The sequence below is a fragment of the Mustelus asterias genome, chromosome 10 (genome assembly GCF_964213995.1).
Source record: "Mustelus asterias chromosome 10, sMusAst1.hap1.1, whole genome shotgun sequence".
Taxonomy (NCBI): domain Eukaryota; kingdom Metazoa; phylum Chordata; class Chondrichthyes; order Carcharhiniformes; family Triakidae; genus Mustelus; species Mustelus asterias.
Window position 1 is genome coordinate 91,861,282 of NC_135810.1, and position 72,089 is coordinate 91,933,370.

General features: G+C 43.2%; 2 protein-coding genes across 7 annotated transcripts in view; one reads left to right on the plus strand and one right to left on the minus strand.

The window, feature by feature from the left end:
* Positions 1 to 5,845: 5,845 nt before the first annotated feature.
* LOC144499766 (lysosomal proton-coupled steroid conjugate and bile acid symporter SLC46A3) lies at positions 5,846 to 40,562 on the minus strand. Of its 3 annotated transcripts, none has more exons than XM_078222198.1 (6): positions 40,341 to 40,562; positions 32,932 to 33,147; positions 22,178 to 23,045; positions 17,315 to 17,398; positions 10,801 to 10,957; positions 5,846 to 9,263 (listed from the first exon to the last, which is right to left on the minus strand). In XM_078222198.1, exons 2-6 carry the CDS (start codon positions 33,121 to 33,123, stop codon positions 9,194 to 9,196), a joined length of 1,371 nt encoding a protein of 456 aa, XP_078078324.1. In that variant the 5' UTR covers positions 33,124 to 33,147; positions 40,341 to 40,562; the 3' UTR covers positions 5,846 to 9,193. The 3 variants fall into 3 exon arrangements, with proteins under 3 accessions (XP_078078324.1, XP_078078327.1, XP_078078325.1); XM_078222201.1 differs by having other exon boundaries at positions 22,886 to 23,045; positions 40,341 to 40,553; XM_078222199.1 differs by having other exon boundaries at positions 40,468 to 40,549.
* Positions 40,563 to 58,648: 18,086 nt separating this feature from the next.
* LOC144499767 (microtubule-associated tumor suppressor candidate 2-like) overlaps positions 58,649 to 72,089 on the plus strand; it is a 489,039-nt gene continuing 475,598 nt past the window's right edge. For 3 of the 4 annotated variants that reach the window (XM_078222202.1, XM_078222205.1, XM_078222206.1), the window contains exons 1-2: positions 58,649 to 58,821; positions 59,391 to 59,460. The gene's annotated coding sequence lies outside the window, so the exon portion shown is untranslated. Of the gene's footprint in view, positions 59,230 to 59,390; positions 59,461 to 72,089 lie in introns of all 4 variants that reach the window. The other variant, XM_078222203.1, reaches the window with a different exon arrangement.

Consider the following 72,089-nt stretch of genomic DNA (forward strand, 5'->3'; position numbering starts at 1 on the left):
TCTAGATCAAGCCTCTATAGAGTCAACAGTTAATCAATAAACCTGCGTTGTTGTTTTCACCCAATCCCACGTGCTATCACTTTACATTCTTTTATCCAACAAGTGCAGTATGTAACAAAGGGTCAGGATTGCTGAATGTATACCCACCACCCTTTACACAGTGCGTTCAAAATCCTAACCATTCATCGCAAAAAGCTTTTCCTCATGTTGCCTCTGGGTCTTTTGCCAATCACCTTATATTTGTGCCCTCTGGTGGTTGATATAGAACAAGTCATGTCAAAGTTGTCTTGGAAAAAAAAAGTAAGAAAACAACACCAGGTTAAAGTCCAACAGGTTTATTTGGTAGCAAAAGCCACACAAGCTTTCGGAGCCTTAAGCCCCTTCTTCAGGTGAGTGGGAATTCTGTTCACAAACAGGGCATATAAAGACACAGACTCAATTTACAGAATAGTGATTGGAATGCGAATACTTACAGCTTTCCAACCATTATTCTGTAAATTGAGTTTGTGTCTTTATATGCCCTGTTTGTGAACAGAATTCCAACCACTATTCTGTAAATTGAGTTTGTGTTTTTATATGCCCTGTTTGTGAACAGAATTCCCACTCACCTGAGGAAGGGGCTTAAGGCTCCGAAAGCTTGTGGCTTTTGCTACCAAATCAACCTGTTGGACTTTAACCTGGTGTTGTTAAACTTCTTACTGTGTTTAACCCAGTCTAACGCCGGCATCTCCACATCTTGGAAAAAAGAAGCCAAGGTATGCTGTTAATTGATATTTAATTGAATTTGTAGCAGCAATGATTGCCTCAAAATGGGAATCTTTCTCCCTTGAACTATTCTTTGTGCCCTGGCCAAAGGTTTGAACAGCCAGGCTTTTCCTAAGCATTTACCAATACAGTCGTCACTGTAGGGCATATACAGACCCAAACTCAATTTACAAGATAATGGTTGGAATGCGAGTCCTTACAGGTAATCAAGTCTTCAAGACTTGGACAATAAAGATCGACTTTACTCAACTGCACTCAATTAGAAAATTAAAGAATAACTAAACTGGAGGCATTTTCATAGGATTGACCTCAGTGAGTTTATTTGATAAGTAGACTTGCCATATACACCAGGAAGATCCCATATTTGATCCCTATTCTGGACTGAGTTAGCTCATCTTAGTTGGGCAACAGGAGAAGCACCTCGATATTTTTGAATTAGTAATTAAAATTGGGGCACGGTTCATATTTTTAATCACTTTTGATCCAGAAACTGCTGGAAGCCTGCATGTTGTTAAAATAGATTTTAAAAAGGGACCAGGTTTGACAGTGGTGAATTTAAAATTGAGCAGGTTGCTAACAGAGTGGAGGCTCGTATTTGCTGAACATGAGGGCAGAATCTGAGATAAGATCCATAAACCATTTGTAGTCCCAAAATTTACTCACCTGCGGCAGATCAATTCCACAGCTCACAGTATACCCAAAGTATGCTTGAACTGCAGTCATTATTACATGAAATCGCATAGGGGAATTTTAACCCGAAAAAAAGAGAGGGGATTTGGGTTGGATGGGAATTGTTAAAAATCTGAACCCAACGAGGGCAGCACAATGGTGCGGTGGCGCAGTGGTTAGCACTGCTGCCTCACAGCGCCAGGGACCCAGGTTCAATTCCAGCCTTGGGTCACTGTACACTGTACAGTGTTTGCACTTTCTCCCCGTGTCTGCATGGGTTTCCTCCGGGTGCACCCAGAGGAAACCCACGCAGACGTGGGGGGAATGTGCAAACTCCACATAGATAGTGACCCGAGGCAGGAATTGAACCCGGGTCCCTGGCGTGAGGCAGCAGTGCTAACCGCTGTGCCACCATGCCACCCATGTTGTTGTGTATTGCTCCTCTTGCTCAGTAATCACATAGTGAGACTGTTCATAGCTGAGTCATCCTCAACGAGGATGTCATTTTTCAGTTTTCAGGTAATTCAACAAATCAATCCTGGAGTCACAGGTCTTTGGGCAGGGAGGACATGTGTTGCCCTGAGGAAGAGAAGCTCTTAAGAGGCAGGGTTCTGTTCTCTCTCTCTCCACTTTTGCCTTTTCTCTACAACAGCATTTACACAGTTTCCAATTGTATTGCATGGGGCATCACCACGTGGCATCCATAGAATTCCTAGTGTTCTGGCCCATTTGGCCCATCGAGTCTGCACCAATTCTCCCCACCCCCGTGCTCTATCCCCATAATCCTGCACATTTACCATGGCTAATTCATATAACCAACTCATCTTTGGACACTAAGGGGCAATTTAACATAGCCAATTCACCGACCCTTTATGGTCAATTTCTTCCAAGCAATGATGTTCTTTTGTGCCTTATCCAATGAGATTTTCGGTTTTCGTACATTTTCCCTGTCCTTCTCGAGATTGAAAGCCACTCTTTAAATTCTAAAAAGAGAATCTATTTCAGAAGCTGATTATTTGACATGTGGATTCATGTCCAGAGCAGTGGAGCTTATGTTGCATGATCATGGTTGCAGTGAGAATTGGCTTTGGTGAAGATGCTGGAGTTTGTTCACCTGTTTTCCCCCTTGACCTTAAGTATCCTGTGGCGACGCTGCTGCTAGAATTTCCCCAACATCTGGAGGTGCCCCTGGTAGGTGGCCTATTTCTCACTGTCATACAGAAGGGTGGTGACAGCAGCATTATACATTAAAGCCTTTGCTATCTTATGGAGATCTCTGCTGTCAAAGACCCTGTTGTACATTTTTTGGAAGGCTGCACTGGCACTGCAGATATAGTTCCAAAGAGTTGATGTGATTTTTGGCCAGAGGAAGCCAGACATGATCTTTGTCGCTCGACAACTCAAAGAGCTCTATGTGGCCATTATTGATCTGTCAAAGACTTTTGATTCCAACAATGAAGTCCTTTTGGAAAGTCTTGCAGACACTTGGGTGTCCAGCAAGATTTGTTACTATCCAGTGACTCTAGCATGACAGTAATGCAGCAATCATTCTTTACAATGGATTGGAGACTGAACTCCTTTGTATCTGGATGGACATCAAGCAAGGCTATGAAATTGTGCTAACTCTTTGCACTATTTACTTTAGCACAGTCACAGCCATTCGTGACCAAGGGTTCATAATTGGGTTTTGACTCAACAGGAAGCTTTACAAGCGCAAAAATCTGAGAGTTGAGACTAAGGTGACCGTCTAGCGTATCCACGATTTACAGTATGCCTCCAATTGCGCAGTTACAGCAAGTGACATTCAGATCTCCTTCAACCTCTTCAGCTACGCTTACAAAAGGATTACTCACTTACTTAACATATCAGTAAGATCAATATCCTCCAGGAACCCTCCCCTGAACAAGCACCTACACCTCCAGCTAATGGGGAGACCTCAGATGTCATTGAGAACTTCCCACACCGTAACAGCTTCCATTCAACAGGTCACAATAGAGCAGGAGATCCAACACAGTCTCCTGCTGGAAACTGATGTACAACTGCACATCAATGAGAAGAAGACCAGGCCAGTTGAATAATTTGCTTACTCTCTGGCCAGGGACAAGAAAAATATTCACCTCGGGGGAGATGTGTAGCCTGGATCCAGAGAGTAGTATCTCAGCATGTACCAAATGTTTGAGGAAAGAAAGACGTGAAATATTGGAATTATAAAGGATTGATGATCCATTCGACAGTGACTGCTGCTTTGTTTCAAGAGATGCTTCAGAGTGACAAGACCAAAACATGTCCATCTCAAGTATAAAAATACTTGAAGTATATATCCCTACTGGAATGCCACCTGTGACAGTATCCATTCTGCACAGTTACAACCACTGGCAACAGAATTGGTGAAGGCAGAAGAATGTCACATCAGTTGACTGCAACAAACCCAGAAACAATCATACTCACAATCTTTTTACCGAGTGTCCAGTGGGTGGCGCTATAAGCCAATCAATCCCACATCAAGCAGAATTACATCTCAGAATTGCAGGGGATAAAACAGAGCCAATATCTCAGATCACAACCATCCACCAGAACCAGCAGCACCCAGATTCAAAAAAAAAGTTTATTTATTAGTCACGAGTAAGGCTTGCATTAACGCTGCAATGAAGTTACTGTGAAATTCCCCTCGTCGCCACACTCCGGCGCCTGTTCGGGTCAATGCACCTAACCAGCACGTCTTTCAGAATGTGGGAGGAAACCGGAGCACCCGGAGGAAACCCACACAGACATGGGGAGAACATGCAAACTCCACACACACAGTGACCCAAGCCGGGGATCAAATCCAGATCCCTGGCGCTGTGAGGCAGCAGTGCTAACCACTGTGCCACCCCTCAAATCCCGCAGGAAACATGGGAAGGGGAGGAAGGACCAAGCAAGAAGGCCTATGATAGGGTGGAAGGCACTGTAGGGATATCATAGAATCCCTGTATATGCCCTGTTTGTGAACACAACTCCTCACTCGCCTGAAGAAGGAACCTGAGACTCCGAAAGCCCGTGCTGCCAAATAAACCTGTTGGACTTTAACCTGGTGTTGTGAGACTTCTTACTGTGCTTACCCCAGTCCAACACTGGTATCTCCACATTCTGCATGACCACAAGGGTCTTGACAACTATTACTGGACTCAGTACTCAACATGCAGTTGATAAGGAGAACACAGTGGTTGAATCATGATTTATTCTTCATCATATTATAAACACTAGCCAGAAATCCCTGGAGACTGGCAACATTGTAATGATGTAAAAGTCCCAGGAAATCATTGCTTATTCCACACCGTAATGGAATGCTACTTCCCATGAATCCCTTCACCAAAACATTTTGAATAGTTGGTTATCATAGCTTTGACCCCACTAATATTAATGACAATCAAAGCTCTACCCTCCTTCCGTGTGTCCTACTCCTGCCTCTTCGACAAGCTGCTCTCCAGCCCACTTCTGAAGTCCTTGTTGCTACAACTAATCCTCCAAACCCAAAGGCAGACCCTACTGGACCATGCATGACTGCAAACAGTTTTGACAAACACCAGTGCAGCAGCAGCAAGTTCTTTACTTTCTCAATAGTCCGAATTAAGTTTATCCAGTTAGAAAATAGTTCAGAAAGGACTCAGAGATTAACCAGCAGGATGTGTAGTGGATAAACCTTCTTAAAAGCCACTGCTGAAAGGTCCTTCCTGCCCATTTGCATGAGTGGCTGTGCAAAGTTTAATAAATGGCAAGTCCAATTTTGGTGCACCCCAATATTAGAAATTGATCCCGCAACAAATCATAGAATCCCTACAGTGCAGAAGGAGGCCATTCGGCCCATCGAGTCTGCACCGACTACAATCCCACCCATGCCCTATTCCCATGCGTTTACCCTAGCTAATCCCCCTGATGCTAAGGGGCAATTTAGGATGGCCAATCCACCTGAACCACACATCTTTGGACTGTGGGAGGAAACCGGAGCACCCGGAGGAAACCCACGCAGACAGAAAGAGAACGTGGAAACTCCGCACAGACAGTGACCCAAGCCTGGAATCGAACCTGGGTCCCTGGAGCTGTGAGGCAGCAGTGCTAACCATAAGCTGCAAATGTGGGAACCTAATTCAAATACTTTGTTCACTGTTTTAAATAAAGCTGGTGTATGTTCTACAGACTTGCAGCTTAATACGAGCACACTGTCTGCCCTTGGGATGTTTAGGCTCCTAATAAAAGTTTGAATTTGTTCATTTCCAATTGCCGTCATCCGCAAGACATGTAAATTTTACATGAGCATTGTTTAAAAATACTACAATCTCGCAATATTTTTGCTTTCAGGAGAAAGAGATGGGAATAAAAGATTTCCCCTCCACACCCCATACCCTGAATTCATTGTTACAACTATAAAAAAGATGCAAAATGTTATTTTATTGTAATTTGTAAGTGGCTCATTCGAGATTTTATTAATATATAAGCAATTAAAACAGCATTTGCTGCCCCAATCTGATACAAAGTTAAATATTTAAAGAGTTCAGTACAGAACTAACACACATATCTATCATATTCTCAAGAAGCACTGATTAATATAACACTTGTGTTATCTTTATTTTTGTAGTTTATATTAATTGGAAATACATCAATAATCATACAGTTGGCTTCGAAAATTGAATCATTTACATCTTTCCTGATTATGAAACAAACATTTGTGAAGTCCCCATTAGTTACTTGCTGAGGTACAAAGCTTACAAATAAACACTTTACATTATAAGTCTGCTTATCCTTGTACATGTCTAAAATTATTCATAATGTGTTCCCATATTAATGAATAGGGAGTAGTGTGAAAACAAAACATTTTTTAGACTTTCCTAATAAGGCATTGGACTTACTGTACATTGTAAATATTGTTCTATTTTGTAAACCTAAAAATGGGGAAAACACAATTTAACACGAGTTGGTCAGTTTAAGTGGAAAGGGCGAGTTCAGCAAGTTTTATGGAACTAACAAGAGATCAATTTTATTACTTCAGAACTCTCTTTCAATCCGTACATTAGGTCGGCACACTGATAAAGGTTCTTACATCTCAAAAAAATATTCTCAGATTTCATATTTTATACCTTCTCAAGGGTAATTAGAAATGAACAACAAATGCTGACCTTGCCAGTGACACTCACATCCCATGAAAGAATATGTTAAAAATGGTGGGACAGCACACATGGGTTCGTCCTGAGCATGTCCATCCACAAGATCAAACATGTCAACTTAACATTTATAAACAATAATTCAAGCTTAGCTGCAAGTGTATCTAATTCTGCGCCCCATGCCCAGGAAGGTGATGGGTTTGCAGAGGGTGCAGAATTGATTTATTAGAATAGAAGTTAGTATAGAAGCTGGTATAGAAGCCCTACAGTGCAGGAGGAGGCCATTCGGCTCATTGAGCTTGCACCGACAACAATCCCACCTGGGCCCTATCCCCTAACTCCATGTATTTACCCTGCTAATCTCCCTGACACTAAGGGACAATTTAGCATGGCCAGTCACTCCAAACCCTCGCATTTTTGGACTGTGGGAGGAAACCGGAGCACCTAGGGGAAACCCACACAGACACAGGGAAAACGTGCAAACTCCACGCAGACAGTCACCTGAGGCTGGAATTGAACCCAGGTCCCTGGCGCTGTGAGGCAGCAGTGCTAACCACTGCGCCACCCAATGGTTCCAGGGATGAAAGATTAGAGGTGCTTGGATAGATGGGAAAAGATGGAGCTGTACCTCTTAGAACAGAAGAGTCCAAGAGAAGATTTGATGGAGTTGGCGGGCTGAATGGTCTCCATTTGTGCTGTACTATTCTGTGATTCTCAGGTGTCAATGGTGCTGCACTGGGAACTGAAAACCATTACAGTTTCTTACAAAAATGAGTTCTAAAAAGTGTTGCACCATCCAAGTCAATGAAACTTGCACATCCAGATGAGTGGCAAAACTTCTGGCCAATGTTCCCTGCAAAATTTTGCTGTGCGCAGCCAGTTTTTGTCCAATGTGCAGTAACTCCCAATTTGTTTGTAGTTTTTCATGGATGACAAAGTGCTCAGTGTACCTTCCAGGCTGTGGTGCATGTCAACAACTTACACCTATGAAAGCAATTAATTGCAACTACCTTCTTATCTAGAAATGCAGAACCAAACTGCAAATTCATAACAAAATGACTGTGGTTATTGACATACATTAAAAAACAAAGACGCGTTAAGCATTTTAAGGTTGGAAATATCTTTCTATAGGTAGAAGTTATTGCCTATACGTAACATCTTATTATATCTCTCAGAAACATTTCAAATAATGATCAATGAATCTATTTTTGTTGGATTGGTCGAGGACAGAATGTTTTCCAGAATACCAAGAACTCAATGGTTGTCTTATAATACTGATGGATCTATAAACGTCCATCTAATTAGGCAGACAGTAGGCTGGATCTTAACCTGGAGGTGCACCCTGAGCTAGGGGATAATGCTTTGAATTTAGGAAAACCAGCAGTACAGATTTCCATATGCCCCGCAATTCAGCAGGATGACTTTGAATTCTTTTTCATCGGTTGCATTTTCTGGTTCCTTTGGCAGAACAAACAACGCTCTCTCGTGTTAAGATTTAAATGATATGTGGGAATAGAGTAGGTGCTTTGCATTTATATGTTAAAGACACCCAGAGAGTGGGTTCATGTTGACACTGGATGACTGAAGTGGGAATGTCTTACTTTACTGATATGATGGGTAAGAAAATATATTTGTATACTTCAATTTTCAGATTCTGTTTTCTCAACCGTGCACATTGGTGATTAATGGCTTAGTTAAAGAATAACATAACAGGCTGTATGGTGTGGCATTGAATAAAAATTGTAATAAATGGGAACTTTTGATCTTGAAATAAGTTACAAGTGGGGTTGATATTGGGACGATTGCTATTTTTAAATATTTATGAATAACTTGACAAGGGTATATACGCAAAAAATAGTAGTCTAGAAGTATTATCAAATAGGAGACAGAAGAAATTATGAAGAATATTGCAACCAAATTAGGACAGATACCTATTTTAGGTTATGAGCCCAACTGATAGTAGATCCAATTCATGGTTAACCAATTCAAACTTGTAAAGATTTGTGAAATTTTGTTAACAGTTTTTTTCCCTCTTAAAGTCCCATCCAATCTCAAAAAATGGAACATTTCAGCTCCTTTAGTTTCAATTATGCAGAGGTGGGTAGTTTCTCATTAAGACACTGAGTTGAAACTGTGAAAATTAATTTCACTTACAACCCATCACAGCAAGATGAATTTTCATCCCATCAGTCAAGACAGTGACAGAAGAAGTGTTCCAAGATTCCTCCTGACAACTAATGGAAAAACATTTCACAACAAGAATATAATGTAAAAACATCCTTCACATCTACGTGGAAAAACATGAAAATGGGCAGAATAGTTTTGGTTTCAGATTTCCAACATTTTGCTGTTTGGTCACACTTGTATTCGCAGTGTCTCTCGAAGTTCATATATTCTGTGAAAGGGTTGATTACTTTAAATGAATCAACTTGAATTGCAATGAATACCTACTGGATACTTTCTGATATTGACAACATTGTTCCAAACATCAGTTTTTAACTGCATATCAAACTATACAAACATCCTATTGTTGTATAACATGAACAAGCAGACAGATTGGCACACAACAAGGCTTTGAAAGTGGTCAAACAAGATAATCTTACTGCAATCTAACTGTGCAAGAACTAACTGTCATTTTCATTGGTAATCAGTCCAGCGTAATCTCCCTCTTGAGGTCGCCAGCAGAATAAGAAACTGAAGGAACGTGTAACATAGGAATGTACAGTTAGTAAAGCAATTTTGAAATATCACACAAACTCAAAAATGAGCAATAATGGGGTAGAGTTCTGCTTTGGGCACAATCTGTGATTCCAGTGCATGTGCAAACATTTTGGAAAGTATTTTTTTTCATTCAAGCTAATTTGGATATCACCAAATGCAAAACCTGCCATGAACATTAATCGTACAATGTTTTAAAATGTAAATTTGAAAAATAAAATCGCTTTCAAAAAAATCCGTGGTTTTTCAAGGATGGGGATTTGGTAAAGTTTAATTCATACAGTTGAAAATGGGTTTAATCACATAAAATAAGCATTTTAAAATCACACTGTCAGTCTGCCATCTGTGAAACCAGATTTTAAATTGCTGAAAATCACTTTTAAAAATGGTTGCCTCCGTTTTGACGTACCAAAGGTTTCCTGCCTGCCTCTGCTGCAGAGGGTTCTGAGTTGCTGCTCCATGATGGGGTTGTCACCATTCTTCATTGGACAACTGGCCTGGAGGCAGCCAAATAGGATCCCGCCTGGGGTAAAATTGCCAAGGTGGGCCGGCTGTCGGCTAGTACGGATTTGGGAGCTACAGTTCACGATGATGTCACGGCCGTGAAGCTCATGGAAAAATTCAGCCCATAAATTTCCTGCTTCAATTATGCTCATTTCTACCAAGCAATCAATATTCTATCAGTCTCTCAGTCCCACAATGAGGCTACTCTGCAAAGCATACATTCTGTAGTCAACACAGATAAAATTGTACAGAAAGGCAGCTTATACAAAACAGATCCTCTTACTTGTTTACAAGCATCTTTCCAATCTCAGTAATTGCTTAACACCTCAAATAACAAGGGCAGCAGATGCATGAGTACACCATCTCCTGCAAGATCCCCCCCCTAGCCACACAACATCCTAACTTTGTACTATATCACTACTCCTTCACTGACAATGTGGCCAAAAATCCTGGCACTCCCTCACTAATTTCACTGTGGGGTTATCTACACCATGTGAACTCCAGCTCACCATCACCTTCTCAAGGCAATTAGGGATGGGTAATAAATGCTGGCCTAGCCAACAATGCTAGAATCCCATGAAACAAATTTAAACAAGGGCAATTTCCATTATAAATGCTGACAGAGGAATTTATATTGGAATAAGTTGGCAGGAAGGTAGATGCCATTTCTACTTGGGTCGTTACTATTGACAAATAGGAAGGTGGCCGCAAGATAACTGGTAAAAAGAACAAGAAGGAAAATGAGAGGAATTGTGGAGGGCGGGGAAAGAGAGGGACAAGTTGTTATGATTGGGAATGCACAGCCTGAAAGCATGGTGCAAATAGATACGATTGTAACTTCCAGAGGGGAATGGGTTAAATACTTAAAGGGGAATCATTTGCAGATTTATGAGATAAGGTGAGGTTAATTGGATGACTCTTCTAAAGGGTCTGCAAAGGCTGACTGGCCAAATGGCTACCTCCTGTGTTTCAAGATTATTTGGTCGCGATGGTTCATACTGCAACTTACCACAAAATACAAACTGGAATGATGGTTAAACATGCGGCAAGCAAAAAGCTGAAGCCTGGAAACTCATCAACGGTGGCAGCGTATACACTACTGAAAAGTGTAGAGGAAATGGTACCAGCTACATTTTCAAGACAAGCAACAAAGGCAAAGAGAACACCTGCAAATCGACAAAGGAAAATCAAACAGTTTTAATTATGCACAGAGCAACAATCCTGTAGATCACACTCTAAAACAGGTTTACCTTTTCGACAAAAAAAACTTATTTCAATGTACGATGGGAAGAGGGAGGAGGTATTTGTGGAGTATAAAACTGGCAGAACCCAGTTCAGGCCAAATGGTTTGTTTCTGTACAGTGGATTCTATGTTTAAAAAGATCTAGAAGTTTCTACACTGGATCATTGAGTAGATGGGATGATAGGAGGCTCATCATGAATCGAAAAGTACCATAATTTACCATTATGGTACCGCTGCCCTTTTCCTCCAAAAGTGGTGGTAGGTTTATAGAATTGTGCTCCTCGCAGGGAGTTTCATTGACTGAGATGGCACATCAAGAACTCCTGTTATTTCCTAATAATTATTGAATGAAAAATCATCGGCTGGATGTATGCAAACCTCTAATATGTAGTCCCAACACAGTTTCTGGGTCGATTTGATATGACAGCACCTAACCATAGCTCAAAAAGGTAGAACTTGTTTTGTTAGCTGCTGAACCATGAAGACAGTCTCATTTTGAAGAAACAGATCCAACCTGGCGATGTCTGCCAAGGCCGGGCTCAGAAATCCACTTGTGACAACTAAAATTAGGAGTCTTTTGCTGTGCCAGATTGGGAAAGGAGCTAACAGAGAGGAGGCTACATTCCAGCAAGAAATTTTAATCACAGACAGACCCACTTACAAAACAGCCAATAACAGTGAGCAATTCATTCAGATACACTGGGAGAATTCTGCTGCTCTTCTTCAAAACAGGTCATGGAATCTTTAATATAAGTGTGTGAGTTAACATCTCCTCTGAAAGAAAGCACCTCCAACAGTGCAGCACTTCCTCAATGATGTATTGAAGTTTCAGCCTTGAATTTGTGCTCTTGTCACAAAAGTGGGGCTTGAACCAATCACCTTCTTCCTTCAGAGCCAAGAGTCACAACTATGATGATACTGTGCCTTTAAGAAAGGTATTTGGGTCATGCTTCTTGTGCAGGATCTGTTTTAGCAGTTTGTTTTATTATCGGTGCCATAGTCTGCATCTGGTAGCTTCTATTGTTACTGCAGCAGTATAATTGCTCCTAATTGCGAGAATGTTTGGTTTAATCTGGGCTGATGCTGTTTTGTTATGTTAGCATTTTCCCCTGGGGTTTTGCAGAGTAGGGCTTGATCAGGTTGATTGACAGAAAAATCATGTGACTGAGTGTAGTTAGGCTTACACAGAGAAATCAAACTCAGATGCTGCTTGGAATTGTTAAACAGCAGTGCCTCTCTTTTTCTCTCTGGGTTTGGAGACTGGAATCTGCCGGAAAATAAACATTTTTCTCTGAGATTCTGCTGTTTGAAGGTAGATCTGTTTCTGAAAACTGCTGTATGGGAGTGAGAAGACAGGTGTATGCCTGGATCTCTGTCCAGAGGTGTTAAAAGGCTGGGAATCTAGCATCCATGTGAGCAAATCTGTTTTTGGTGCCAATTGGTTCTTAGAGAGATTTATGTCCATGAGGATACTGCTTACATTGGAACTATAGAGATAGCTAGTTGTTAAGAATTTGTCATGTTTAAGTATTTCCAATTGGTAAGAGCTATGTTAATTCATTTTGTTATATTTGAACTATGTTGTTAAAAATAAAGTTTGTTTTAATGAAAGCTTCCTAGTGGGTCAATTGAATCATTCCTGGAGCAAAATACTTTATGCTCACACTAATGCCAAAATCAGAAAAAGTTTGGGTCTAGGTTAACTCCATAACATACCTTGGAATTTCTGATCTGGCCTCTAACACAGTTGACGTAGCAAACACAATGAAGACAAACCCAGAAGTTGCATTCAAAGTCACAAGAAAATGAACATTTGTTAAGAAGAAAAATACAACTGAAAGGGAGTTTCATCATTTGCTTAAAGTCCAGTGGCCACATATAGTTTTGAAATCGATAGATAAGACCTCAAGTTTTATCATTTAGATCCAGGTTCCAACTTTTTCTCATCAAAGCATGTTACTTAGAACATAGAACATAGAATGTAATGTAAGCTAAATGTAAGTTACCAATGTAAGCTACCAACTTCATTGGCATTTGCTCCAGAAAAATACTTTGCTCCTAATTGTTTTAATTTTAACTGTCTGCCAGCAGCCCATGCTGAGAAAGCTGCCAGGCTGGGTGCTTGGTGTGGGCCTCTCCTGCTGCCAAGTTAAATCCTGGTGGCAACAGGATAAGACCCTTATGGGGCATTAATTGTTCCCTTAAGAGCCTCAATGGTAAAACTGTGACAGAGGCAGGGGGTACAGTGCCGCTGGGTTTAATGTGCCCCGCCTTCAAATTCACCAGCAGGGAGGCATTAAATCTAACCCCAAGTTCTTTGATGCAATGTAATTTTCTGGCACTGCAGAATTGGATAAGGAGTTAGTCTTCAGCAAGTGGTTGTCCCAGTTACTTAATGGACCAGAGCCAGCAATGATGTTTCTTTCACTCTTTGGCTATTGATTAAATGAGCTACTTTATAATCATCGTGGTTTGTGCTGACCTGTATGTGGCTGCACGCATAACAGAATGGAGGCTTACACTGCCTCAGTATCATAATAGAATCGCAACAAAGACTTTTGTGCTCAGCCTCAGGAATGGGACTTGAACCCAGTGTCTTCTGCCTTGGAGGCATGAGTGCTATCAACCAGTTTGTCATGGTTTTATCAGAGTTTTGTTAATCTTCTGTTGGACAGCAGGCAGATCGGTGTTGCTATCTTCTTGTGGTACCAGGTGGCTTTTGTCTTTGGGGGACTCCACACTTATTTCCTTCTTGCAATGTGAATTTGGAGAGTATACAATACCAATTCCTAATGGTGAGAGACTTAGAGCTATGGTGATTCAAGGGGATTTGGGTTTCCATGTACACAGGTATGGATAGTAATCAAAAATGCTAATCAATGCCCCTTTCTATTCAAGTGGTGTGGAATACAAAAATGAGGAAATGATCACAAACAAGTATGCATGCTCGAAGCCGATTAAAGCCACAATCACAAGCTTGGAAAGGATGCAAAACATGAGGCGATAGCCCTGGATTTTGCAGTCAGCAGAGAAATAATGGCACATTGCAGACCTTGAAGAAAGCTGCCCAAAGACACAGTGATCTCTGCAATTCTGCTTTCCCAATGGCTGCCAGCATCTAGCACCATCAAGGAAATTCTTAAGCATTCAGCAACAGTGATGTCATCAGTCAGGGTAAGCAGCCAATCACATTGAATTAGTCACACAAATAGCAAACTAGAAGCCCTATCCCTTCACTTTTAATTTTGAAATGTTACAGAAAGTGAAATAAATGGCTGGGTCGCACACATGGCATTAAGTAGAATCCAAAATATCATAAATAAGCTTTAAGAAATATGAATGTAGAACATATTGCAGAGTTTGACATTCAATTAATGTATGATTGTTCTTCTGGGGTCAGTGAAGCTGTTTCGTAGAAATTATGAGCTTAGTAAACAACATTAAGAACCCCAATTACACCTTAATCAAGAGATTTATTTTTTCTTGTTTTTTTATAGCAGATTGAGAGCGTTAGGAGTGGGAATTTCCTCAGTTCAATGATTTGCAGTTTGGGGTTGGCTCAATAGCTAGTGTTGTGTGATACTGTCACTATGCTGAATGGGACAGACTTCGAACAGATCTAGCAACTCAAGACTGGGCATCCTTGAGGTGCTGTGGGCCATCAACAGCAGCGGAACTGTACTCCAGCACAATCTGCAACCTCATGGCCTGGCATATCTCCCACTCAATCATTACCATCAAGCCAGGGGATCAACCCTGGTTCAATGAAGAGTGCAGGAGCGCATGCCAGGAGCAGTACCAGGCATACCTAAAAATGAGGTGTCAACCTGGTGGAGCTACCAGAAAGGACTACTTGCATGCCAAATGGCAAAAGCAGCAAGTGATAGACAAAGTTAAGCAATCCCACAACCAACGCATCAGATCTAATCTCTGCAGTCCTGCCACATCCAGTCGTGAATGGTGGTGGACAATTAAACAATTCACTGGAGGAGGAGGCTCTACAAATATCCCCATTCTCAATGATGGAGGAGCCCAGCACATCAGTGCAAAAGATAAGTCTGAAGCAATCGCAGCAATCTTCAGCCAGAAGTGCTGAGTGGATGATCTATCTCGGCCTCCTCCAGTGGTCCCAGCATCTCAGATGCCAGCCTTCAGCCAATTCAATTCATTCCACATGATATCAAGAAACGGTTTGAGGCACTAGATACTGCAAAGGCAATGGGCCCTGATAACATTCCGGCAATAGTACTGAAGACTTGTGCTCAAAAACCTGCCGCTCCCCTAGCCAAGCTCTTCCAGTACAGTTACAACACTGGCATCTACCTGACAATGTGGAAAATTGCCCAGGTATGTCCTGTACACAAAAAGCAGGACAAATCCAACCCAGCCAATTACTGCCCAATCAGTCTACTCTTGATCATCAGTAAAGTGATAGAAGGGGGTCATCGACAGTGCTATCAAGCAGCACCCGCTCAGCAATAACATGCTCAGTGACGCCCAGTTTGGGTTTCACCAGGATCACTCAGCTCCTGATCTCATTACAGCCTTGGTTCAAACATTAATGAAAGAGCTGAATTCCAGAGGTGAGGTGAGAGTGAGGTGAGACCGAGTGTGGCATCAAGGAGTCCTAGCAATACTGGAATCAATGGGTATCAGCGGGCAAACTCTCCTCTGGTTGGAGTCACACCTGGTACATAGAAAGATTGTTGTGGTTGTGGAGGGGCAGCCAGCTCCAGGACATCTCTGCAGGAATCCCTTAGGGTAGAGGCACACCCATCGTCAGCTGCTTCATCAATGATCTTCCCTCCATCATAAGGTCAGAAGTGGGGATGTTCGCCAATGATTGCACAATGTTCAGCACCATTCACAACTCCTCAGATACTGAAGCAGTCCATGTTCGAATGCAACAAGATCTGGATAATTTCCAGATTTGGACTGACAAGTGGCAAGTAACATTTGTGCCACACAAATGCCAGGCAATGAACATCATCGATAGGAGACACGCTAACCATCATTCGACATTCAATGGTGTTACCATCACTGAATCCCCCACTGTCAACATACTTGGGGTTACCATTGACCAAAAACTCAACTGGACTCGCCACATAAACACAGTGGCTACAAGAGCAGGTCAGAGGCTAGGAATACTGTGGCGAGTAACTCACCTCCTGACTCCCCAAAGCCTATCCACCACCTACAAGGTACAAGTCAGGAGTATGATGGAATACTTGCCTGGATGAGTGCAGCTCCAATGACACTCAAGAAGCTCAACACCATTCAGGATAGCTAACCCTTTCACAAACATTTAATCTTTCCACCAACGACGAACAGTGGCAGATGTGCACTATCTACAAGATGCACTGAAGGAACTCACCAAGGTTCTTTAGGCAGCCAAACCCACAATCACTTGCCTGGATGGGTGCAGCTCCAACAACACTGAAGAAGCTTGACACCATCTAGGACAAAGCAGGCCACTTGATTGGCACCACATCTATAAACAACCACTCCCTCTACCACCGAAGCTCAGTAGCAGAGCGTGTGCGATCTACAAAATGCACTGCAGTAATTCAATAAAGATCCTTAGACAGCACCTTGCAAACCCACAATCACTTCCATCTAGAAGGACAAGGGCAGCAGATACATGGGAACACCACCACCTGCAGGTTCTCCTCCAAGCCACTCATTGTCCTGACTTGGAAATATATCGCCATTCCTTCAGTCGCTAGTTCAAAATCCTGGAATTCCCTCCCTAACGGTATTGTGGGCCAACCCACAGCCCACTGACTGCAGCGTTTCAAAAAGGCGGCTCACCATCACCTTCTCAAGGGCAACTAGGGATGGGTAATAAATGCTAGTCAGCCGGGTGGGTGTGCTTTTTAAAAATTGTGGGACAATGAATTTTTAAAAAGCACACCCACCGGACAAGTGTAAAATCACTGACAGCAGCTTCTAGATTTCCAAGTTTAACTGCACATGTGCAGATGCCACAAGTTGCTGTCAGTTTTAGAGAAATGATATGTGAACATTGACAATTTTGATGTCATTACTACCACAACATTTGGAGCCAAAGGGTCTTTTTAAAATTTATTCAGGGAAATCACTGTCTAGGCCAGCTGGATCCTGGAGTTCCAGGATTTTGACCCAGCAACAGTGGAGAAGCGGTGACATAGTTCCAAATATGGACTATAGTTCCATACAGTCTCCATCCACTTGTTATTTGAATCTGGAGATAAAAAGCATATTCAAACACATGATGCAAAATTTTTTTAAAATAATTGACCTTGATCTTTAGGCAGGACTAACTTCGACATCATTGATCGTAGGACAGGAAATGGCATTGTAGCAAAGACAGAAACCACTCTCACTGTAAAAAAGAAGAGCAAGACCGATCAGTCATAAGATTACATAGAACAAAATACAGATTACATTCATTGTGGGGTTTCAAACACTACAATCTTACTTATCTTCAACTGTACACATCTGTTTAGATATCATTAAAATAGCTTACACAGTTTATTACATGAAAATTTTAGATTTTATTTAGCTATGCTGGGCTTGACTATTTCAATGAACTTCTGGCCAGCCTCCCATATTCTACCCTCTATAAACTTACGGTCATTAAAACTCTGATGCTTAACTTGAAACCAAGTCTCACTCACGCATCATTGTGGTGCTTGCTGACCTGCATTTCGAATCATGGAATCCCTACAGCACAGAAGAGGCTACTCGGCTCATTGAGTCTGCACCAACTCTTCGAAAGAGCTCCCATCCAGGCCTTTCCCTTCTCCCTATCCCCACGCATTTACTATGGCTAATCCACTTACCCTACACATCTTTGGACACTAAGGGCCCTATTTTACCATTGCCTTGTGCCCATTTTCGGGAGCAGAAACGTGGTAAAGTCGGGTGTGAGGCCATTAACGCGATCCGCACCCGCGTCCGCGCAGATTGCCACTTTACCAAAACCTGGGAATGGCGGCGATCCACTTCGCGCCCAAAACAGGCGCAACGGCAATTTAAATGTATTTGCATGCATTTAAATTGAATTAATGAACTGCCCGCCCAACTTTATCACCATTTCCCCCTTTACCACCGTGTTTGCCAATCTGGAACCGCGCCGTAATGGACCTGCTAAATAAAAGTCTGAAACGGACGCTCCAGCTTCTGAAGAGTGCGTTCAGTGTTTCCAATGGCTCCCTGACTCAGATCAGTAGTGTGGGGGGAGGAGGGAAATGGGTCAGATCATTCTCTGGTTGGGGGGGGGGGGGGGGAGGAGGGGAGTGAGGCCAGATCGTTGTCCGGGGGGAGGAGGAGGCAGGTCAGATGTATCTCTGGGGGGGGGGGGGGGGGGGGCGAGAGGGCTGGTCGTTGTCTAGTGGGGAGGGAGGAGGAGGCGGGTCAGATGTTCCTCTGGAGAGGAGGGGGAATGAGGCCAGACCATTCTCTTGGGGGGGGCAGTGAAGCCAGTTTGTTGTCAGGGGGGGGCGGGGGGAGTGAGGCCAGATCATTGTATGTGGGGGGGGGGGGGAATGAGTCAGATCGTTGTATGGTTGGGGGGGGGTGGAGTGAGGCCAGATCGTTGTCTGCGGCGGGGGGGGGGGGGGGGGGGAGAGGAGGGAAGCGAGTACGGTGTATCTCGGGGGGGTGGGGAGGCCCGATCGCTCACTGGTGAGGAGGCAGATGGATCTCTGGTGGGGGGGGGGGGGACAGATGGATCTCTGGTGGTGGGGGGGAGGGGGGGCAGATGGATCTCTGGTGGGGGGCAGGGGGGTCCACTGCCACTCTGCGGGTGATTGGTGGAGAGGGGAAGGGGGCAGGGGCGGCGATCGGTCTGGGTAGCAGGAGGGGTGGATAAGGGGGACAGTGATGTGTGTGGGTAGCGGGGGGGGGTAGCGGGCGGGTTGATAAGGGGGAAAGTGATGTCTATGGGGGGGGCCATCGCTCCCGCTTTTTGCTCCCGGGCCGCTTTCTCCGCTTTCTGTGGCCCGGGAGCGATCTGACACGGGCGCGCTTTTTCAAATTTTTTTCTAACTGTGCATGCGCAGTTCAGAACTCCGATCGTTCCGGCCGCGCTAAGCCCCGCCCACAGCGCGAATGGGACTGGAGATGGCGGAGAGCATATGGGGGCACCTGAAAGCAGATCTCCAAGTCGGATCTGCATTACGTCCAGATTCAGCACTTAGAATGAAAATGGTAAAATTCAGACCCTAAGAGGCAATTTAGCATGACCACTCCACCTAACCTAATCTGCATATCTTTGGACTGTGGGAGGAAACCAGAGCACCCAGACGAAATCCACGCAGACACGGGGAGAATATGCAAACTCCACACAGTCACCCAAGGTCGGAATTGAACCCTGGTCCCTGGCACTCTGAGGCAGCAGAGCTAACCACTGTGCTGCCCTGATTTGCCCCTGGTTAAGCAATGCCTTGGCCGGAATCTTCTGGCTGTTCACGCTGGTGGGATTTTTCAGTCCTGCCAACGGTGCATTCCTGCCACGTGTTTCCCAGCGGCAAGAGGTACATTCAACAGGAAACCCGGTGACAATGGTGGAACCAGAAGATCCTGGCACCGGCCAATGGTGGACCGCCTCCGTAAAACACATGGTGAGTGGTGCAGAAAATCCCGCCCCTTGTTTTTAAAAATACTCATCCTTATTTTCAAAGCACTCTGTGGCCTCACCATCCCTATCTCTATGATCTGTTCCAGGCCTACAACCCTCTGTGATATCTACACTTCTCCAATTCTGGCCTCTTGAGCATCCAAGATTTTAATCATCCCACCCTTAGCAGCCACACCTTCAATTGCCAAGGCTCTGAGCTTCCCTGCCTTTCTTCCTGTCTTTTCTCTTTTCAGATGCCCATTAAAACTTGCCTTTTCAAACAAAGCTTTGGTGTTCTGCCTTAATATCTCTTTATATGGCTCACCCCTCTATTAGGGGCACGTGGTACAAACTTTCATGCATCTTTGCACTTTTCACATGCTCAGGTTTCCCAACAAAGTGGGACCTGCCAATTTGGTTTCATAACACACCTATGAAGCATCCTGTGATGTTTTATGATGTTTAAGATGCTATTTAATTGCAAGCTATTGTTGCAGTAGTGCTTAATATTGTGTTAGTTGGGACATGCTGACTAAACTCAACTGATCTCACTGAAACTACTTATTGGTTGATATCAAAATTCTTCACTCTGGTCACAATACTTGTAACAATCAGTACTTTTAAATTAAATTTGTTTTCTGCTTTTCATTTCTAATTTCCTTCCTGCATCCAGTGGCACACTAAGGCAGACTTTCATCTATTTTCATAGCTAATAATTCCCTGAACAGGTTGCTAGTCTGTCACCAGGGACTTATAGCTTGAGAGGCGCCACTCACCATCAAAGCATGGCTGACCAGGAGTCTCTCCCGCTCTTACCGCCAACCATTCGTGTGTTTGCAAAGATTTGCAGGTTGACACACAAAATCTGTTTGACCACGTGATGAACGCACCTTCCTTGGCCATCAAATCCCGGGTGGGACTCAAGCCTGGAGCTTCTAGCTGAGAGGTAGGGACTCTACCACTGCACTATAAGACCTTGTCTATATGCTGTACATGTGTTAAACTATAAATTTAACATTTTTGTATTTCTTAGCTCTCATGGTCTGTCTTCCATCCTGCGTAGTGTATTCCACTCTTTCCAGCCTCTACACTTCTCACATACTGGGGGCGATTCTCCCCAAAAAATTCTAAGTGTTGAATTCGCAGGAAAACTGGAGTAATTCACTCTGTTTTTTTCAATGGAAGTTCGCACTAGAATCTCCCACAACACCAGCGTGAGTACTGTTAGATTTCAGGGGGCAGGGCCTATTCCCACTGGAGAGGCTGAAACCAACGGGCCTCTGCGCATGTGCAGTGGCCCCGAACAGTCAGCCTCCCAATTGCCGGCCAGCTCAATCGCTGGCCAGCCTGGGATTCCCACAGTGCTGCCCTCCCAACCCACCCCCCATCCCAATGGCCTGATCAGTCCCCCCCAACCATTCCCAGACCCAGCCCCGAACCCCCATCCCAGCCCACCCTTTCCTCCACCACAGGAACGCATGCACAAATCCCGTCCATGCCCCCACCTGCCGCTGTCAATAGGATTTCTCATTGAGGCCATTCCACAGCGCCAGAAAATCTATGGGCGGGGGTGTGCTGCCAGCAGGATCAGAGATTCCCACCGCCAGCAAACGGCCAGAGAATCCCACCCTATATCTCATCTTTCAATTAGACCAATGAAGCTCAGTGCTGCATTGAGTGAGTTGGATTCAATTTCAATCAACAATAAATTTTTCTTGATTTTGCATATGATGTGCCAAATGATGTGCATCTTTGCTGATGATTGAGCTAAAGCTATTTGCTCTATTGAATTGCGGAGCAGACTTCATGGGGCAAATGGCCTAATTTTGCTCTTCTATTTTATGGTCTTTGTTCTCTGGAATTTATTGCAATCCCTGCTCTCTGCACCATTGAACACATTTTCAAGTTGAAATGTATAGCATTTGCAAAACTATTTGTTTTGAATGATATGGATACCATGATGCTAAAATATTTACATATTTAACAAACAATTTACAATGAATAACACTCTAGAGGGTTGCAAATAACATTCATAACATCGCAGGTTTACTTAAAATCCAGACATACTTTATTAACAAGCTGTTAAATAATAATGGGAGATATGATAGAGTGGGACCATTTTAATGAAGTTCAAAACTTCGCCCCTATATAAATGTTTATTTATTAGTCACAAGTAAGACTTACATTAACACTGCAATGAACTTACTGTGAAAATCCTCCAGTCGCCACACTCTGGCGCCTGTTCGGGTACACTGAGGGAGAATTTAACATGGCCAATGCACCTAACCAGCACGTCTTTGGACTGTTGGGGGGGGGGGGGGGGGGGGAACCGGAGCACCCGGGGGAAACCCACGCAGACACAGGGAGAATGTGCAAACTCCACACAGACAGTGACCCAAATCAGGAATCGAACCCGGATCCCTGGCGCTGTGAGGCAGCAGTGCTAACCACTGTGCCACCCCATACCCCCAAGTTAATTTAACTATGTAAATTCTTAATTGCAGTCAGATTTCATTTTATGAATATTAAAATTCAACATACCCAAAAACATTAGCAGAGTAGTAGTGGCAAAGATAGTCATGATCATTCCTCCAGCAAAGGACAAGATCCCAATAAGAACTATAAGAGAGTCTTGAAAGTAGCGGGAAAATAGAATCACTCCCAGAAAACTTGTCAGAAACGTAGTTAACCCAGCTGCAGAGCCATAGCCAATGAGAATTTCATTCCAACAAAGAGGCGTATTTAATTCATAAAGAGTAATAATTCCTGAAGTACCAATTTCAGCAAGTACAACGATCGAAAAAGCAAACAACAACATACCGATCAGGACACGTTTTCTAAAACTAGAACTAGTATAAAGGATTAAAATTCCAGAGAGTATTTCTCTGAATTTGTCACAGCCTGATACTTGGCCGTGTTCATCCCTTGACACCTGGATACTTTCTTCAAGGAAAAAGATGACATATATAATATTGACAAAATTAATCAATGAGATGATCAAAAACAGCCAATTAAAGCCAACTGCTCTTAACAAGTATCCAGATGATAGCACCCCTATGCCACCAACTATGCCAAAAACCGTGTCCAGCAATGCCATGCGCACATTTTTCTGCTTGCTCGAGCTTACGTCTGCTACATATGCAAAAGCACCCCCAAATAAAGTTGCCAAGCCACCAAAACATGCACTAAGTGTCGAAGGTATAAAAATAACATAAATGGGCCAAGAAAAATAGGTCACTGCTAAAGTACCCAGGCTATTAAGCAGAGCCCCTACAGAAGGAAGGAGGAGAGATAGTTTGCGTCCATAGTGATCGCTATATGTGCCCAGTATGAAGGTAACTATTAGACCAGGAATGGACTGAATCAAAGTCAAGTACATAAAAAAGTGAGATGATATTTCCTGGACCACCTAAAAAAAAAAGCAAACAAAGAGTCAAAGAAAATCACAACTCTAACTTTCTTTAAAACAATATTTCAGATATTTCACAATTTATGGCACTCATTTCTGAGCTAAATATAAATATAAAACGTACCTTTCATAATTGGCACATAACTTCAGTAATTGTGAAAATAATTCAAATAAACTTAATGATATTGGGGGGAAATATCACTCCACCAAATTAAACATAATGCAGAGATCAGTCTCATTGGAGCCCCATCAACTTATAATTACATAACGTATCTAAAGCAGGAAGATTTTTGTTTAGTCTTTCACGGTATGTGGGTGTCCCTGGATAGCCAGCACACGAATGCAGTTTCTTTCCTTATATGATAAACTGATAAAACCCATGTGTTTGTTTTAGCTTCAGTTCAATTTTACTTCTTCAGAAGCTTATATATACTTATAACCTGAAATGTATAGTTTGTCAGTGTTATTGTTAATCAGTCAGGATAATCAGGACATCCTAGTGGCAATCTATTTTATTTCTAGTGAGAATATCATCAACAAAAGGATGTATTATTCACACTGGGGCTTTCTAAAGTAAATATAACTTTGTGTATCAGGTCATGTTTTGGGTTAATAGACTGGATCTCAGAGACGTGGGCTGATAAGTGACAAGTAATTTTCACTCCAAGTTGTGCCAGCAATGATCAGCTCCAACAAGCAATATGGAACTTCTCCTCTTGACATTCTATACCAGGACTGTCATTAATTGTTTCACCGCCAACATCCATTGGGATAATAATCCTCGTTCTGTCAATGTAATGCCATAGAGACATTGACCTGGATTCTCACGGCCTGCTGCGCTGCTCAGTGGGGGGTCATTTACTGTGACCGGTGTCCGGCCGATCGCGAGTCTCCCAGGCCCATTTTTCAGACATAATCATCCCCATGCCAGAAGTTGGCATGGGGCTGATTACCATATGCAAATCTCAATTTCTATATGATTAGCGGGCCTGGGACAGTAGTTTCCGAGCCCGCTAGTGTCTCTCCCTGCGCCGGGAGAGGTCCCTACCAGTGGAGTTTACAACTGTTCCCCACCAAAGAGGAACAGGTTTGCTCACTCCACTGGTGGGTCAGAGGCCATTGAGGCCCCCCTGGGAGATCGGGGGCAGAGGGGTTCTCCTTGAGCGATGCCAGCCTGCCAGTGCCAGCCTGGCACCCTGACACTGCCCAAGGGCAACCTGGTGTTGAGACTTCTTACTGTGTTCACCAGAGTCCAACGCCGGCATCTCCACATCATGACTGCCCAAGGGACACCAGGGCACTGTCTACCGGCCATCCTCAAGGGCGCATGGCCTAGTGGAGGTGAGGCCTACTGGGGTGGAGCCTATTGGGGTCCGATCGGTGGTGGGGAAGGACTGTTGTGTACTCTGCAATGGGATCGGTGGGGGCGGGAGGGAGTAGGACGATCAGGGCTGGTCATGTGGGGGAGGGAGATGGGGCTGGCCTTTGGGGGGAGGGTGGTGCAGAGAGATGGGGCTGGCCATGAGGGTGCGGGTCGGAGCAGACTATTGGGGAGGGGGAGATCAGGGCTGGCCATGGGAGGGCTGGACAGCAATCAGAGAGGGGGGCGTCGAGGATAACATCGAGATGCCAGCGATGGGGCAGCCAGCGCACATGTGCCAATCTCCCCACTGACAGATCGGCGCATGTGCAGTGGCCCGCTGAGCACTATGCTGCTGACCTCTCCAACGGGATGAGGTACCCCCCCCCCCCCCCTCACCCCACCCCACCCCACCCCCTCCCCCCCACTTTACTGCCTTACTGGCATGAATCTCCTGAGGCACTTTGTAATACACAGGGTGCCGGAGATTCATTCAGGTAAGTACGCCCAAAAAACTCTCCCGTTTTCCTGCCAACTGGGCACTTAATTTTTTTTTGGAGAATCCCGGTCATACAATGCTGTATCAAGAATAGTTATCCAACATTAAAAACCGATGAATCATTCATATTTTATTGTTGCTGAAAAGAGAGATATGTTTCAAAGTTTTTTTGTCTTTGTAGTAGTTTTGATTCCACCACATTGCTGAGTCTGGAATTATATCTAGGCTAAACCGACTGAGGATGGCAGATCACCTTCCCTAAAACAACACCTTGATTTTAAAATTCTTACTCTTGTCTGCAAATTCCTCCATGGCCTCAACCCATCCTACCTCTGCAATCACCCCCAGTACTGTAACCCTCCAATCCAACCCATCCTACCTCTGTAATCTCCTCCAGTACTGTAACCTTCCAATTCAATCCATCCTACCTCTGTAATCTTCTCCAGTACTGTAACCCTCCAATCCAATCCATCCTATCTCTGTAATCTCCTCCAGTACTGTAACCTTCCAATTCAATCCATCCTACCTCTGTAATCTCCTCCAGTATTGTAACCCTCCAAATCAAAATACAAATCTTGAGTTGTCAGGGCAAGTTGATCAGGTAGATAAAGGAAGGAGAACTGTTATTTTGCTTTCATAAATCGAGGAATAAAATATAAAAGCAAAGAGTTTGTGCTAGAACTATATAAATTACTGGCTATGCATCAGCAGGGATGTTGTGGGCAATTCTGGGCACCATACTTCAGCAAAGATGTAAAATGTGGTTAACGAGCACGTTACTTGGGATACGATGATAAGAAAAAAGAGCAGGAGAAGACCACAAAGCCTCTTGAGCCTGTTCCGCTATTCAACATAATCACGGCTGATCTTATGCCTGAACTCCACTTTCCTGTATGCTCTCCAGCATCCATATAATAGAACAAAAAATCTGTCTGTCTCAGCCTTAAATATACACATATGGACATACAAAATAGAGGTGAATCAGAGGATTTACTTATGAGAAGAGGTTGGCAAAGTTAGGAATGTTCAGAAAAGGTTAAAAGGAGGCCCAATATAGATTTACAAGATGAAAGGTTTTATAGAGTAAATAGGGAACTTCTGGTGAGTGGATCAATAACCAAAGGTCATTGATTCAAAATCACTGGAAGCTCCTGAAGTAAAATTAGGATTTTTTTCCCTCTGCGACATTCTACTGGAAAACATTGTGGAAATTAATTTCATAAAGAATTTATAGGGAGTTGGATAGGCGCTTAATGGTGAGAAACATGCAGGATTACGGACAAAAGTCACTTGGGAGGCTAAGTAACACTGCTTCTTAAAAGGCCGAGCACTATTACAATGGACCAAATGGTTCTATGATCACTATGTTCTGCCTGTTTTGGCCTCTCAAACATCACCGGCTTTCTTTGCTCTGCCACTGACAACCACATGTCAGGTGCCTATGCCCCAAGCTCTGGATTTTCCTCCCTAAACCTTTCAGTCTTCTTCTTTAAAGCCTAACTCTGACCAAGATTTTGGTTACCTGCACTAATAGTTTCCTGGTAAAACAGCAATTCACTTGTAGTTCTTTCTTAATTTAGTATATTGTAGTTGTTGCAGTTCAATCCACAAGTGTGACGTGGAGCTTCCAGTTGCTTGCCATTTTAATTCTCTGCCCCTCTCCCACCCTGACCTCCCAACCCATGGCTTCCTACACTGTTCCAATGAAGCTCAATGGAAGTTTGAGATACAGCATCTCATCTTTGGGATTAGGCACATTACAGCCTGCCGGATCAAAATTTCAGCACAACAATTTCGGATCATAATCATTGCCAATGTTTCCTTTAAAGTTTTGTTTTTATGCACAGCCAGTTTTTTTTTAATGCATGGTGCCTTTAAATTTTCCTGTGCAGATGTACAGATGCAGTATTAAAACAGATAAAAGTTAAAAGTTTATTTATTAGTCACAAGTAAGGCTTACATTAACACTGCAATGATGTTACCATGAAATTCCCCTAGTCGCCACAGTCCTACGCCTGTTCGGGTCAATGGACCTAACCAGCTCGTCTTTCAGAATGTGGGAGATACTTTCCACAGTGCCACTTAGTTGTATACACATGCAGTTTAGCAGAAACATTTGGGAAGAAAGTCCTGGTAATGATTTGTGTGATAACAACCCCCCCCCCCCCCCCCAATGCTCTGCATGGGGAATCACTAATTGACCTCCCAGTTGGGCTCGTTGAATACGAGCTCCATGGGGACCGGTAATTAGCCAACCAGGCAGAGTTTGTATACCGAGCCATATATAAAGCAAGACCCCGAGAGGGTCCATTAAAATTTTAGTCCCGGTTAGGGCCTGTTGTGTTCACCACAGGCTTATGGTTATTGTTTATTTTCATTTAGTGCAATGAAAGCACAATTCCTTCACAGCCTTCTCCTGGAGTTGTTATATTGGCAACAAGGTAAACGGAATGTTTGGGCAACCCTGCTCACCAAATCCTGGTAAGCCTCTATCATTCAGTTTTGCAATGCCATTTTTTGGGAAATTGGAGCCATATGACACGGGTATTGAGGACTGGCCACAATAAGCTGAGAGAATGAGGTACTTCATTCAGGCAAATGAAATAGAAGGAGATACTCAGTAAATGTCATTTTGTTGACTGCGCGTGGGGCTGCAACATTCAGTATTATAAAAAGTCTGATGTATCCGGAAACACCAGAGTCTAAGAGCTTTGATGAGTTAGTAGAAATAGTGGCAAATCATTACGATCCTAAACCTTCTGTGATCTTGCAACCATACAGGTTCAATAAAACTATTAGATCTGCAGGGGAACCAGTGATGGAATTCCTGACACAACTAAGAAAACTGGCAGAGCATTGCAAATATGACACAGCATTACCAGAAATGCTGAAAAACCATTTAGTGTGCGGCATAAATGATCTAGCAATGCAAAGAAGGCTTTTGATAGAGCCAAACCTAGATTTTGAAAAACTATAGAGCTGGCCTTAGCTCGGGGAATGCAGAGAACAGGGCCCAAGAGCTGCAAGGATCAAAGTTGGTAATGTCCACAGGCTCGGGCGAGTCCCCAACTGCAGACCAAGGTCCCCAGTTGAACATAGTCATGAAACCTGGCCTCAGGTGAGGAAAAATAAGCAAGCAAAGAAACCAGGAAATTCCAACACTGGCAAAGAGAGTTCCACAGTTTAGGGAACGACCAGCACTGTACATGCAGCCAGGGAGCCCACCCCAAGCAAGGTTACCAAAGCGAACAGAGCATGCAATGCCCATATCGAAGAACAAAGCCCACCTCAAAACAGAACGTACCAGATAAGTTAGGCAGAAGAGGAGGAACTAACATTACTAATTGCGCCACCACACCAAAGATGGCCCCAACGCAGATACAGCTCCAAGTGAATGGATACCCATTGGATATGGAGGTGGACACGGGGGCAGCCGTATCTACTGTAGGGAAGTGTGAATCTAAAAGGTTATGATTGGGTGTCTTTCCACTCAAGTTGAAGGACACCAAGGCAAGATTGGCAACTTATACAGGAGAGCCACTACAAGTAGAAGGGACCACACAACTCCAGTCACATATGGGCAACAAACAGTTCGACTCCCGTTGATAGTGGTACAGGCCAGGCCCCAGGTAGTCCCAATGTTAAAGCCGGACAACACAATTCGCCTTTGTGGTGATTATAAGATGACAGTGAATAAAGCATCTCATTTAGACAAATATCCAATGCCACGAATAGATGACCTCTATGCAAAGCTATCCAGAGGCCAGATTTTCTCAAAGCTGGATACGAGTCATGCATACCTCCAGTTAGAACTAGAAGAGTCATCAAGAAAGTACATTGCTGTAAACACATATAAGGGTTTCTAGGAATACACTCACCTACCATTCAGGGTATCATTGGCCATATGTGCCATCTTCCAAAGAGTAATGGAAGGCATATTGCAGGGAATACCCAGAGTGGCAGTTTGAGTGGCAGTGACACCTAGACGATGTTCTAATCATAGGAGCCATTGTCAAGGAACACCATGAAAATTTAGCAGAAGTCTTACGGCGGTTTTCGGTAGCCAGGGTCACACTAAAAAGAGAAAAATGCTTTTTCCAAGCAGGGAAGGTAATATATCTCAGATACAGGGTCAACAAAGACAGTCTACATCCAGATGAAGGTAAGAGCCATGAAAGAGGCTCCAACACCAAGGAACACGACGGAATTAAAATCGTTCCTTAGCCTGATAGATTATTATGAAAGTTCATCAGACCTTACCGGCACCCCAAAATACGTTGTTGAAAAAGCATCAGAAGTGGACATGGAAAGAACCACAGGAGGATGCTTTTGAGAGGGTAAAACACCAACTGCAGTCGGACAATGTGTTGACCCATTTCAACCCGGAAAGGCCGTTGGCCATAACATGCGATGCCTCTCCTTACAGAATAGGTGCAGTACTATTGCACCGATGGAACAACAGGATGGAGCACCTGATTGCATATGCCTCAAGGACATTAGCCAATGCGGAAAGAGGGTACGCACAAATAGAAAAAGAGTGGCAATGGTCTTCGCGGTGAAGAAATTCCATCAATATGTGGGGAGTCAACACTTTACAATTGTAACAGACCACAAACCTCTGTTGGGCCTTCCCCCCCCCCCCCCCGAGCACAAAACGATCCCTCCTATAGTGTCAGCCTGAATACAGCAATGGCCACTATTACTAGACATTTATAAATATACCCTGGAACATAGTCCAGGGACATAAGTCGCCACGCAGATGCTCTGAGTCATCTACATTTGGCCACAAGCTTTCCGTCACCACCAAAAATGGACAAAGTAGCAATGACATTAAATTTTATGGACACTGCCAATTTTGGAAAATCAAATAAAGACTTGGACTCGAAACGACCATACATTGGCAAAACTAAGCCACATGATATTAAATGGAGGAATGCAAGAATGTCCGGCACAAGATTTGAAGCCGTATGCGACAAAATACCCGGAACTAAGCATAGAAGATGGCATTATCCTGTGGGGAGCCTGGGTAGTTATCCCATGTCCTGTCCAAAGGCCCATCCTTCAAGAATGTCATAATGGCCATCCAGGTGTATCAAAAATGAAGATGTTAGTGAGAAGCTATGTCTGGTGACCTGGAATTGATGTGACATAGAGAACATGGTAAAAACATGTAGAATGTGCCAGGAAAACCAGAAGGCACCACCAGTAGCCTCTTTACATCCCTGGGAATGCCAGGAAAGCCATGGATTTGGATACATCCAGATTTTGCAGGATAATTTATGGGCTCCATGTTTTTATTGTTAATCGATGCCCATTCTAAGTGGACGGGGGTGCACAGGATGATTTCCACCACATCGCAAAACAAAATAGTGAAACTGCGACAATCTTTTAGTATCCATGGAATCCCCAGACACTTTAGTGATGGAAAACCCATTTACCAGTAGGGAATTTAAGACATTTATGGAAACAAATGGAATACGACATGTCAGCACAGCCTCTTACCACCCATCACTGAATGGACTAACGGAACGAGCTATCCATATTTTTAAGGGGAATGAAAAACAGACCAGGGGATCTTTAGACACCATAGAGTCATAGAGGTTTACAGCATTTGGCCCAACTTGTCCATGCCATCCTTTTTTTACCACTAAGCTAGTCCCAATTGCCTGCGTTTGGCCCATATCCTTCTATACCCATCTTACCCATGTAACTAAAAATGCTTTTTAAAAGACAAAATTGTATCCGCCTCCACTACTACCTCTGGCAGCTTGCTCACCACCCTGTGTGTGAAAAAATTGCCTCTCTGGACCCTACTGTATCTCTCCCCTCTCACCTTAAATCTATGCCCTCTGGTTTTAGACTCCCCTATCTTTGGGAAAAGATATTGACTATCTACCTTATCTATGCCCCTCATTATTTTATAGATACCTATCAGATCACCCCTAAGTCTCCTATGCTCCAGGGCAAAAAGTCCCGGTCTATCCAACCTCTTCTTATAACTCAAACCAACAAGTTTCGGTAGCACCCTAGTAAATCTTTTCTGCACTCTTTCTAGTTTAATAATATCATTTCTATAATAGGGTGACCAGAAATGGCACATTTTCTCTTCAGTTATAGAACGATGCCACATGTAATGATAAGTGTAGCCCCGGCCGAGTTACTGATGGGCAGGTGCCTATGGACTAGCCTAAGCCTTACATTCTCGAACCTAAATAGAAGAGTGGAAGAGAAGCAAGAAGCCCAAAAAAGGGGCCATGATAAAATAAAAGCAGATAGAGTATTTTCGGAGGGAGACATGGTCTTAGTGCGAAAGTTTGGAGGCAGCACTCAATGGACACCAGGAACAATTCTCTTTGAAACAGGGCCAGTGTCCTACATGATAAAAGTTGGAGACACAGTACAAAGACTCTATCTGCTTTTATTTTATCATGGCTCCTTTTTTGGGCTTCTTGCTTCTCTTCCACTCTTCTATTTAGGTTCGAGAATGTAAGGCTTAGGCTAGTCCATAGGCACCTGCCCATCAGTAACTCGGCCGGGGCTACACTTATCATTACATGTGGCATCATTCTATAACTGAAGAGAAAATGTGGACCACCTAAAACGTCGGGAACTGTCAATAGAAGCAGCCAGAGGACCCAAGTACACGGAGGGAGGACAAAACACCTCTACCAACGGGAGGCCCCAAAACGCCATATAAGAGCTCCGACTCTGAAATGGAGACTGAAACAGCAGAAGTTCAACTGGAAGCCATTGGTGAGGAAGAACCACCTCAAATAATACTTCATCGGTCGTCGAGAAAGAGGCACTCACCCAATACATTATACCCCGCCTGACCAGGTGGAGCATGAAATAAGAAAAAGCCTCCAGGCCAAAGAGCGAAGGGAGCACTGGTGCCCAAGGAGTGAGGGAGAGCCCTCGGACTCGGAGGGGTAGGGGTATGATAGCCCCCATAATCTGCATGGGGAATCATTAATTGACCTTGCTGAATACGAGCTCCTTGGGGACTGGTCATTATCCAACCAGATGGAGCTTGTATACCGAGTCCTGTATAAAGCAAGACTCTGAGAAGGTCTATTAACCTTTTAGTCCTGGTTGGGACATGTTGGGTGGGATTTTGCAGCCTCGCTCGAGCCAAAACCGGAAAATCCCATCCGAGGTCAACAGACATTTCCATTGTCTGTCTCTTGCCCGCTCCGATTCCGTGGCGGGCGGGGCGGTAGAATTCCGGCAGTTGTGTTCACCACAGGCTTGTGCTCAATGTTTATTTTCATTTAGTGCAATAAAAGCACAGTTCCTTCACAGCTGTCTTCTGGAGTTATCATAATATGGTTGACGGTAAGTCACTCCTGCCTATTCCACCTTTACAGACTGTTGGTTCCTTCCTCCCCTCCTGCCCCTGCCTTTCCCTGCACGTATACTTGCTCAAAACCTGTGATATCTGTAGCATTTTCTAATTCTGATGAAAAGATCACAGACCTGTAATGTTAACTCAGTTCCTCTCTCCTCACCTATGTTGGCCTGTTGAGTACTTCCAGTTCCTTCTGCTTATATATCAGATTTCCAACATTTGTATTATGTTCCCTTTTCTATTAGCTCCTCATGTGACTTGAAGTCAACTTTTGTTTGATATCACTCCTGTGAAGTGCCTTGTGGCGTTCTGCTACATTAAAAGTGCTGAAAAATGCACATTGCTATCACAGGTTAGGAAGTGTGGCGACTGGGGGATTTTCACAGTAACTTCATTGCGCTGTTAATGTAAGCCTACTTGTGACACTAATAAATAAACTTTAAAAAATACCTGTGCATTGTAAGAGTTAAATTGTTTTTTGTTTTACAAATTCCACATTTTCTAATCAAATATGAATTGATTTATCCAAACTACAGTAAATGGTTTCAAAAAGTTATAATTATAAAGACAAGGTACCACTTATTGCAATGACAATGTTAACAACTTCTATGACCCAGAAAATGATTTACAATTGCACTTTAAAAATTAACTTAATGGGAGATCATTTACCGATACTGACCTGTTGTTTTATGTACACAGGGTCACTGTGGTTCTGGTGGCAGGAGGAATTACTTTCATTCTCAACGAAGCTGCTGTTTGTTTCCCTCTCCCATATCCTGCGATAAATATACTGCTGAATTAAGAGAAAATTTACCAAACCAGACAAGGCGTAAAGTGCAATAACAGGTTCAACAAGAAACAGCCTTTTCATTGTTCGTGGAAGACGCGCAGGCCCCTGTGTGTAAAACAGTAATCAAAGAAAACCATTGTTATCAAAATAGCGTGGACTTAAGAAGAAAACTAAACCTAAATTAGAACTAATCAAGTGGAACACAAAAAAAATCAGTATGTCTAGCTCCAGTTTTGTTTATTGTTATTGTTTATTGTCATGTTCAGCTAAATAATTACTGCTGACAAAAGACAATGTGCAAATAACTACATTTTTAACCACTGGGATAATCATCCTTGTTCTGTCTAGATAATGCCATACAGACATTCATTGCTGCACTGAGAACTGTTATCCAACATTGAAATAACCATATTGATCATGTTTAATTATTGCTGAAAACAGAGACCTGTTGGTTGAAAATTTTCAGCCACCCCACCCCACCCCCCTCCCCACCCTCCCGCCATGAGTTCCCAAGTGGCAGAGGGTATGATCAATAGGAAAACCCATTGACAGCGGTAGGACTGAATAATCCAATGGTGGACCATGTCTGCTGCCACAAAACACTCTGCGGGGGGGGGGGAACAAACACAAGAATACCAAATTTCAAACAATCACAATTTATACAGCAGGCGAAAGAGGCTGCTGATTGGTTGGCAAGTTGACTCTGACTGGCTAAGGCATTAACATGAGAAAGTAACAGCTCCCCAAGCTCCTGGATAAATCAAAGAAAGGCTCAAGGCTTGAACATATTCTTTTTGTTTTCAGAAAACAGCTCCCATGTTCAAGGGAGAAAATGTTCAAACAAAATGAATAAAGCCTGCTTAGACAGATTTTTGATCAATAAGGGAGTCAAGGGTTATTGGGACAGGCAGGAAAGTGGAGTTAAGGTTGCAGTCAGGTTAGCCACGATCTTATTGAATGGTGTTGCAAGTTTGGTGATGGGTTGAATGGCTGACTCATGTTCCTATAATTTTTATCTTATTCCAGGTTTTAAACTGGAATGTTGACCCAGTCCAGTCTATTTTTTACAGCTGGCAAAGGAACCTCACGAGAGTCATGCGCCAACTAAACATGTGTTCCACCCTTCCAAAGGAATCTCATTACCACAAAGAAACTTTACTTCTTCTTCCAGGCAGAGACTAGGGCGGGTGATAACTATGTTACTGCAGCTGCTGAGTTGCACTTCCTTTATCGGCATACTTCTTTCTGGCTTCAACTGTCTGACCCCAACTGCTGAGCCCAAAAGCCCATTTTATGAAAAGATGTGTTTCTATTCAAATGAAACCACTCTGGGTCTGAACCAGTTTAGTCTAGAAGAATAATAGCCCTGGTTGAATGATTATGAGTATCTAAACGATAATGGGAAGGGTGGGGAAAGTCCAGAAAGGTAGAGGATCAATAAAGTTGTTGGAACAGAAATAAACAATTTAGCTAAATTATGGGAAAATATCAGAGGAGAAAGAGGACAGAAAAGGGGGAGGTTAGTGGTTAGCACTGCTGCCTCACAGCGCCAGGGACCCGGGTTCAATTCTCAGCTTGGGTCACTGTCTGTGTGGAGTTTGCACATTCTCCCCGTGTCTGTGTAGGTTTCCTCCGGATGCTCCGATTTCTTCCCACTGTCCAAAGATGTGCAGGTTAGCTGGATTGGCCATGCTAAATTGCCCCTTAGTGTCAGGGGGACGAAGTAGGGTAAATGCAAGGGGTTATGGGAATACGCCTGGGTGGGATTGTGGTCAGTGCAGACTCTATGGGCCGAATGGCCTCCTTCTGCACTGTAGGATTCAATGATAGAGTAAAATATCGAATGATTATATAGAATGAGGCCATCCAGCCAATCATGTTGGTGCTGGCCCTCTGAAGAAGCAATTCACTTATTGCCCATTTCCCTCCTTCTCCGAGGAGCCCCACACATTTTCCTTTTCAGATAATAGTCCTGAACCATCCTAAATACCTTGACCGAACCTGCCTCCACCACTCTTAGGCAGTGCGTACCTGGCCCTTATCACTTGCTGTGTGTAAAAGCATTTCCTCAAGTCACCATTGCTTTTTTGCCACTCACCTCAAATCTGTGCCTTCTGAATCGACCGATGGGAACAGTTTATCCCCTGTCTACTCTGCCCAGATCCCTCATCATTTTGCATAGCTCTATCAAATCTCAACCTTCACTACTCCAAGGAGAAGAATCCTAACTCCTTCAAATCTTTTGATGCAAATGAAATCCCTTATCCCAGAACAATTCTCACAAATCTTTTCTGCATCCACTCTGATACCTTTACATCTTCCCTAAAGTGTGGCACCCAGAACTGAATGCAATACTCCATTTGTGGCCAAACCAGTGCTCTATGCACATTAACCTAACTTCCTTGCTTTTCTACACTTTGTCCCTCTTTATAAAGCCCAGGCTGTTGTGTACTTTATTAAACATGTCGACCTGTATTGCCACTTTCAATGTTACATGGATATATAGACCCAGGTCCCTCTACTCCTGCACCACCTTTATAATTGAAGCCTTTATTTTTTATTACTTCTCAGTGCTCTTCCTTCCAAAATGAATCACTTCATACTTCTCTGCATTAAATTTCATCTCCCACCTATTCCACCAACTTGTCAATGCCTTTTTGAAATTCTAAATTATGCTCCTCACAGTTCACAATGGTTCCAAGTTTTGTATCATCCATAAATTTTGAATTGTGCCCTATACACCGAGGTCTAGGTCATTAATATGTATCAGGAAGAGCAGGGATTCCAACAGCTTCCACTGGGGAACGCGACTATAAACCTTGTTCCAGTCAGATAAATAGTGGAACAGTGCTTGGCATTGCTGCCTCACAGCGCCAGGGACCTGGGTTCGATTCCGGCCTTAGGTGACTATGTGGGGTTTGCATGTTCTCCCCGTGTCTGTTTGGGTTTCATCCAAATGCTCTGGTTTCCTCCCAAATTCCAAAGATGTGCAGGTTAGGTTGATTGGCCGTGCTAAATTGACCCTTAATGTCAGGGGGACTAGCAGGGTAAATACATGGGGTTATGGGGATAGAGCCTGGGTGGGATTGTTGTCGGTGCATTGTCAATGGACCAAATGGCCTCCATCTATAGGGATTCTAAAACTGTTCACTGCTACTCTGTTTCCTATCTTTGTGTCACTCAGCCAATTTTGTATCCATGTTGTTACTGTCCCTTTTGTTCCATGAGCTCTAACTTTGCTCACAAGTCTGCTGTATAATGAAGAATCATAAAGATGCAGCTGTGAACCATTGAAGAGCAAAGTTGAACACAATAAGGAGGTATCTTGGGCAGCATTAAAAATAGTGGGAAATATTCAAATTTGAAATGTTCCTATCCCCAGCAGTAATATCCTCCCCCTTAGAAAGAATCAACTTTTGTTTTGTAGTGCATCTTTCATGATCTCAGAGGTCCTAAAGTACTTCACAGCCAATTAAGCTCTTTAATGGTGTATCACCACTGTAATGCAGGGAAACACTACAACTCATTTAAACACAAATAGCAAAGTGATGGATGACCAAGTAATTTGTTTCTTTAGTGGTATTAGTTGAGGGATATATGTTAGTCAGAACTCAGCTTCTTCAAGTAGTGCTATGGAATCTATTACAATCACTTAAGATGGCAGAATTGTTCTTGTGCAATTTCTCATCTGAATGTTGAAACTCTGAAAGTGTTGCACTAACTCAGGTTGAAGTAAAGTGTCAGATTCAATTATGCGTCGAACTCTGTGGAGTGGAGCTTAAACCCAGGGTTACCTAATTGAGGAGAAAATACTACCACTTAGCCAACGTCGAGTCCAAAACTAAAAAAAAAAGTTAGAAATAAACATTCTCTCACGCACCTCCATTTCAAAATGAAGTTTATATGAATTTTGTAATTTATGTTTAGTATTATCACAGGTTGACAGTGGAAGAGAAAACTATTGCCTATTTGGTTTAATAACAAATCAAAAAATCCTTGAATGTTTTATTCAAATTTCCTAACAAATATGTAAATTTCAAAGCTTAAGAAATCTCTAGAAATCTGCAGTTTGAATATAACCATGAACCTAATTTTTACACAGTACTGATTTTCTTGACTGAAATATTTAGTTCCTTCCCTCTGCACAATTTTACAAGTTTATTATGTTCATGGAAGGTTTGTGAAATTTATTCCCAGCAATCAAATAAATGAAGCATGCTTACTCTGTACAAGAACGAGGTGGCAGAACAAATATGGTAAAGTGCACTTAAAATAGCCAACTAATGTAAAACCTAAAAATATAAAACATATTTTTCCTATCCCTTAATCCTAAATCAGAAACACTAATAAACACAAAATTCTGAAAATACGTCACAGGCCAACTAGAATCTACAAACAGAAAAAGTCATGAGTTGTCAAGTATTTACCGTTCATCAGTATTCTGATAAAAGACACAACAGAAAGATTATTAATATATGAAACTACAGAAATTTACTGGACAGAAATACGGCCCTTCAACCCATCAGGGTGATTTTCAGCTGGTCATTTCTTGAATGAAAAACCAGCATCCAGCAAAGCAAATTCCTAGTGGGGACCTATCTTTTTTCCTATCTAATTCAATTTTCAGGAATGTCTTTAAATGGACTCCAAATAATCCTGGACAAAACAGAGTGTTTAAATATGAAAATCCTACTGTTCTATCTCTCTCTAAAGCAGTGATGGGCAACCTAGGCTAGTAAGTGGGCAGCATGAGTGGCTCTCCTTCATTCCATAGGCCACAAGATTGAAATCAGGCTTGATTTGATTTTGATTTGATTTATTATTGTCACATGTATTAACATATAGTGAAAATTATTGTTTCTTGCGCGCTATACAGCCAAAACATACCGTTCATAGAGAAGGAAATGAGAGAGTGCAGAATGTAGTGTTACAGTCATAGCTTGTGCACTAACCATGACCCTATGAATAGGATTAAGTTTAAAGTTTATTTATTTTGTCACAAGTAAGCTTACATTAACGCTGCAATGAAGTGAAAATCCCCTAGTCGCCACACTCCGGCACCTGTTCGGGTACACGGAGGGAGAATTTAGCAATACACCTAACCCAGCTTGCCTTTCGGACTGAGAGAGGAAACCGGGGCACCCAGAGGAAGCCCACGCAGACTCGGGGAGAACGTGCAGACTCCGCATAGACAGTGACCCAAGCCGGGAATTGAACCCGGGTCCCTGGTGCTGTGAGATAGCAGTGCTAACCACTGTGCCACCGTGCTGTATTTCATAATGAGTTATAGAAAATGTTTAATCATTCATATGTCAGTAGAACTGTCATCAACTTCAAATGGTAAAAACAAAAATATATATATACATTGAACCCAGAGGGAGGGCACAACTCTCTCAGCCAATCATCATGCACCTCACTTCACTTGTCCTTGCATTAGGTGTCTATAACTTCAGTCTTACCAGTAGTAAAAAAGCTACTTGTATGGAAATCAGTGGAATGTGGCAATGGTCAACACAATGTTTCATGGACCACATTCAGAACCCAGATAGGCCGCATGTGGCTCCTAGGCCATAGGTTGCCCCCCACTGCACTACAACCCTTTCCTTTGGCTGGTTACAATTCTTTTGCTTTGCAATTGATAGGTGGCCTGCTGTATATTTTCTATATTTTTAATATGTTTAATTTCAGGTTTGTAATATTTGGTGATTTTCTTCCCTTGTTTACAGGTAATTAGAAAACATGTATAATACACAGGTAGTTATCATAGAATTACAAAATGTTATGGCACAGGGGAATGATGTTTAGCCCATTGAATCCATGCCAACTCTATGCAAGAGCAATTTAACTGGTCCCACTCCCCTCCTATCTTCTCTCTGCAATTTATTTTCTCTAGACATGCTGGCGGAATGTAAATTCAATTTTTAGAAAAATCTGGAATTGAATGCAATTCTCAGAATAGTGACCATTAAACTATCATTGGCTATTGTAAAACTCTTGTGGTTCACTAATGTCCTTAGCTAGTTTGGGCTATGTGACCCCAAAGAAATGTGGTTAACCTCTAAGCGTTCTCTGATATGTCTTAGCAAGCCACTCAGCTCAAGGGAAATTAGGGATGAGCAACAATGTCAATCATGTCAGCAAAGCCTATGTCCCATGAAACTATACATTTTTAAAAAGGCATTTATCCAATCCTCTTTTGAAAGCCATGGTTAAATCTGCCTCCATGACTCTCTCAGGCGATGCATTCCAGATCCTAAACACTCACTCCGGAAAAACATTTTTCCTCATGTCACCTTTGGTTCTTTTGCCAATCACCTTAAATCTGTGCCCTCTGGTTCTCGACCCTTCTGTTGGACTACAACTCAGTTGGTCATCAATAGCTCTTTGCACTGGAAAACCAACAAGTTTCAGGCAGACCAGAGTATCTTTCACCGAGCTGATGGTTCTGCAGCTGCAATTTTACGTGTGCTGAGGACAGCCTCCTGTGTTACAGAGCTGCTCGGGCCGATGAACCTCACAAAGACCATTGCACCTTTTGCCAGACTTGCTTTGCAAAGGCTCAAAAATGGATCACTTCAAACTTCTCTGCACTGTCATCTGCCCTTTCCATCAGAATGCAGCACTATTCCCCTCACAGCTCACAATGCTTCTCATTTTTGTGGCAGCTGCACATTTTGAAACTGTGCCCTGTGCAGCCAAGTTATTAATATCTATCAAGAAGTGCGGTGGCCAGAAAGTTTTCTCCTCTTTCAAAAAAACAATATTCAATCAATGCAAAAAATATAGCAGTTAGTAACACTTCAAAAACAAAAAAATGCTGAACAACAGAAAATGTTGGCTCTGTGCTTAAGTTTATTTATTAGTGTCACAAGCCTACTTATTGCAATGAATGCAATAAATGCAATGCACTAATGCAATGAAGTAACTGTGAAAATCTCTTAGTTGCCACACTGTGGCGGCACCTATTCAGGTACACTGAGGGAGAATTCAGCATGGCCAAATCAGCACGTCTTTCAGACTGTGGGAGGAAATCAAGAGCACCCAGAAAAAACCTACACAGACACGGGGAGAACGTGCAAACTCCACACAGACAGTGACCCCAAGCCGGGAATCGAACCCAAGTCCCTGGCGCTGTGAGGCAGCAGTGCTAACCACTGTGCCACCCACCGTGTTCTGCCTCCACAGATTATGCAGAGCTCGTCCAGCATTTTCTGTTTGAGTTTTCAGACCCCAGCATCCGCGGTATTTTTTGCCTTTATAACAAGTTCTTTGCTCCGTTCGTTCCCGGGTTTGTTTACCTCTGGTGACTGCGCAATTTGTCAAGTGGACCTGCCTGACAGTGTCTTCGCCTCCCGCCCCCGGAGCTGCTGCTGCTGGGACAAGGCCGGATCGCGCGCTGGACAGATGTTTCCGAATGTCACCGACTGGCAGATTCCAATGCAACGTCGGTCATTCCAGGGCAATGTCCTGCCTGGGGAGGGAGGGAGGGAGATACAACCCCTTCGCCCCTCCCCCGCCCCGCCCCATTGATCCAGCGCGAGGGCGCGGCTGGCCGGACGTTCAGCCGCGATTGGTTTGTGCACTGTCAATCAACGAGAGAGGGACGGAGCCATTCGGCTGGGCTCGAGGCGCTGCCTGGCGGTTGTGGCGGTTAGTGCGCTGGGGGTTTGTTTACTCTGGGCTGACAGGCCCAGGCAATCAGACTTTATTCAGGAATGCAAGACAAGGAAAGGATTATATAATCCTCTACAAAGAACCCTATCAACCTCCTCCTCCACCCCATGATTATCATAATCTCTTCACAATCCCGGCTAAAAACAGGAGATTTTATAGAGGATTATAGATTTGATTTGATATAATCATAGAAATCATAGAAACCCTACAGTGCAGAAAGAGGCCATTTGGCCCATCGAGTCTGCACCGACCACAATCCCACCCAGGCCCTACTCCCATATCCCTACATATTTACCCACTAATCCCTCCAACCTACGCACCTCAGGACACTAAGGGGCAATTTTAGCATGGCCAATCAACCTCACCCGCACATCTTTGGACTGTGGGAGGAAACCGGAGCACCTGGAGGAAACCCACGCAGACACGAGGAGAATGTGCAAACTCCACACACAGTGACCCAAGCCAGGAATTGAACCCAGGTCCCTGGAGCTGTGAAGCAGCAGTGCTAACCACTGTGCTACCGTGCCCACCCTCTCCACCACCACACACACAACCGCCCCCCCCCCGCCCAATCCCTTCACAATCCAGGGCAAAGATGAATCTATTGAACAACCCAGCAGCAAACAAAATCATAGGAGCACTGAAATTTTTTTAAAAATTCATTTCCTGTCAACATTTTTATTTGTTATAAAAACCACATATGGGTGTGGAGATAAAACTTGTCTGAAAGGGTGGAGTGCTTCCAGATCATGTGAGGGGGAACTCTGGCAATTAGAACAGAGTTTGGCAATCCCAGCTGTTGAAGTTAGTGGTTAAAATAGAGGTTATGACTACATTTAAGAACAAGCTAAATAGATGAATGAAGGAATAGGCAATGAAGTTGGATGAGCAGGTGATTAGGATTGTTGTTCCTGGTCTCTGTCCTGAGATAACCTGGTTGAATGTTGTAAGCAGTGTTGGACGGAACCGCTTTTATTTACAGAGAGATTATGACACAAAAACAGACCATTGGGCCCAAGTCCAAGTGCTGATGTTTGCATTTCACTGCATGTCTGGGAGCAAATCTCCTCCGAGTTCCTCTGAAGCTTTAACTTAGGACCGTGAGGGACCCAGTTGCTATGTGTCACCACACAGAGACACAACTGAGGACTTTCCAATGGAGAGGCTGTGTGCTGACAGGGATATACTTAGACATTTGGCTTGCTTTTTCACATTGCTGCTAACCAGCCATGTAGGCTGAAAATGAGAAGCAAATTGGTACACAAAAGCAGAAAGCTAACTCTCTACACTTCACAAAGATTTATATGCACTTTGACCTATGATATTTCTGCAGATTCTGGATTGAATTATGTTTACAGGTTAGGCTTCATGAAGAGAGATATTGGGAGAATTGTTCTCAGCAGAAGGTTAGAATGTATTGTCAGAAATAGTGGCGGAAGCAAAATCTATCACAGCTTTTAACAGAGCAACAATTAAAAGTTTGAAAAAGAACTTTAAAGGATAAGGGGATTGGCACTTAGAACCATAGAATCCTGACAGTGCAGAAACAGGCCATTCAGCCCATTGAATCTGCACTGACCCTCTGGAAGAGCATCTCACCCAGACCCTACCCCTCTTACCCTGTGAATTTAGCATGGCCAATCCATCTAACCTGCATATCTTTGGAGTGTGGGAGGAAACTGGAGCACCCAGAGAAAACCCGCACAGACATGGGGAGAACGTGCAAACTCCACGCAGACAGTGACCCGAGGCTGGAATTGATTTCCTCGGATGGATGTAGCTATTACTAGGGGGCATAACTATAAGGTTCATGGTGGGAGATACAGGAAGGATGTCCGAGGAAGGTTCTTTACTCAGAGAGTGGTTGGGGTGTGGAATAGACTGCCTGCTTTGATAGTGGAGTCGGACACTTTAGGAAATTTCAAGCGGTTATTGGATAGGCACATGGAGCACACCAGAATGATAGGGAGTGGGATAGCTTGATCTTGGTTTCGGACAAAGCTCGGCACAACATCGAGGGCTGAAGGGCCTGTACTGTGCTGTACTGTTCTATTTCTGTTGGGACTTCCAATCCCAGCAGCAAAACAGATGGAACAGCACAGCCATCCCTGGGGAAGACTGATGAATGCAGAAGAAAAGAGGTGAAGAGAGGACATGCCCCCTTTTCACATCATTGGCTGTCTTATTCAGGTAAGATTTTAAAGGTCTCAAGTCTTTCAGTGGGTGGGTGAGTGAGTGCATGAGTGAGTGGGCGGACAGTCAGGTAGGGTTAGGTGGCATTAGGGACCAGATCAGAAACTCCAAGATATATTATGAAATTAGCCTAGACTCCAACATTATTTGATTTTGACATTACTACAAGCATAAAGTGTGATTCTATTGACCCACTAGGTAGTTTTTATTAAAACAAACTTTATTTAAGAACACAGTTAGAATATAACAAAAATCAAAAGCAAACTTTTTAGAAATTAAAATACTTAAATATGACAAAGTATAATTCTTAACAGCTATCTATCTTTATAGTTCCAATTTAGCAATATCCCATATGTATAAATCCTATTTCACACCCAATCAGCACCAAAAACAGATATGCTCACATGGATGCTAGATTTCCAGGCTTTTAATCCATCTGGAGAGAAGGCACCTGCCTTCTGGCTCCCATACAGCAGTTTCCAGAGAAAGACCTACCTTCAAGTAGCAGAACTTCAGAGAAAGAGACCTATTTTCTGGCAGATCCAAGTTTCCAAATCCAGAGAGAGAAAGAGACAGAGAGCAATTTCTTCTCGCTAAAGATCCCAAACAGCAAATGAGCTGGGTTTCTCTCTGTGAGCCTAACTGTGCCCAGTCACATATCCTTACTTGCCAATCAACCTAATCAAGCCCCACTCTGAAAACCCCCAAGGGAAAACACTAAAATAACAACCTCTGCATAGGTTCAGCTTAAAACAAACATTCCAGCAATTAAGACCAATTATGGTGCTGTAGTAACAACATGGGCTGCTGGGTACACACAAAGCAGCATAGATAATAGGACTGAGTGCTAAAACAAATCCTGCACAAGAAACATGACACAAATACATTTCTTAAAGGCACAGTATCATCACAGTGGTAATCAGGTCAAGAGGGTAGGTGGGTTGAGTCACTGGGGTGAGTAGTTGGTCAGGAGTCAGTAAGATTCAGACAGGTTGGGTAGTCGGGTCAGGTCAGGGAGGGTAGTCGAGTGGGTTTGGGGTAGTCGGGTCAGGTCAGAGTGGTGGGAGTGAGAGTGGAGGGGGCATGGATGTGAGTGTTGGCTATGGTGCTGCCTTCGGATACCCTGGCTAACCTCTGAGTTAAACCCAAGTATTAACCTATATAACATGTCTAGGATAAGTATCCAGTAAGTCCCACATATCTGGACCAAGTCTCTGACACTGAGCTTAGGGTTATAGACTTTCATGGAGGCATCAGGGAAATGCCACTCAGCCCATTGGAAGTTTGAACTTCCTGGGCAAATATAACACATGTACACACACGAGGACTTCTACAGGGTGCTGATGTGCAACATGGACAAAACTCTAGATTTTACTGCTTGGGCATCAGAAGTTTTGGACCAGGATGTTGTAGCAATAACGGACACCACGCTCAAATAAGGGCAGGTTTGGATACATAATATTTCAGGAAAGATAGGGAATGGAAGCAAGGAGGAGGGGTTTGCCATATTGATTAAGGACAACATTGTAGCGCTGAAAGAGAGAGGATGTACCAGAGGGGTTCAGGACAGAATCTATTTGGCTTTATCTCGGAAACAATGGAGGCACCATTACATTGCAGTATGTATTGCATTAATGTAGCAGCTAGTAGGAAAAATGTACAGAAGCAAATATCCAAGGAACTTATAGAGAAATGAATAAAGTTCTAATGGGAGACTTTAATTATCCGAATAAAGACTGGGATCGTAGTAATGTAAAGAGCAAAGAGAGTCAAGAGTTCATAGAGTGAGTTCAGGATAATTTTATACATCAGTATGCTTCCAGTCCAATGAAAAAGGAGGCACTACTGAATCTGCTTCATGGAAATGAGGTGGGCCAAGTAGATCAAGTGTCAGTAGGGGGACGTTTAGGGGAAAGCAATCATTGTATCATTGGCTGTGGAAAAGGACAAGGAGCAAACCAGTGTAAGAATAATTAATTGGGAAAGTGCACACTTTGATGAGAATGTTTCCGGTCCAGATAAATTGGAATCAAAGATTGGCAGGCAAAACTGTAACTGAACAATGAGTTGCCTATAAAGAGGAGTAGTTTGGGCACAGTTAAGGTACTTTCCCATGAGGGGGAAACACAGGACAAACAAATCCAGTGCTCACTGGATGACAAAAGAGAGCAAGTAAGATGAAACAGAAAAAGGTTGCATATGCCAGTTGTCAGGGAGATAATACAATTGAGAATCAGGCTCAGTATAGAAAAAAACAAACAAACAAGAGAAGCAAAGAGAGAGTATGAGAAGAGACTGGCAGCTGACATAATCCAAAAGTCTGCTATAGACGTATAATTATTAAAAGTGTGGTAAAAGGAGGAGTGGGAGTAGCTGAGGGCTTAAAAGGGGATTTATACCTAGAGGTGGGGGCATGATTCAGGCACTAAATGAATACTTTGCATTTGTCTTTTTTAAGGACAAAAATGCTGTCCAAGTGAAATGCTTAATGGGTTAAAATTAACAAGGAGGAAGTATTAGATAGTCTAGCTGTACTTACAATTGATAAACTATCAGGAGCATCAGTGGTGGAGGGAATGCATGTGGTACCAATCAAGCAGGCTGCTTTGTCCTAGATGGTATCAAACTTCTCGAGTGTTGTTGGAGCTGCACCCATCCAGGCAAGTGGGGAGTATTCCATCACACTCCAGACTTGTGCCTTATAGATGGTGGATAGGCTTTGGGAAGTTAGCAGGTGTAGCCACTGTACTCCTCCTAATGCATTTATTGAGTAGCCCAGCTTCTATTGAGATTTAAAGCGGTGCTTAGAAGCATTCCCACTGTCTCTATTAATATTTATTGTAAAGGTGGAACCATGGGTGCTTTCGTATAAAAGGTCAAAACTACAAAAGGGTGTTCCCACTGACACAAAAGGTTAAACTATAATTGACACTGCTTTCACATGCAAGCTTAATGCCTGTATCAAATTCCACTCTGCTTCACGAATACTTGTTTTGAAATATGACTGAGACAATTTATCCCTTCCAATCATCTCCATGCTATTAGTCTACAGAATGAAGAAATTTCAGACGCTTAAGAGAAAGCAGTTTAGAGAGCAATGCAGATAAGACAGTGCAAAAATTATTATTGAAAATATATGGGAGGATTTAGGATTGATGCCCATTTATAGTAAGAATTAGCTGAATTGTTAAAAACATCATTGTAAGAATGAAGTATTTTTAAAAATGTAATTGTTCCAGGAAGCATAAAGCAAAATATGATATCCCATAAGCAACTTTATCCCAACAGAAGGTAATTGTAATCATTGTTAATCAATGAAAAAAATTGATCTTCCAGAATGTCTTAGCTTAGGCTAACGATAAGAAGCTGATGAATGCATAAGGCATCTTATCTCACTTTAGTAGTGTGCAGTTTAACATGCAATGATGCCCTCTCTTGGCTAAACAGCCTTTTGGCTAAGATCGCTTCTCGGCCTTTTGGCTAAGATCAATTGTAGTATGGTCGGCTGCACTTGGTTGAGGTCATTAGGTTACACTGAAGCTTCATATGTTTCATATGAAGCAATTTTTAAAAGCGGATCTCGGCCTTTTGGCTAAGATGCAAATGAGCTCAAGTCTTGGAGGAGGAACCTCCCCCTTCTCCAATCAGCTTGGCTCATGTAGATCAGGCCCAGGACAGGGTGGTTTGGTCGCTCGCCCTGTCTTGTCAGCCTGGATCTGAAGTGTCTCAACTTGTTGAGACTCTGAATTGGATTTGATTTGATTGAATTGGAAAAGTATTTTAAAAAAACAGCCTTTTGGCTAAGATCAAGTGTAGTTATGCGGATGCTGCACTTGGTTGAGGTCATTGGGCTGCATTTAAGCTTCATTTTCATATGAAGCAATTTTTAAAAGCGGCATCTTGGCCTTTTGGCTAAGATGCAAATGAGATCAAGCCTTGGAGTAGGTGAGTCTGCACCTACTCCAATCAGCTTGGCTCATGTAGATCAGGCCCAAGACAGGAGTGGAGGCCCTGTCTTGTCAGCTTGGATCGGAAATGTCTCAACTTGTTGAGACTCTGAATTGGACTTGATTTGATTGAATTGGAAAAGTATAAAAAAAACAGGTCATTTGATTCAATTACTCTATACATGAATGGAGCTTTAGAAAGGTATGTAACATATACTGTAGACTCAGTTGGTTTATATCTCTTCATTGAGAAACATGTAATTCTCAGCTGGGTTGTTACTCTGAGAATTGAAAATATATGAGGCAATGGAATGATACACTCTTAACTTGTCACCAATTGTTTGGACAATTCATTTAAATATGTAAAAAGTATCTTTTTGTATTTATTAGCTTGGAATTAGAGGATAGTAGCGAGGATAGGTGGGGTAAAGGTGGATAGCAGCAGAGTACAGTGTGAGAGAGTAGAATAGTAGGGCGTAGTGGGGGATCGAGATGGTGGGCAGCTGGGAGATTGACGGATTGACAAACGTATGGGCACTGGATAATTCTGGGAATAGTAATTCACTAATGTGACATACAAAATGGCACAGATATATTGTGATATAATGTGTATGTACCTTTAAGGATACAGATCTTACACTGTGGTCAATCATTACTACCAGGGCAGGATGTGATTTATTAGTCCAGTAACTCTGTATTCAGTATACAGCAGCCAAGGTCAGATGTGCCTCACCGTCTTGCAGTTGTGTAAGTATATAGCATTATCTTCAAATAGAGAACCCATATTATTAGTTTCCCAATCTGTATCGTATGATTTACACATTTATGTTGAGCAGAAGGATGTAACATGGTGGCAGTATGTTTTTCGAAGATTTGCCGAAGAAGTATGCAAGCCTCAACCCTTCACACACAGCAGAAGAACTGCTCTGGAAGCAACACAAACCAAGTCCCAATCCATCTTGGATAAGCGAAATAGTGGGGGTGAGTGTTCAGTTATGCAGAAAATTAGGAAGTCAAAGTTAAAGAAGGCATAATGATGAGTCTGAGCGTTAACAGAAAACAAAAGGTAGTGACAAATCATATGAAAGCTTGTAAGAAAGGCATGGGTGATTTTAACATGCATATTGATTGGAACAATCAAATTGGCAAGGGTAGCCTTGAGGGAGAGTTCATTGAAAGTATTAGAGATTGATTTTGGGGCGATATGTTGTGGGCATAGTGGTTACCCCAACCAGGGAGCAGGCTATTTTACATTTGGTATTATGTAATGAGTTAGGGCTAATAAAAGATCATGTAGTTAAGGATCCTCTAGGGAACAGTGATCATAGCATGATAGAATTTCAAATTCAATTTGAGGGTGCAAAACTGGAGTCCCACACTAGTACTCTGGAATTAAGCAAAGGAAATTACATAGACATGAGGACAGATTTGGCCCTAGTGGACTGGGCAGGAAGACTAAAAGGTAGGACAGTTGATGAACAGTGGCAGATATTTAATGAGATATTCAAGTCCTTCCAGCTAAAATATATTCCAGAGATGAGAAAATGTGGTAAGAGGGAGCAAGGACTTCCATGGCTAAGCAAGGCAGTTAAGGATAACATAAAGACAAAAACTAAGGCACACCATATTGCAAAGGCCAGTAGTATACTGAAAGAGTGGGAAGTTTTTAAAGATCAATCAGCAGTCACTAAAGAAATATTAACAAGAGTAAAGGTAAATTATAAAAGAAAACTAGTGCAAAATATAAAAATGGACAGCAAAAACTTCTATAAGTATATAAAGAGGAAGAGAATTGCTAAAATGAATATTGGTCCCTTGGAAGATGAGACGAGGGAGTTAGTAGTGGGGAACACAGAAAAGGTTGAGACGCTAAATCAATATTTTGTCTTAATTTCACAGGAGAGGACACATGTACCATCCTAATTGTAACAGTAAATGTAGAGGTTATCAAAAAGGAGGAACTTAGAATTATAACCATCACTTGGGAAAAGTATAATATGAATGTGGATGATCACAATATTTCCAACACTCAATTGGAAGGCAACAGACCTCTGATCTGATTTATTCTGACAATGCATAGAGCAATGTTTTATGGACCTCAATATTTCTGACCTAGATAAACAAGCCATTAATATTAAAAATTGCTATAGGCAGTGAAGGTCTACACAGTCTGAACATATTAGGTATGTCAGATGATAACCTTAAAAATCTCGATAAATATGGCCAGTGCTCAATTACAAATGAAGCTCAACTTCTGAATTCATGTGTTTTAAGGCAACAACCAACAGACACCTTGATCAATTCATAAATAGATGCAGAAATAATGGATGATTTTATTGTAACTTTATTACTGAGCTTGTTTTTTTTCATGGGATGTGGGCATTGGTGATAAGGCCAGCATTTGTTGCCCATCTCTGATTTGCTTTCCTAATTACTTGCAATACTTGCATACTAACCTTTTGCGATTCATACACTAGGACATCAAATTCCTCTGCACCTCAGAGCTCTGCAATTTTTCAGATTTTTTAGATAAAATACTGCTCTTTTATTTTTCCTACCAAAGTGGACCATTTCACATTCTCCTCCATTATCCTCTACTTGCTAGATCTTTGCCCACTTACTTAACCTCTCTAGACCCCTTTATAGCCTCCTTATGTCCACTTCACAACTTTTTGTATCATCAGCAAGTTTAACAACCATATCTTCAGTCCCTTAATCATAGAACATAGAACAGTACAGCACAGAACAGGCCCTTCGGCCCACGATGTTGTGCCGAGCTTTGTCCGAAACCAAGATCAAGCTATCCCACTCCCTATCATCCTGGTGTGCTCCATGTGCCTATCCAATAACCGCTTAAATGTTCCTAAAGTGTCTGACTCCACTATCACTGCAGGCAGTCCATTCCATACCCCAACCACTCTCTGCGTAAAGAACCTACCTCTGATATCCTTCCTATATCTGCCACCATGAACCCTATAGTTATGCCCCCTTGTAATAGCTCCATCCACCCGAGGAAATAGTCTTTGAACGTTCACTCTATCTATCCCCTTCATCATTTTATAAACCTCTATTAAGTCTCCCCTCAGCCTCCTCCGCTCCAGAGAGAACAGCCCCAGCTCCCTCAACCGTTCCTTTTTATTTTTAAGGAGATCCTTTTCAGTTCTCAGCAAAAATATATTCCAGCAAAAAACAAGGATTGTAAGAAAAGGGAGAACCAGCCGTGGATAACGAAGGAAATAAAGGAGAGTATTAAAATAAAAACAGCTGCGTACAGAGTGGCCAAAAATAGTGGAGAAACAAGTGATTGGGAAAAATTTAAGAAACAACAAAGAGAGACTAAGAAAGCGATAAAGAAAGGAAGGATAGACTTATGAAGCTAGGCTAGCAATTAATATAAAAAATGATAGTAAAAGTTTTTATAAATATATAAAAAGGAATAGAGTGGCTAGAGTGAATGTTGGACCCTTGGAGGACGAGAGGGGGGAGTTAATAGTGGGAAATGAGGATATGGCTGAGTCTTTAAATAAGTTTTTTGTGTCGGTCTTCACGGTGGAGGACACAAATAGTTTGCCAAATATTAACGATAGAGGGTTGGCAGCAGGAGAAATACTTAATACGATTAATGTTACCAGAGAGGCAGTGCTGGGTAGACTAATGGGACTGAAGGTGGACAAGTCCCCGGGTCCGGATGGAATGCATCCCAGGGTATTGAAAGAAATGTCAGAGGTAATAGTGGATGCGTTAGTGATTATTTATCAAAACTCGTTGCATTCTGGGGTAGTGCCGGTTGATTGGAAAACGGCTAATGTTACGCCGCTGTTTAAAAAAGGAAGGAGACAAAAGGCGGGTAACTATAGGCCGGTCAGCTTAACGTCTGTAGTAGGGAAAATGCTGGAATCCATTATTAAAGAGGAGATAGCAGGGCATCTGGATAGAAATGGTTCGATCAATCAGACGCAGCATGGATTCATGAGGGGAAAGTCGTGCTTGACGAACATGTTGGATTTTTATGAAGATGTGACTTGGGCGGTTGATGGAGGAGAACCGGTGGATGCGGTGTTTTTGGATTTCCAAAAGGCGTTTGATAAGGTGCCACATAAAAGGCTGCTGAAGAAGATTAGGGCACACGGAGTTGGGGGTAGTGTGTTAAAGTGGATTTGGGACTGGCTATCCGACAGGAAGCAAAGAGTCGGAATAAATGGGTGTTTTTCCGGTTGGAGGAAGGTAACTAGTGGCGTGCCGCAGGGATCGGTACTCGCGCCGCAACTGTTTACCATTTATATAGATGATCTGGAGGAGGGGACGGAGTGTAGGGTAACGACGTTTGCAGACGACACAAAGATAAGTGGAAAAGTGAATCGTGTGGAGGACGGAGAAGATCTGCAGAGAGATTTGGACAGGCTGAGTGAGTGGGCGAGGATATGGCAAATGGAGTATAACGTTGAGAAATGCGAGGTTATACACTTTGGAGGAAATAATAACAAATGGGATTACTATCTCAATGGAAACAAATTAAAACATGCTACCGTGCAAAGGGACCTGGGGGTCCTTGTGCATGAGACGCAAAAGCCCAGTCTGCAGGTACAACAGGTGATCAAGAAGGCAAATGGGATGTTGGCCTATATCGCGAGGGGGATAGAATATAAAAGCAGGGATGTCTTGATGCACCTGTACAGGGCATTGGTGAGGCCGCAGCTGGAATACTGTGTGCAGTATTGGTCCCCTTATATGAGGAAGGATATATTGGCATTGGAGGGAGTGCAGAGAAGGTTCACCAGGTTGATACCGGAGATGAGGGGTTTGGATTATGAGGAGAGGCTGAGGAGATTGGGTTTGTACTCGTTGGAGTTTAGAAGGATGAGGGGGGATCTTATGGAGACTTATAAGATAATGCGGGGGCTGGATAGGGTGGAGGCGAAGAGATTCTTTCCACTTAGTAAGGAAGTTAAAACTAGAGGACACAGCCTCAAAATAAAGGGGGGTCGGTTTAAGACAGAGTTGAGGAGGAACTTCTTCTCCCAGAGGGTGGTGAATCTCTGGAATTCTCTGCCCTCTGAGGTGGTGGAGGCTACCTCGCTGAATATGTTTAAAGCGCGGATGGATGGATTCCTGATCGGTAAGGGAATTAAGGGTTATGGGGATCAGGCGGGTAAGTGGTACTGATCCACGTCAGATCAGCCATGATCTTATTGAATGGCGGGGCAGGCTCGAGGGGCTAGATGGCCTACTCCTGCTCCTATTTCTTATGTTCTTATGTTCCTCATAAGACCTACCCTCCAAACCAGGCAGCATCCTGGTAAATCTCCTCTGCACTCTTTCCAGCACTTCCACATCCTTCTTATAGTGAGGTGACCAGAACTGCACACAATATTCCAAATGTGGTCTCACCAAGGTCCTGTACAGTTGCAGCATAACCCCATGGCTCTTAAACTCCAACCCCCTGTTAATAAAAGCTAACACACTATAGGCCTTCTTCACAGCTCTATCCACTTGAGTGGCAACCTTTAGAGATCTGTGGATATGAACCCCAAGATCTCTCTGTTCCTCCACAGTTTTCAGAACCCTACCTTTGACCCTGTACTCCACATTTAAATTAGTCCTACCAAAATGAATCACCTCACATTTATCAGGGTTAAACTCCATTTGCCATTTTTCAGCCCAGCTTTGCATCCTATCTATGTCTCTTTGCAGCCTACAACAGCCCTCCACCTCATCCACTACTCCACCAATCTTGGTGTCATCAGCAAATTTACTGATCCACCCTTCAGCCCCCTCCTCTAAGTCATTAATAAAAATCACAAAGAGCAGAGGACCAAGCACTGATCCCTGTGGCACTCCGCTAGCAACCTGCCTCCAGTCCGAAAATTTTCCATCCACCACCAAGTCATTTATATGAATTGTTACAAAGTTGACACCCCAGCACTGACCCCTGTGGCACACCACTCATTACATCTTGCCAACCAGAAAATAACCCACTTATGTCTACTCTCTATTTCCTATTAGTTGGCCAATCTTCTATCCATGCCAATGTTACCCACTACACAGTAAGTTTTTATTTTCTGCAATAACCCTTGATGTGGCACCTTATCAAATACTTTCTGGAAATCTAAGAATTGTATATTCACTGGTTCCCCTTGATCTATCACATGTTACCTCTTCAGCAAACTCCAATAAATTTTTAAAATATGATTTCCCTTTCACTGTGAATTTTTCCAAGGGCCCGGCTATAAAGTCCTTAATGATGGCTCCTAACATTGATAGATGTTAAGGTGACAGAATATTCCTCTGGTTCAGAGGGGAGGTGAAAAAGAGAAGTGACGAGGGATTATGAGAAAAACTGGCTGACAACATAAAAGCGACTCCCAAGGTCTTCTGCAGGCATATAAATAGTAAAAGGGTGGTAAAAGGAAGGATAAGGCCAATTAGGGACCTAAAAGGGAACTTACACATGGAGGCAGGAAGCATGGCTGAGGTGTTAAATGAATACAAAAAGACAAAATGCTGGAAAATCTCAGCAGGTCTAGCAGATTCTATAAGGAGAGAAAAGAGCTGACGTTTCGAATCCAGATGACCCTTTGTCAAAACTAAAAGGCATAGAAAGTGGGAGATATTTATACTGCAGGTTGAGGGAATGAAAGATGAGTCATAGCCACAGAAACCAGGGGAAAAGACTGTGAATGGCTGTCCACAGAAAGAATAAAGGGTATGAATGGCCAAGTGGCAGAGAAGCTAACTGAGAGGGTAAACTGTGACAGATGAAGATGGCGGGGGGAGTGGGGGGAAATGGATGGGACAAAGGTAAAATTTAGAAAAGGGAGAGAAAGGGTAAGGGAAGGGGGATAAAGTAGGGGGGAAGAAAAATGAAGAAAGACAATAAAGAAATAAAAGATAGAGAACAGTAAAAAATTAGATAAAATAGAATGAAAACAAGGGGTCGAGGTGGGGTAAAGCAAATCATCTAAAGTTGTTGAATTCGATGTTGAGACCGGAAGGTTGTAAAGTGTCTAGTCGGAAGATGAGATGCTGCTCCTCCAGTTTGCGTTGAGCTTCACTGGAACATTGCAGCAAGCCAAGGACAGACATATGGGCATGGGAGCAGGATCGTGTGTTAAAATTCAAGCAACCGGAAGGTCAGGGTCCTGATTGCGCACAGACCAAAGGTGCTCAGCAAAGCGATCACCCAGTCTACGCTTCGTCTCTCCGATATAGAGGAGACCACATTGGGAGCAGCGAATGCAATACTCCAAATTGAAAGAGGCGCAAGTGAAATGCTGCTTAACCTGGAATGAATGTTTTGGACCTAGGATGGTGAGCATGGAAGAGGTAAAGGGGCAGGTGTTACACCTTCTGCGATTGCATGGGAAGATGCCATGAGTGACGGGAGAGGTGTTGGGTATAGTGGAGGAGTGGACTAGGTTATCCCGGAGGGAATGGTCTCTGCGGAATGCTGACAGAGTGAGTGAAGGGAAGATGTATTTGATGGTGGCATCACGCTGGAGTTGGAGAAAATGGCAGATTATTATGCTTTGCATGTGGAGGCTGGTGGGGTGAAATGTGAGAGCAAGGGGGACTCTATCCTTGTTCTGGGAGGGAGGGGAAGGGTTGAGAGTCTGGCGCGGGAGATGGACTGCACTCTGCGGAGGGCCCCGTCGACAACTGTAGATGGGAATCCACGGTTGAGGGAAAAGAAGCACATATTAGAAGCACCACTTTGGAAAGTGACATCATTGGAACAAATGCGACGGAGGTGAAGGAGTTGAGAGAAAGAGATGGAGTCCTTACAGGATGTAGGGTGTGAAGTGCTGTAGTCCAGATAGCTGTGGGAGTCAGTGGGCTTGTAATGGATATTGGTAGATAGTCTATTGCCAGAAAAAGAGACAGAAAGGTCAAAGAAGGGAAGGGAAGTGCTGAGATGGACCAGGTGAAGGCAATGGAGGGGTGGAAACTGGAAGTGAAGTTGATTAATTTTTCGAGGTCTGGACAAGAGCATGAAGCAGCACCAAAATAGTCATCGATGTACCGGCAAGGGAGTTGTGGGAGGGAACCTGGGTAGGCCTAGAACAAGGAATGTTCCACATATCCCATAAAAAGACAAGTATAACTAGGACCCATGTGGGTACCCATTGCTACTCCTTTGATTTGGAGAAAGTGGGATGAGTTAAAGGAGAAGTTGTTTAGAGATAGAACGTGTTCGGACAGGCGGAGGAGAGTGGTGGTGGATGGGAATTGTTTAGGCCTCTTTTCAAGAAAGAAACAAAGAGCTCTCAAGCCATCCTGGTGTGGGATGGAAGTGTAGAGAGATTGATCATCCATGGTGAATAGGTGGCGGTTAGGACCGGCAAACTGGAAGCTGTCAATATGACGCTGTGCATCAGAGGAACTTGTTAAACAACTTGTTAAATGAATACCTTGCACTCATTATTAAGGAGGTAGGTGCTATCCAGGTCCTTGTGACAGAGGGGAAAACTATGTGCAAAATTTCCCATCCAGCCTGCCATGGAATCGTTGTGGGCGGGACAGAAACTTTGATGGACCATTTAAAGGTCACCTTGGCTGGGAATTTCCAGTCTTGGGGTATGTGTGGCTGGAAAATCCAACCCAGCGTCTCTAGAAGAACTCAAAATTGATAAGAAAGAAGTATTGAATAGATTGTCGGAACTTAACGTTCACAAGGCACTAGGACCAGATGAGATCATAAATCATAGGATCATAGAATCCTACAGTGCAGAAGAAGGTCATTTGGCCCATCGAGTCGGCACTGACCACAATACCACCTAGGCCCTATCCCCATAACCCCTTGCACTTACCCTAGCTAGTCCCCCTAACACTGAGGGGCAATTTAGCCTGGCCACAGTGCCTAACAGACTAATCTGTTGATGAGATGCATCCAAGGATATTGAAGGTAGTGAGAATGGAGCATGCAGAGGCACTGACCATAAAATCTTTTAGTCTTCCCTAGACTCGGGGGAGATGCCAGAGGACGAGAGAATAGCAAACATTCCGACCTTGTTCAAAGAAGGTTGCAAGGATAAGCCCAGCAATTACAGACCAGCCAGTTTAACTTCAGTGGTGGGGAAGCTTCAAGAAATAATTATTTGGGATAGAATTAATGGTCATGTGAAACTGGGAATATACCTCCACTCAGCATCTAAGAGGGTTCTAGATGCATATATAATAGGCTTCTCTGTTCTGTCTCTCCAGCGATGTGCCAGTACTGCCCCAACCTTGTAAGGGGAGGCATTACATGTCAAAATAAGGTCCTTTTTGGGGTCAAAATGAGTCAATAAATTAGAGGTCAAAAGTTGCTGTTTAACTCTATTGAAATCCTCCAGCTGTTGTACCCCCAAGACCACCTTTAAAATTTCCATAGGAGGCTATGCGGGGTGGGGGGAGGGGAGCGGTGGGGGGTGACAGGACACAGAAAAGCTAAATTCCTAGTAAACTTCCTGTAATAATTCACTAACCCAGGAAGGATTTCAATTCCGTGGGGTTCTTTGCAGTTAGTGTCTCCTTCATGGCCCTCACTTTGTCTTCCACCGGATGAAGGCCCTTGCCATCCACCTGATAGCCCAAATAGGTCATGACACTTGCTTGGAAGTCACATTTTTTTCCCTTTTCGTGTGTACCCCAACCTCCAAAAATCACCATAAGACCTATTCCAAGTTCATTAGATGTTAGCATTTGAAATTCCAGTGACCAAGACATGGTCTAGGTACACCGCTACCTGAGGTAACCCTTGGAGTATATTCTCCATGACCATTGAAAATAGGTACATGGAGATGAGACCCCAAAGGGCAGATGAATGTACTCGTATAGGCCTTTGTGTATTAATTGTTATGTAATTTCGGGAGGCCTCATCTAGTTCAAGATGGAGATATGCATGGCTCATATCCAACTTTGAAAATGTTTGGCCCTCAGTTAACCGGGCATACAGGTCTTGGATTTGTGGTAGTTGTATTATTTATCAAGGTTAGAAACCCTACTGACCGTAAGCTTATAATCTTCACAAAGTTGGACCAACTTATCTGGTTTAAGGACAGGAACAACAGGTACAGCTTACTGTGTGAACTATACGGTCTTATGATGCCCAGCTTTTCCAGGGGTTCTACATTTTCCAATCGGGATTATGGAACTGGTGGCACTCTAAAATACTTAGGCTTGGCATTGGGGTCAACATAAATCTTAGTTTGTCTCCCCTTATTTTCCAAAGCCCTTCTTGGAGGACTTCAGTGTTCATATGATGACTTTGTATAGTCCCCCCACGTCTAGCCTAAAGAGCTCCAGCCAGTTCAGTCTAATGCATTGGAGCCAATCTCTCCCCATACGGCTAAGTCCTTATCTCTGTACAATGATAAGTAGAAGTTGAGCCGACTGCTGCCTGTAAGTCACAAGGGTAACCATGGTGTCCTTTATCTGCAATGGTTCCTCTGTGTAGGTGGCAGCCTGGCCTTTGTGCTTTCTAAGTTCAGGAGGTGAATACCAACCCAGAGACAATTATAAGCCTGCCCCTCGATAATGGAGACCACAGCCCATTTCCATTTTTAATGGGTGGCCACTTACTAATAACTCCACCATTATGGGGGCAACCTTTATCCTGAAAATACGATTTAATTGCATTGTCTCTGGTTGTGAGCCTATCTGCAAGATATGGTCCAGTACTGGCCTTGGTCTTTTTTTGAAATTGCACGCATTTTGTCCTTAGTACCTTAGCCTCAATTGTGGTATTCTGCATTACTTCCGATAGTCTGGAAAAGGCTTCCTAAGAGTCTGAAAGCAGTCCTCAACTTCCCTTAACTGCCTGGTGATGCCACTAGGGCTCCACCACTGCCTGGGATGCTGGGATATTTACAGTTGCATAAGGCCTCTCCCCCAAACTGGAGGGCACTGCTATCTGGAATTTTCTGTAGTTCCTGATCTCTTTTCTCTACATTCTCCAATGATAGGGCTATCTCAGTGGCCTTCTTTGGGTTCTGACAATAATGTCACCTCATTAATTCCACAGACCAGCCTACCTCGCAACATTTCTGCACATTCCACTCCTTTCTCTTTGTGGGATTTTGGCCTGGCCCTTTTTCCTCTTTGCCACACTTCATAGAATCAGAGAATCCCTACAGTGCAGAAGGAGGTCTTTCAGCCTATTGAATCTGCACTAACTCTCTGACAGAGCATCTTACCAGGCCCATATCCCCATAACCCAATGCATTTACCCTGCTAACCTACACATCTTGGGACACTAAGGGACAATTTTAGCATGGCTAATCCACCTAACCTGCACATCTCTGGACTGTGGGAGGAAATGGGAGCACCCAGAGGAAACCCACACAAACATGGGGTGAAAAAAAAAATCGCTCAAGGCTGATGCTGTGAGGCAGTAGTGCTAACCACTGTGCCACCATGCTGCCCCTAATTTGCTTGTTAATCAATCTGGGATCATGTTTATTTAATCTGAGCTGCTAATAGAAGGTGGAGAACTCCTTCTTCTTCCATTTTAAAAAATAAAGTGGAAGTATTTTGTAGGCACCAAAAGTACCACCATCAACTGTTCTTTTAATCGTTGCTGATAGTTTTCCATCTATGTTATAGCCATTTTAAAATAAACTCTCTAATCTCTCGTCAGGCAGAAGTTTTAACAACTGTGTACCCATATCCTCATTAATAATAGCGTAAATTGCATTATAAATATCCTATCAACCGCATTAATTTTCAGTGGACTATTGTTGCTGGTGCCCTGGGTGAGTCGGTAGGAGACGCTGTTGGTCGCAGTCTACCTTGCTGCATTTGCTGGAGTGTGGGATCGAGCGGGAGGGTACAAACTGCTGCCAATCCGACCAAATCCGGTCCGCTCTTTCCCGACCGGTCTTCGCAGCGCCGGCAAAGCGGCCGCTGTGATTTGCTTGTGATAACTCTGCACCGGAGCGCAGGTAGCTGCGCTTTCCACTGATCCTCGCTCAGTCCACGGCGGAAGGTATGTCCACGGTGTATTGTTGATGCAGGCAAGGAAGCCGGCGTCGGCTAGCGAACACTGATTTGCGGAAAAGGGATCAAAGATTGCAGTCTGTGCAGGGGCAACATCTGCGGAAACACCACAGCTGTCAGCTGAGATGCTTTGTGGGCAGATGTGCGAAATGTGGCAATAACTCCTCGCGTTCTCCTGTATTATTTAGTGCAAGGGAGGCAGCAGTTGGTCTTTCAGTTGTGTTTACAATACATTGCTGGGAGAGGCGAAATGTGGCTGATCTTAACATCTAGGATCTCCAGGAGGGAATTGCAGTTTCAAAATCGCAGTTGATTTTCTCCAAATATTGGAAAGTTGTGCGGGTTTCGAGAAGGACAAACAAAAGCACCGAAAAAAAGCCTGAAGAAAAATCTACTTGTGATTATCATGTTGGTTTTACTGGACATTGAAGTGGAGATATCAGTAACATGCTCGTTAATAAATAGTCTAGTTATAATGCATTCATTATATTCTATTGCACAACTTCTTGGAGTTTTGACCATCAGCCTCAATCCCAATAACATTCTCTTTTGTTACAGGAGTAATATGTTGCTTTAACATCAAGAGATTCTTGTTTTTCGCCAATGATTGTCCTTTCTGCTATTCCTGGTAAGTTATTTCTTGTCACTTAAGTGTGACACTATCAGTACACTAACTGCGTCCTGCAATTGATGTGGAACTAAGGCTGTCGTGTTTGAGATATAAAGCAGTCAACTTATCCAATACTTTGATCAGCTAATTCTTATCAGGCAGATTCGGTTTCGTGGAGAATAGCTTTCATTCTGGTAGGTGCCGTTCACGGTCTGTTTGATCTATACTGTAGTTGCAAACATAACGAATTAGTTATTTAATCCGTTCGTTCTGCTCCAAGTAATGGTAAAATTGGCACTGAGGGAGTTATTTTGGCAGGGCAACAATGGAGCAGTTTTATAGCGCGAGGGTCGGGCGAAGTGTCAGCGTGCTTAATTTAGTGCTGTAAGATGTTAAATATGGAAGTGTTAAATCCTTAACTGTAGGTGCGCTGAATTAATGAAAGGTTGAAATAAATCTCAAGTGAGGTAATTTTCCAAGTTGCATTAAAGGACCCTCCATGGTCCATTGCGAGATATTTTATATATATATATGACAACACAAATATTTAACATGGTGCTTTTCCGATTTGCTAAGCTTAGTTGAATGTCGGTGTTGGTAATATCCTTAATTGACACTGCTGAATTGTCAGGACAATGCAGTTGCACAGTTCTTTGTATACAAATCTGGTGGCTGTTGTTGCACACCTTTCTTTAAACTTATGTACAGATCCTGTCCGCCAACACCAACACATGAAAAGTAGAGAGTGATTCTCTAACCCGCCATACCATTGGTGGATTGCACCGGTCCCGGAGAATAGCGTGTGGGCCTAAAAATCCGTTATGCACCCAGCAACAAACAGTTTGCAATTTACCGGACCCTTCCTAATGGAACAAACTGGATGGCTGGGAGTCCGATTAGCATATTTAAAGTAGCATTTATAAAAGCATAGCCTGTTCAAATCCCAGCGCATGGAATTCACCGGCCTTCAGGCGCGATAAATCACTATTGGTCACCACAAGCGGAGACCTGATGCGATGGGAATGCCAGGGAGCTCAGAGCCCTGGGTGGTCAGGGGCATGGCCAGGCAGTGACCATTGGGGTGTGTCCACCTGGCCACAGGACAGTTGGGCACCATCAGTGTGCCGGGGCAGTGCCAAGGGGGTGGAGCCTGAGTGGGGGCAATAGTAGGGGAGGTATGCATGGGAGAACAGTGGCCACAATTCAGTAAGCTTCAAGGTACTGATGGATAAAGAAAATATAGTCCTCAGGTTAAGGTGCTAAACTGGGGGAAGGCTAATTACAACAGTATTAGGCAGGAGCGGAAGAATGTAGATTGGGAGTAGATGTTCGAGGGTAAATCAACATCTGGCATGTGGGAGGCTTTCAAATGTAAGTTGATAGGGATTCAGGACTGACACATTCTGGTGAGGCTGAAGGATAAGTATGGCAAGTTTTGGGAACCTCGGACACTGAGAGATATTGTGAGCCTAGTCAAAGAGAAAAAGGAAGCATTTGTCAAGGCTAGGAGGCTGGGAACACACAAAGCAAGTGTGGAATACAAGGAAAGTAGAAAGAAACTTAAGCAAGGTGTAAAGAAGGCTAAAAAGGGTCACGAAAAATCATTGGCCAGCAGGATTAAGGAAAATCCCAAGGCTTTTTAGACATATATAAAGAGCAAGAGGGTAGCCAGTGAGAGGGTTGGCCCACTCAAGGACAGGGGAGGGAATCTATGCATGGAGCCAGAGGAAATGGGTGAAGTATTAAATAAGTACTTTGCGTCAGTATTCACCAAAGAGAAGGACTTGGTGGGTGATGAATCTGGGAAAGGGTGTGTAGAGAGTTTGAGTCATGTTGAGATCGAAAAGGAGGAGGTATTGGGGTTCTTGAGAAACATCAAGGTAGACAAGTCCCCAGGGCCTGATGGGATATACCCCAAAATACTGAGAGATGCAAGGGAGGAAATTGCTGGGGCCTTGAGAGAAATCTTTGTATCCTCACTGGCTATAGGGGAGGTCATGATGTGGAGATGCCGGCGTTGGACTGGGGTAAACACAGTAAGAAGTTTAACAACACCAGGTGAAAGTTCAACAGGTTTATTTGGTAGCAAAAGCCACAAGCTTTGAGAGCCTCAAGCCCCTTCCCACCTGAAGAAGGGGCTTAAGGCTCTGAAAGCTTGTGGCTTTTGCTACCAAATAAACCTGTTGGACTTTAACCTGGTGTTGTTAAACTTCTTACAGGGGATGTCCCAGAGGATTGGAGAATAGCCAGTGTTGTTCCTTTGTTTAAGAAGGGTCGCAAGAATAATCCAGGTAATTACAAGCCAATGAGCCTTAACTCAGTGGTAGGGAAATTATTGGAGAGGATTCTTTGAGACAGGATTTACTCCCACTTGGAAATAAGTGGACGTATTAGCGAGAGGCAACATGGTTTTGTAAAGGGAAGGTCATGTCTCACTAACTTGATTGAGTTTTTTGAGGAAGTGACAAAGATGATTGCTGAGGGCAGTGGATGTTGTCTACATGAACTTCAGTAAGGCCTTTGACATGGTCCCTCATGGCAGACTGGTGCAGAAGGTGAAGTCGCATGGGATCAGAGGTGAGCTGGCAAGGTGAATACAGAACTGGCTTGGTCATAGAAGAGAGAGGGTAGCAGTGGAAGGGTGTTTTTCTGAGTGGAGGGCTGTGACAAGTGGCGTTCCTCTGGGATCAGTGCTGGGACCTTTGCTGTTTGTAATATATATAAATGATTTGGAGGAAATGTAACTGGTTTGATTAGTAAGTTTGCAGACGACACACAGGTTGGTGGATTTGCAGATAGTGATGAGGACCATCAGAGGATACAGCAGGATATTGATAGGTTGGAGGCTTGGTTGGAGAGATGGCAGATGGAGTTTAATCTAGACAAATGTGAGGTAATGCATTTTGGAAGGTCTAATAAGGATAGGAAATATACAGTAAATGGCAGAACCCTTCAGAGTATTGATTTGAGACAGGATTTACTCCCACTTGGAAATAAGTGAACGTATTAGCGAGAGGCAACATCGTTTTGTGAAGGGAAGGTCATGTCTCACTAACTTGATTGAGTTTTTCGAGGAAGTGATTGATGAGGGTAGGGCAGAGGGATCTGGGTGTGCAGGCACACGGGTCACTGAAAGTGGCAACGCAGGTGGAGAAGATAGTCAGGAAGGCATGCGGCATGCTTGCCTTCATTGGCCGGGGCATTGAGTTTAAAAATTGGCAAATCATGTTGCAGCCTTATAGAACCTTAGTTGGGCTGCACTTGGAATATAGTGTTCAATTCTGGTCTCCAAACTACCAGAAAGATGTGGAGAGTTTGGAGAGGGTACAGAAAAAATTTACCAGGATGTTGCCTGATATGGAGGGCATTAGCTGTGAAGAGAGGTTGGGGAAACTTGGTTTGTTCTCACTGGAACAACGGAGATTGAGGGGCGACCTGATAGAAGTCTACAAGATTATGAGGGACATGGACAGAGTGGATAGTCAGAAGCTTTTTCCCAGGGTGGAAGAGTCAATTACTCGGGGGCATAGGTTTAAGGTGTGAGGGACAAGGTTTAAAGGAGATGTACAAGGCAAGTTTTTTACACAGAGGGTGGTGGATGCCTGGAACTCGCTGCCGGGGGAGGTGGTGGAAGCAGATACAATAGTGAGTTTTAAGGGGCATCTGGACAAATACATGAATAGGATGGGAATAGAGGGATATGGTCCCCGGAAGGGTAGGGGGTTTTAGATCAGTTGGGTAGCATGGTCAGTGCAGGCTTGGAGGGCCAAAGGGCCTGTTCCTGTGCTGTAATTTTCTTTGTTCTTTGTTCTTTCGGGGGCTGACAGGCTGGGTCATGCAGCGGTGGATTGAGAAGGCGGTCTTGATGGGGGGAACGTGGGGGTCCTAATAGGAGGTATGTTGGTGATGCTGATTGGGGGGTCATGTTGGGGTCTTGATGGGGAGCATGTCCAGGATGGGGCAGGGGGGACCACTGGGGAGGAGTTGGGGGAACATGCCATCGATTGGGGTTCCCGATTTTGTGGGGTGAGGGAGGGGGTCTGCCAGTACAATCTGAGATCAGGGTGCCTTTATGAAATGGTGCCTTTGTGAAATGGTGCCCAAGCACTCAGAAGCTGAACTCACTGGCATGTTTAGATCTCCCCCCTTCTCCTCCTTCCCCCCCCACTTCCTCCTCCTCCTCCTCCCCCCCCCCCCCCCTCCATACCCGGTGCAAAATTCCCAACTCTGCAAAACAATGAGAGTGTGGGAGGATTGCAATGTGGCACATGCCTGAGAGACCAGTATGGATCACCCCGTTATTTTTGCCATTATGACACATAGAAAGTTTTGGGGGGAATCCCAACCGTAATTTGTTTTAAAGACAAATATTAAATATCTGCCAGAGTATTTTCAGAAGCTTATCTTTCAAAAGGATTTCAGATTCATTTAAACCTGGGGCACAAAGTGGTCAAAATGTTGAAATGCCAATGGCCCATGATACAGAGTGACACCATGTAGCTTGTGCCTGTCTATTTCTCCACAGAAAGGGTTGGAAATCAATGGGTGGGCCACCGTGGGCCACTCTCATGCACAGATTAACACTTAGGAAAGCATGGGACGGACTGGAGGCCAGTCATTTGCCCACCCACTTAATTGCAGGATATGTTGAATGGAGTAGGAGTTTCAGAAGATGAAGGAAAATAAGTAAAATGCTTTTAAATAGTAAAAAAGTCTGATAGCAGATAGGAATTTTCACATGAGGAAGCAATTGTTTTGAGGAATACCAATAACTAGTTTTGTGCACTAGTAGAGGCTTGCCTCATCTTCCACCATACTCACCTCTACTAGTTGTAAGGAGCTCATAGGCTTCTTTGTTATAAACAAACCATAAGTTCAGCTGCACCTGCTGTTCTCCCTTCCTCTTGCCACCAACCCTTGTTTTCATGTTGACTCTCACCCTTACCTGAATCCCTCCTTCTTCCTAGTTTATTTCCCATCTGTCTTCATGGAGCTTAAGTCATCCAGGAGATCCACCTCCTCCTGCTCCCTCAATCCTATGCTGACTGCCAGTTCTCTTTTGGAGCACCCCAATCCCCCCCCCCAACACCCCCCCCACCACCCACCACCATGCTAACTGACATTATAAATGGTCTGCTCTCCTCAAGTGCTACTTCGCTACCTTTCAAAGCAGCCATTATCATCCTTCTTCAAAAATAATCCATCCTCCAGTCTTTGCAAACTATCACCCCACCTAAGACCTCTTTCCTCTCCAAAAATCTCAAATGTGTTATTACCACTCAGGTCCACACCCACGTCTGTTTGAAACTCCACAGACAAATTTATGCTTCTCTCCCAATGTCCCATAATGTGTATTAAATGTAAGGCAATAATCACTTAGAAATTACCGATAAATAATTCTGAAGGTGCTTATTTTATGAATTGACCTGGCATTTCTCATTAGTTAGGAATGTTGTTTAGTGATAGAATACAGAGATTTCATTTGAAAAGAGACTGCACCGTTTATAAATAGGTGCACACTATGATGCTCTGCCTGGGTATTTTGTAAAGAGGTGCACATTTTTATGTGCTGGTGTGGTCACAGTGTGATTTTCTGTTGTTTTTATTGATTATTCAAGTAAGTTGGAAGGATGTTAAAATCACAATCCAAAACACAGCTTAATTCAACCTTTATTAAACAGTGGCATAAAACAAGAAAGAATTTGCATTTTAGTTCATTTGAAGACGGCACGGTAGCACAATGGTTAGCACTGCTGCTTCATAGCTTCAGGGACCTGGGTTCAATTCCCAGCTTGGGTCACTGTCTGTGTGGAGTTTGCACATTCTCCTCGTGTCTGCGTGGGTTTCCTCCGGGTGCTCCGGTTTCCTCCCACAGTCCAAAGATGTGCGAGTTAGGTTGATTGGCCATGCTAAAATTGCCCTTAGTGTCCTGAGATGTGTAGGTTAGAGGGATTAGCGGGTAAAATGTGTAGGGATATGGGGGTAGGGCCTAGGTGGCATTGTGGTCGGTGCAGACTCGATGGGCCAGATGGCCTCTTTCTGCACTGTAGGGTTTCTATTCTAAGACCTGTTAACATTCTTTTTACTAAAGGCACCTTTGTAAAAAAAATAATTTTTCATTGAACCAGTCTCCACTCAATTAACAAATGGAAATTGGAGTCTGCAATCTTTTAAATTTAATTTAACCTTAAATTTAGCCTATTATTAATTGATTATTTTAAATACAATGTAAACATCGGAAGCCCGGAAGCACCTTTGAGTCTGTGCTTGCTGCCTCTCTCTAGGCATTAATAAACTAAGCAGCCAGATTGACCAACTGGGAGAAATAGCTTGCAGGTGTGCTAGCTTAGGAATGGGAAATGAAAGACAATTAAGTGGCATTAGAACCTTCTCCTAAGGTTAGAGATTCAAATATCACAAGTTGAAATTCATTGAAGAAGGGATGGTTCTTAAACGCTGTTCAACTTGAGTTTTGGCCTCAGACAAGACTATCTCTGTTAACAAATCAGCAATTATTTATGTACTTTGAAAATAATTATACTTCCCTACCAACAGTTGGAACTTTCTCTCACATGCAGGAGGTCAGATACTGAATTAATGAAGCAGAATTCCCCACCAGAAAATTTTGACATTGATTCTGCATTCAATTGAGTGCATTCAGTTCCGCTCCAAATTGTCGGTGCATCATTTGACATCAAATGGTGCAATTTGGAGCGAGTCTTGTTTGCAAAAACAATACTCATTTGTCATCACCTATGTGCTCAATTGACATCATGAACCTCCTACTTCAGGAGTCAATATTGCGTTTGTTGGAACTTCACTGCACGATGGGAGCACTTCTATGCTCAAAGGCCATCACCGCTTGTTAAATTTGTGGAACAAAGAACAATACAGCACAGGAACAGGCCCTTCGGCCCTCCAAGCCCGTGCCGCTCCCTGGTCCAAACTAGACCATTCTTTTGTATCCCTCCATTCCCACTCCGTTCATGTGGCTATCTAGATAAGTCTTAAACGTTCCCAGTGTGTCCGCCTCCACCACCTTGCCTGGCAGCGCATTCCAGGCCCCCACCACCCTCTGTGTAAAATATGTCCTTCTGATATCTGTGTTAAACCTCCCCCCCTTCACCTTGAACCTATGACTCTAAGCGATCATTAGGCATCAAAGGAAATCATTAGGCATTAAAACGATCAGGAAGATATCATTGCAACTTCCTACATGTTATGATTGGGAAAATAAACAAATTTTATTGTTTTATTTTTGAAGTTTTTCCCTCCCTCAACTCATCCATTTCATAGAAACATAGAAAAATAGGAGTAGGAGGAGGCCATTTGGCCCTTCGAGCCTGCTTCGTTATTCATTTTGATCATGGCTGATCATCTAACTCAATAGTCTGATCCCGTCTTCCCCCCATATCCCTTGACCCCTTCGTCTCAACTGTTATATCTTACTGCTTCTTGAAAACATTCAATGTTTTGGCCTCAACTGCTTTCTGTAGTAACGAATTCCACAGGCTGACCACTCTCTGGGTGAAGAAACTTTTCTTAATCTCTGTTCTAAATGGCCTACCCTGTATCCTCAGACTATGACTCCTGGTTCTGGATACCCCCATCATCAGGATCTATCCTGTCTAATCCTGTTGGAATATTATTCTTCTGAACTCCAGCGAATACAATCCTAACCAACTCAATCTCTCCTCATATGCCAGTCATGCTATCCCAAAACTGCACACAATATTCCAGGTGTGGCTTCACCTGGTTCTGTAAAATTGTATTAAGACGTCCCTGCTCCTGTACTCACGTCCTCTTGCTATGAAGACCAACATACCATTTGCCTTTTTTACTGCCTGTGGCACCTGCATGCTTACCTTCAGGGACTTGTGTACAAGGACACCCAGGTCTCATTGCACATTCCCCTCTCCTAACTTATGACCATTCAGAGAGTAACCTGCCTTCCCATTTTTGCTATCAAAGTGGATAACCTGACATTTATCCAAATTATACTGCATCTGCCAATCATATGTCCTTTCACACTGAAGGATCTCTGCATCCTCTTCACAGCTTACCCTCCAGCATCATCTGCAAATCTGGAGATATTATATTTAATTCCCTTATCTAAATCATTAATATATATAGTGAATAGCTGGATTTCCAGCACTGATCCCTGTGGTACCCCACTAATCACTGCCTGCCATTTGGAAAAATACCCATCATTCCTACTGTTTGTTTCCTGTCTGTCAACCCGTTTTCTATCCATCTCAATACACTACTCCCCAATCCCATATAGTTTAATTTTACATACTAATCTCTTATTGGGACTTTGTCGAAAGCCTTCTGAAAGTCCAAATGGTCACATCCACTGGCTCCCCCTCATCAACACAACTAGTTACATCCTCGAAGAATTCCAGTAGATTTGTCAAGTATGACTTCCCTTTCATAAATCCATGCTGGTATGTTACCCCTTCCCTCCAGCACCTCTGCTGTGCTGACTCTGCCAGGGTGACCAGCTCGGGGGGAAAAAAACAAGGTAAGTATCAAAGTGAATGCAACACCATTAAGAAATTATGATGCAGAGGAGGTAAATTTCAAAGTATATCATGAAATGATAAAATAAGCAAGTCACTAAGGTTTTAAAAGTCCCACCACCAGGATTTCACATATTGTAAGATAATAATCTACTGTGTATTGTTAACAACTTGCAGATTTGATGCAATGAAAAGTGCCTTAGGACATTTCTGAGAGATCTAATATTAACACAGATTTCTGTCAAATTTTGACTGATAAATACTCCTGGTACATTTGTATTATGCTAAAAGCACTATATAAATTCACATGTTGTTGTTTTGTGAACCAATTAGTAATTTTATTTGGAAAATTTGTTTAATGCACCCATTCTTTCGGATCTTTGCACCCACTGCTATTACATTCACCAAAGTGATTTGTGCACTGACCCTCGTGAGACAATTGATACACTGCATACACTCTATCAGCTGGGACTTAGAAAAGTCTGATATATGAAACTTTACAGTCCTTTATTACTTTAGGCGTCAGTTCAATACTTTCTGCTGAGCGCTTTGATGCTGATCATGTTGTTGATCACCAATTATGTCAGTTGAGCACTTAACCACTTTGAAAGAAAATAAATGTTCACAATTGATGTGGTTTGAGTGTGTCATTTCAGGTCAGTGATTTCATTTTATCACTGTTAGATGTCAAATTATGACCGATAGATCGCTTCGGAATGCAGATTATCACAACCGAGTACAAATGAGCACAGAATGATGTCAAAATTTTCACTGTACCAACATGCATTAGACTTTTGGAAAATTGTGTCTCACCCACTACTTTCAGTGAAATAATTCCCATTTAGTCTGGAACCATTGTTATCAGCGTATGATCTAAATTTGATAGCTTCTGAAAATTGGCATCGGAATAGCGATACTGTGTCGGCAACAGGCCAACTTTATGCTGTATGTTCATTTGAATAATTTCTGCGTACAGCTGGGGTGAACCACTCTGCTCATTAGCTGCATGCAGTGTTCCCAAAATTGTAACTTCGTAGCACTGTTTAAAACTAGCCTGCACCTCTTTAAAATGACTATGACTTGGAAAAGTTTGGAGAATGGCACAATATTGGAGAGAGTGGACTTCAATATTTTTCAATGCTGCATTGGAGGCTGTGGTGGAGGAGGTGGAAAATATGAGAGATCCTGTAATTGTATGGGCCAGGAGACCTTCCAAACGCACACAAAAGGCAGATACGCCAAGTGTAATGAATGGAATGCAGTATCACAAAAAATTCAATGCTCTCACAAGAAGTCAATGTCAGTGAACGCCTCTTCAGATGTCATATTCTACCAAATTCACCACTAGCTTCTGATTCTGCACAAATCACCACAGTGCCATATTGCTTACCAACAATCTCTGTCAATCATATACCAAATACTCAAATGCTTTACCTCACCCTCACATACCTAGCACTGCAGCAAGCCTCAGATTAAATTCTCGCAGTTATTCAACCATGCCAGCCACATCAACCAAACAGGTTGCATGACATTTATTGAAACATTTCCCACTCTCTTGCAAAGCAAGGTGCATACTATGGACACCATTTTAGAACACTAAGAGCAGTCATAGCACCCAGAAAATGGGCACTAATGAATCCAATTTCTTACTTGCAGAGTCTAACTAGGACGTATGTTAGAATAGTTATTTCAAAGTCAGGTCATCTATGGAAAGTGAAATAAGGAAAGGCAAAGAAAGACGGGATTAAGAGAGAGAGAAATAAAAGAGGCAGGAAGAAAAAGTTTACACTTAAAAAAATCTTCAATATTTAAATCAGAAGGAATGAGACTCCATGGTTGTAAAAGTTCATTTTCAATGACAGAGGAGTTGTTTGGTAGTAATTAGGACTTATCACGCTATTACAAATTCATTTAGAGCAGTAATTTCCTCCTGAATGTTTAGTGGATATTTAGCACGTAATTACTGCAATTTCACGCCTCTATCTTTCAATACGGAGGCACTTAGTGAGATAATATTAGGGCAAAGCTTTTAGAGGAGAAGAACCAATTGCAGCTTACTGATTTCTGCATTTAACTGTGACTGTGCAGTTACTGGACATTGCTACCCAATTTACCCTTTAATAATGCGAGCGCTCATAGCTTCACTGTTACTTTTACTGCAAAATCTGGGCCACTGTAATTAAGCTGCATTTTGAGATTCACTTTAAATCTGGGTTTCACTATGGTGGTTTTATGCATTTTTACATAACCTATGGTTCTGATTTATTAATGTAATTTGAAAGGAGTGCATGTGGATGCATCAATTTACCGGATGTTCTTCTGTAGTTGCTGTTGATGGAGGAAAATGCTTTTGATTTTTCTCTATATATGCTGACCCAGATAGTGTTGTGATAATAGGTTTGCAAGTAATCTGATCTCCAAGCAGTTCACTCCTGTTATTGAAAATAAAATCTCATGTGATTTTGAAGACAGCCTATTTTGAGTACTGAAAAAAAAAGAAAAGGCTGGAAATACTCGGAAGGTCTGTTAGCATCTGGGGAGAGAAACAGAGTTTTCCAGTCAATGATCATTTATTAACACTGAAGAAAGTTAGAAGTGCAATGGGTTTTAAGCCTGTGTAAAAGGGGAGAACATTAGGGAAGATCTGTAATCGCATGTAGGGCAGGGGAAATTAAATGACAAGAAGTTCAAGGTATAAAAGTCAATGAGAGTGGCAATGGGTAAAGTGAAGTAACAAAAGATGCATCCAGATGAGGAATGAATAGCTAAAATTTCAGCCACCTGAATGCAAAGTGAAGAAGTAAAGAAAGAAACAAATCACAACCAAGTCAACAAAAAGGCACATAGAACAAGAGGGAGGCAGTGGTTACGATCTAAAATTGTTGAACTCAGTGTTGAATCCAGAAGGCTGAGGAGTGCTGAGACAAAAGATGAAGGGCTGTTTCTCAAGCTTGCATTGGATTTCATTGGAACACGAGCAGGTCAAGGACAGAAAGGTCAGAGTGGGAGCCAGGTGAAAAACAAGGTCTGCAGGAGGCTGGGGATGATTATCGAAGGTTGCTTTTTGTAACTGGAAACCTGTGTCCAGTGGTGGACTGCAGGAATTTGAACTGGGGTCCTTGCTGTTTGTCATATACATTTAGTGATCTAGATGTGAATGTGGGAGGAATATGATCAGTAAGTTTGCAGATTACACTGTGGTGAACCATCGTTGGTTCCCACTAGGTAGTACTGAGCCAGGGTCTGGCCAGTACTACGAGTATGTATATATGTTGCTGTTGGGGTTAGGGATGGGTTGTTCCACTTGTTGCTGTTGGGGTTAGGGTTGGGCTGTTACACCTGTATTATAGTTATTATGGTACATCCCAGTTGGGCTCCGCCTCCTGGGAGAGGTATAAAGGTCACTGCTCTGTCTGGGACCCCTCAGTCTGGGATCGTGTACTATACATGGTAGCTTCGTTGTAATAGTAAATAAAAGCCTTTATTTCCTTGAGCATCTCAAGCCTCGTGTGTGATAACGCGCATCAATTTTATTTACTATTAATTAAACTCTCGTCGTTAAAAAAAAAGAAAACGATACAGAGAGTATGGAGCAAATGTTAAAACCCGAACATCTTACACTGGATCCACGTGCGGCGGGCGCCTCTAACACCTTCGACCACTGGTTGAAATGTTTTGAGGACTACCTTGCAGCCTCCGCAGCGGTCACCACAGACGACGACAGACTCCGGGTCCTCCACGCGAGGGTAAGCAACACCATATATCTCGCGATCCGTGCGGCCACTGACTACACAAGGGCCCTCGAGCTTCTTAAGAAGCGTTACATTAAACCGCCAAACGAGATGCATGCTCGATACCTCTTAGCCACTCGACGACGGCAGCCCGGCGAAACGTCGGAAGAGTACGCGAACGAGCTCCTACAGCTAGCCAGGGGCTGTAACTGCAAAGCAGTGTCGGCAGACCAGAACATGAACGACCTCGCTCGAGATGCGTTTGTGGTGGGAATCGGATCATCTTATATCCGACTCAGACTGTTGGAGCAAGGTAATCTTGATCTCACTAAGTCGATAGAACTATCGGATACGTTGGAGACGCCCTCCAAATGCCTAGTATTGTATCCTGAAG

What these genes read in the sequence shown, in the direction of transcription:
- LOC144499766 (XM_078222198.1), bottom strand. Translation starts at nt 33,123, where the DNA reads ATGAAAAGGCTGTTTCTTGTTGAACCTGTTATTGCACTTTACGCCTTG. An exon ending in TACTCTGCTAATGTTTTTGG is followed by an intron (nt 17,399 to 22,177) that starts GTATGTTGAATT and finishes TCTTTTTTACAG; the next exon opens with TGAGAGTGGTTTCTGTCTTT. An exon ending in AGTCCTGCCTAAAGATCAAG is followed by an intron (nt 10,958 to 17,314) that starts GTCAATTATTTT and finishes GTCGATTTGCAG; the next exon opens with GTGTTCTCTTTGCCTTTGTT.